Consider the following 60,948-nt stretch of genomic DNA (forward strand, 5'->3'; position numbering starts at 1 on the left):
GTCTCCATGGCAACCCATCCTCTCTCCAGGCTGGAACACAAACACGGCAGCATCATTAAGATCCCGGGACCACCGGGTTCTGGACCAGGAACAGAACCTCAGAGGACCAATAACACTACCAGAATCATTGAGAGGGAAAGTGTTGGTGAATCATAAACATGGATCCCAGTCTCCATACAAGGAACCATCTACTGAGGGTTCCTGCTTATTATTACTATTATTATTGTAAGAGCCATAATGTGAGAATATAATTTTATTTTTTATGTAAAATTCATAGTTCATAATTTATAGTAATGTATAAGATGTACAAAGCAAATGATTGTATATTGAATGTTGCTTACATAACCTCCCTTTAATTTAGCGAGCAATGATGTCACTTGTTCTAGAGTTGAGCAGAGAACTGCATTATGGGAGCATATAGTTTTTCTACCGTGTGACAGTGGAATGCAAACCTTTTTGGTTCAGTAAAGGTTTCTAAACTGGATTCCATCTCCTGTCATTCGCCTTCATCAGACTGAAATTACTAGGCCTACAGCTCGTTTTTTGTGGCTATTTTTGACGTCCAGACGATGCCATTACAATTATTATTATTATTATTATTAATAGTAGTAGTAGTAGTAGTATAATTATTATTCATATTAGTAGTATCGTTATTATCATATTATTATGGTTATTATTAACAGTATCATTATTGTATTATTTCAGATAGATTATCATTATTATTAATATTATAAATTATTATCGTTATTATATCATCATTATATCATCATTATTATTAACAGTATATGTTATTATATTATTAGCATTATTGATGTTATTTGTTCTGGCTTCATCTTTGTTGGATAAATATCGACATGGTGAAAAACAGAACCATGTTATTCCTCCGAGGCTCCATTTGTCTGAGAGGAACATTATTATTATTATTATTATTATTATTATTATTATTATTATTATTATTATTATTATTGTTATTATTATTATTATTATTAGTGTTATATTTATTATTATTATTATAATTACTAGTAGTAGTAGTAGTAGTAGTATAATTATTATTCATATTAGTATTATTATTTTTATAATGAATCGTATTATTATTTTGATTTGTATTATGAGTATTATTATTATCATGAACACTATTAGTATTATTTTGATTATGATTATTATCATCATTATCATCATCATCATGAACACTATTATTAGTATTATTATTATTTTGATTTTGATTATGCTCATCATTATTATTATTAATATTAGTGTTATATTTATTATTAGTAGTAGTAGGAGTAGTATTACAATTATTATTGTTATTATTATTATTATTATTATTATGATTGATCGTATTATTATGATTATTATTATTATTGTTATTATTATTGTTATGATCATTATTATTATTATCATCATACAGTATATTATAATTAATCGTATTATTATTATTATTTGGATTTTTATTATGGGTATGATTATTATGATTATTTTTATCATTATTATTATGATTATTATTATTATTATTATTATTATTATATCAACATAACCCACCAGAACCGGGTTCTGCAGTCTAACGGTAGACTCTAACCGGAGGTTCTTACTGTTCTGAAATCTTCCTGTGGATGATGGTGGCTCCGTCCAGTCGTTCTTTTGGACCTGGAGGTAGGAGAGCCAGGTATCTTCTCTTGGATCCAAACGCCTGGATGATGGCCTCCTCCCTCCAGGCTTCATAATCGGCGGTCGGCATGGATGTATTATATAACTGGATACAGTGCCAAAAATGGCCGCCCATTAATTTCAATGCATTCTGCTCAGCCAGCATGTGCCGAAAAAATGTCTGACTTCCTGGTTTACTTCCTGGTACACGGGCCCATAGAGCATGCGCAGTTGAGTCACCTCCCATGATGCTCTGGGGTCTTCCATCATGCCCCGGGGCAATGACGCGAGTATTAATATAATATGTATTAATATAATATATTAATTCATGTATATTATTACATGTACAGTATTACATATATTATCAATGTATTAATATAATATAATTACATAATATATATTAATATAATACACCCGTGGAGTGCACGGACACGGCTGTGACGTCAGCCGTGACGTCACGCCCAGAAAGAGACTTTTCTTTTACTTTTCTGGCCGTTATAAAACATTTTTGACGGATATAAAGTCCATGACTTAAAAATATAGAATACAAAGATTAGTAATTGCCTGTGATTACAGCTGGAGGTGTCCTGTGAACAGTTTTAGAGGCTTCTCTTTTACTATTGCGGTCTATGGGAAAAAAGCTTTCTGGGCCCCATGGGATTTTTTGTTGCAGTACCGCGGCTGGCCACTGGAAAAAATCGGCACACCTTCTGAACGCGAGACTGGGGGGCTGGCGGTCGGGGGGCGGCTCGGTTCTGGTTCTGGTTCTGGGCTTGGTTCTGGTTCCGATTCTGGGCTCGGTTCTGGTTCCGGTTCTGCCGGCTGCTGAAACGCGGCGGGTTTGAGGTTTTTGTTTAGTTTTTTTATTGAAAGACAAAATGCAAACAGCATAATACCACTGCGAGGGAGACACACGGTGCGTCCGAAATGCCATACTAAACAGCATATACTCAAAAAGTATACTTTAGTTAAATGCACTAAAAAATCTCACAGGCTGTGTCCGTAATCCCATACTTCCACCCTAATGAGTAGCAAAAACAGTATGTGAGATTTTTTAGTGCATCCGAAACATTAGTACATACACAATAGTATGCGCTATCCATACTCATTCTGGAGAAATGTATTAGTATGGATTGACGGACACTAGCTAAGCAGATACGTATATGTCATAAGTATAATATTAAGTATAATATTAAGAATATAAAAAAAAAAAATATGTATGTCCGTCTGAGAGGATACAAATACTGTATGTACAGTATATTGAGGTCCGGGACCTCAAACCCGCCTCTTCTCGAGATGTGTCTCTAATAAAGTGTGAATTGAATGTACCGGTACTTACAGAGTTGTCCTCTTTCTTCTCCTCGGACGGGTCCATCGTGGCTCGTTTTACTTTTTTTAGAGACTAAACACTTACGACTAACGAGTGTTTTCCGCGCATCCTCAAAACCCAGCCGTTACCATGGATAGCCGTTACCACGGATACCAGCTCAGCGCAGCCAGAGACGTTCAATAAATGCAATTAACGGCAAAGAAACAGCGACCAATCACATGAAAGAACTAACTTCCGGTTGTTGGGCGAGTATAAATATCTCCGCCCAACGGTTCCAGTCACAGTTGCCGTTTGAGACGCTTTAACGTCTGTCTGCGTAGCGAAACTTTTATCTACTTGCCTTTTTTCCACCTTAATACAGCAAACATGGTAAGTGTTTCTTAATTGTCAGGTTTATTTCGATTCAAAAGTTGAAACTTTCTCACCTCGTGTCACTTTCTTTGTTAAAATGCGTCATCAATATTTCTTTGACATTGAGTCTGATAACGTAATGTAAAATTTAATTTCTCTGCTGTTAAACAGGGTTCGTGTTTGATACAGAGATGCTTTTCTTTTCATATATGTGTATTTTTTAAACCAACGCCCAAAAGGCCGACGCCTAAATTTCAGTTTAGTCATGAGAACTTTCCTACGGAAATGTATTACATCCACTTGAGAAAAAACAAATTGCTCTGTTTTTCTGAATTAACGATATAACATTTTAATGGGAAAAAAAATCTGCTGTTTTTCCTCACTCGGCGAGACGCCTCCAAAATAAAAGCACTAAATATCTGTCTGCTTAAAACATAACAAATAAAAGCCTGGCTTTAAAGAACGTTAATGAGAAAACATAAAACACATTTATAGAAATACTCTACTCATTTAAAGGCCATTTACATTATTAACTCATTAACGTTCTTTAAAGCCAGGCTTTTATTTTATTATGTTTTAAGCAGACAGCTATTTAGTGCTTTTATTTTGAAGGCGTCTCGCCGAGACCTCGTAAACGTCCAGCGCTTCGGACTTTAACGTTAAAGTTTAAGGTTAAAGTTTAACGGCTGTAGAAAGTGTCTTGATGCTAAAGTGAAGCCTAACTGACACAAAAAGCACCTGCTGATAAAAGGGGCACAAGGTTTGTTTTGTTTGCTACTCCAGCAGATCAGAATGGGCTTTCCGTCTGAACATCCGCAAAGTCCTGAGGTTTCTGCGCAAAGTCGACAAACTAATAACAAAACCATCGATATAACTTAAAGACAAGAGTATCTCCTAATGTTTCAAACCAAAATAAAACTCGATTAAACTGGACAGGAACATGTTTGCTTCCATGAAATCGAGCTCTCAAGTGAATGAAGCTTCTTGCAAGTTTTGAGGAAAAACAGCAGATTTATTTTTGAATTAAAATGTTATCTCGTTAATTCAGAAAAACGGCAATTTTTTTTAATTTTATTATTTTGTATATATGTGTGTGTGTGTGTGTGTGTGTGTGTATAATTTTTTTAGTTATTTTAATTTTTTGCGTATAATCTTTTTATTTTATATTTTTATAAAATGTATATTTTTTCTTTTTATAGTAATTTAAATTTTTTGCGTATAATCTTTCAGTCTAAAGTGTTTCTCTTGTCTTCTCCTGAAATTCCCAGCGTGAGTGTATCTCGGTGCACGTGGGCCAGGCCGGGGTTCAGATTGGAAATGCATGCTGGGAGCTTTACTGCCTGGAGCACGGCATCCAGCCGGACGGACAGACCCGAAGTGACAAGACAGTCGGCGGAGGAGACGACTCCTTCAACACCTTCTTCAGTGAAACTGGAGCTGGAAAACACGTGCCGAGAGCCGTCTTTGTGGACCTGGAGCCCACCGTCATCGGTGATGATCAGTTCTGCTGCTTTTCAGTCTGAGCAGATCACATTTTAATGATTTGAAACTGCTGACCAGGGGTGAAAGTAGGATAAAGTTCTTGTAGGAACTAACCCCTCCCCACGGGCCCAACCTCAGACACAAATTCAATTTTACAATTTTAAAATGACTATTATGAATTAAGACACAGAGCATAACTTATTGGAAAACATTTACAGAACAGAACATAACAGAATTATTGTGAACAGATCTGAAGGATTGGTGGCCATTAATATGCATTGTCCCATCTAAATAATTATATATATATATATATATATATATATATATATATATATTTTTTTTTTTTTTTTTTTTTTAATTTAAAAAAAAAAAAATTTCCAGTGTGTGTTCTGAGACAGTAAAGTTTAACATTTTCAGGCCTTTGTCCCCCCTCTCTTTCAGATGAGGTGCGGTCGGGGACCTACCGTCAGCTGTTCCACCCCGAGCAGCTGATCACTGGCAAGGAGGATGCTGCCAACAACTACGCCCGCGGACACTACACCATCGGGAAAGAAATCATAGACCTGGTTCTGGACCGGATCCGGAAACTGGTGAGTTCCTCTCAAGTGGTTTTCACCTCCAAGGCATCGACTGTTTCCTCACGGTTTTCTCTGTGGACAGGCGGACCAGTGCACCGGCCTGCAGGGCTTCCTGGTGTTCCACAGCTTCGGCGGGGGCACCGGCTCTGGTTTCACCTCCCTGCTGATGGAGCGTCTGTCCGTGGACTACGGCAAGAAGTCCAAGCTGGAGTTCTCCATCTACCCGGCCCCCCAGGTGTCCACGGCGGTGGTGGAGCCGTACAACTCCATCCTGACCACCCACACCACCTTGGAGCATTCCGACTGCTCCTTCATGGTGGACAACGAGGCCATCTACGACATCTGCCGCAGGAACCTGGACATCGAGCGTCCCACCTACACCAACCTGAACCGGCTCATCAGTCAGATCGTGTCCTCCATCACCGCCTCCCTCCGCTTCGCCGGCGCCCTCAACGTGGATCTGACGGAGTTCCAGACCAACCTGGTGCCGTATCCCCGGATCCACTTCCCTCTGGCCACCTACGCCCCCGTCATCTCGGCGGAGAAGGCCTACCACGAGCAGCTGACCGTAGCTGAGATCACCAACGCCTGCTTCGAGCCGGCCAACCAGATGGTGAAGTGCGACCCTCGCCACGGCAAGTACATGGCCTGCTGCCTGCTGTACCGCGGAGACGTGGTGCCCAAAGACGTCAACGCCGCCATAGCAACCATCAAAACCAAGCGCAGCATCCAGTTCGTGGACTGGTGCCCCACCGGCTTCAAGGTGGGCATCAACTACCAGCCCCCCACCGTGGTTCCCGGGGGAGACCTGGCCAAGGTGCAGAGGGCTTTGTGCATGCTGAGCAACACCACCGCCATCGCCGAGGCCTGGGCTCGGCTCAACCACAAGTTTGACCTGATGTACGCCAAGCGGGCCTTCGTCCACTGGTACGTGGGGGAGGGGATGGAGGAGGGGGAGTTCTCCGAGGCCCGGGAGGACATGGCGGCTCTGGAGAAGGATTACGAGGAGGTGGGAGTTGACAGCGTTGATGATGGAGGAGAGGAAGAGGCAGGGGAATATTAAGACGTAAGCGGCAGCGTCGGAAAGGAGGACGAAAGAGGAGAATTAGATCCTTGAACATCCGTCAGCCAGTTCTCAAGTTTTGTGTTCATGACGGAAATGCAGTTGATGTTTGTTTGTGTTCATGACGGAAATGCAGTTGATGTTTGTTTGTTTGAGTTTGGCATCTGAAATGTGTTAAGTCTGGAAATCTAAATTAAAGTGAATTTGTCAATGTTTCACTTTTAAGCTCATTCACGCAAGTGCTGAAATGCTACCGTTTCATAATAGCAGCTTTTAGGGGGGTCTGACACTTGACTCCACCCTCTCTGTAGGCTCTTAGATCAGTGTCATATTAAACAAAACTCACTTTAGTCCCCCTTCAAAATCTGAAATCAGTTAACCTTTCACTGATTTCTGCTGCAGATCTAACTGTACTTTCACATTGGATTAATGACGGCAGAAATACACACTTTTGTGAAAAATTTACCATTTTATGAAGTGGGAATGTTTTTTTTTATTGGTGTTCACCTCGTCAGTTTAAACTCAAACTGTCCTGGAAAGGAGAACAAAGGTCAGATTTATTATACTTGGATGAACCCTCAGCAGCTACTTGTTGGTGGGACCGCGCTCCTTGTAGCCCAAAGCAGATGCTCTGCACCTGAAACTGCCACTGGGAAGCATACAAGAGTTCTCATCATTTGCATTCAGTTTTTTTACCTTAAGACCTTCAGGTGTCGAAATGAGTGACAAACCCAAAGCATGAATTAAATCATGTCCCATCAGAAAAAGTGGGCAATGTTTAGAAACCAAAAAGGAGTTATCCATCTCAACGCACCACATGACCAGTTGCAGAAACTGAATGAACAAACCGTCCACTGCTTTGGCTGCAGAGGACAATCCCCTCAACACGGAGTCTGTTGCCCCTGAATCTACTTAAAATGTTATAAAGCCAATAACACCAGTAATATTTATGGGAGCTCATGGTAAGTGGAATATGACGATGGTGAATTCACAGCTGTAGTACCTTTTTTCATCCAGGAGAGGTCGCCAGAAAGTTTTGCAAGCAGATATTCATTGTATTATAAGTGGGGACAATGTGTGAGTCCCAGCGGAGTCTGCCAGTCCCCGCTCCTGTCTGGAAGCTCGTTCAGATATTTCTGTAGCAACACTTGAAATGAGGAGGTCTGGACAGGTTTGAACAGAGCAGATGGATACAGTGATATTAGCATCAAAGGTCAGCATGAAAAGAGTCAGCCAAACTAAAATAGCTGAGAGAGATTTACATAAGGTGAGCAGGTTCCAGTCAGCTGCCTGATCTGTTTTTCCTGCCAAATTACAACATGGTGCAGCAAAAAATAAATAAATAAATAAGGCTTACAAAAAAATAATTACTGGATGACATAACAGGAGGGTTTGTCCAGTTGGGGGTTCAAACTCACCTCGGTGCCCCATCCCAGGCCTCTGGTCTCGGACGGGATCCAGGGTCGCAGGGATGTCCATCTCTTTCACAGCTGCAAGAAAAACTTGGATTAAGATATACTTCTCACCACTTTTGAAATTAAACTGGTTTAAAACTAATTTCCTGATCAGAAAACAGACAAATATGAAAACATAACCATCCAATGTGAAAATCGTTACGGCTGCTGGGACTTTCAATTAGTCATCTGTGAGATTACTTCTGATGTACAACAGGCAGTGAGTTTAAATGGAGATAACATAAAACAAGCAGATCAATGTCTAGTCTTTGCAGTAGTTTAATTCCAGAAACAGTTGTTTGCTGCAAAAATCTCACTTCCTGTCTTTAACAAAGATTTATGTTCAGTGGGGCAAAAAAGTATTTAGTCAGCCACCAATTGTGCAAGTTCTCCCACTTAAAAAGATGAGAGAGGCCTGTAATTTTCATCATAGGTTCACTTCAACTATGAGACAGAATGGGGGGAAAAATCCCAGAAATCACATTGTAGGATTTTTACTGAATGAATTGGTAAATTCCTCAGTAAAATAAGTATTTGGTCACCTACAAACAAGCAAGATTTCTGCCTTTCACAGACATGTAACTTCTTCTTTGAGAGGCTCCTCTGTCCTCCACTCGTTACCTGTAATAATGCACCTGTTTTAACTGGTTATCAGTGTAAAAGACACCCGTCCACAACCTCAAACAGTCACACTCCAAACTTCACTATGGCCAAGACCAAAGAGCTGTCAAAGGATGAGAGAAACTAAATTGTAGATCTGCACCAGGCTGGGAAGACTGAATCTGCAATAGGTCAGCATCAGCAGGGCATTGAAGATGAAACGTGGCTGGTTCTTTCAGCATGACAATGATCCCAAACACATCACCAGGCAACCAAGGAGTGGCTTCGTAAGAAACATTTCAAGGTCCTGGAGTGGCCTAGCCAGTCTCCAGATCTCAACCCCATAGAAAATCTTTGGAGGGAGTTGAAAGTCCGTGTTGTCCAGCGACAGCCCCAAAACATCACTGCTCTAGAGGAGATCTGCACGGAGGAATGGGCCAAAATACCAGCAACAGTGAAGAAAACCTTGTGAAGACTTACAGAAAACATTTAACCTCTGTCAATGCCAACAAAGGGTATATAAAAAAGTATTGAGATGAACTTTTGTTATTGACCAAATACTTATTTTCCACTATAATTTGCAATTACATTCTTTAAAAATCACACAATGTGATTTTCTGGATTTTTTTTCATTCTGTCTCTCATAGTTGAGATATACCTGTGATGAAAATTACAGGCTTCTCTTATCTTTTTTATGTATTTGATCTTATTTATGTAGCAGTGCTACATAAATAAGATCAAATACATAAAAAAGATGCGCGATGCTGGTGTCAGGAGATTTTTGACGCTTTCAGTGTGAATGCAGGGTAAAGGGGAGTTTTTCCTTGCCACTGTTTGGCTTAAGGTTTTTCTCCCACTAGGGGAGTTTTTACCTGCCATTATTTATGTAATAATTGCTCGGGGGTTTATGTTCTGGTTCTCTGGAAAGATCCTAGAGACAACTTTTGTTGTATTAGATATATATAATTTATATGATTTATATCAATAAAATTGAATTCAATTGAATTTAAATCGTTCCCTGGTCTTTTATAGATGTTTCTATTGTCTTTGTGCTTTTATGCTTTTACTTTTGGTTTTTTGTGTCTTGATTTTATTCCTTTTTGTTTATTTTGTTTGCTGGTATCTGTAGCACTTTGAGATTTTTTTTTTTTTTTTTAACATGTTTCTTTATTGGGTAATCCATGTAAATTATATTACACAGTAAACATTTCTTTTAAAGGGTTCGACAGAATACCCCGTTTTATATTTTACCATACACACTCAAAAAAATAAATAAATAACTAAATAACTAAATAGAATTAAAAAAAAATAAATAAATAAGGACACAAGACTTAACATAACAAACACCCCAAAACACACACACTGCAAAATACGTAATTATAAACAGGTCCCAAAGTAAGTACCGATTACCAATCAGACTCTGACTGAAGACAATAATAATAGGAAAAATAAAGTAATAAACTAAAATACAGGACACGCAAAACAGCAGCAACAAAAAAAAATTAAAAAATAAAAATAAATTAAAAAAACAAAATAAGATAAATAAATAAAAATTAAAATAAACTGACGTAAGAGGAACCCTAAAAAAAAAAAAGAGACATGGTTAGCAATATCATACTTCTCTGTAATTAAGTTAAATCAGATTAAATTAATCTTCCAAGGATGCCAAAGAATTAACAAAAGAAAGAATAGGTTCCCAAATATAAGAGAACTTATCAGAGCAACCCCTAATACCGTATTTAATTTTCTCTAAATATAAAAATGACATCAGGTCTTTCAACCAAGAATTGGGAGATGGAGGTTTTTGGTCCTTCCATTGAAGTAGAATACGTCTTCGAGCTACAAGAGAGGAAAAAGCAATTATATTGATCTCCTTCTTAGTAAAACTATTAAAATCTTCAGGTACACCAAAAATAGAAATTAAAGGGCTAGAATCCACCGGTTTATTAAGGGCTTTTGAGAGAGTATTATAGAAAGATGACCAAAATGAACATAGCTTTGGGCAGGAAAAGAACATATGTGTATGGTTAGCAGGTGATAAAGAGCATCTGTCACATTTATCATCTGTATCAAACAGTCTATGAAGCTTGACTTTGGACATGTGAATTCTGTGTACAACCTTAAACTGAATCAATGTTAGCTTGGCACAAGATGAGGTATAATTAATTCTGTCTAGGGCTCTCTGCCACCATTCAGATGAAAAAATAGTACCAAGCTCTTTTTCCCAAATATTTTTAACTGTTAAAGGAAATGATAATGATGATGAGATTAATTTGATTGCATTTGAAATGTTTCTGCGAGCTACAGGTAAAGATAAAATTGTATCGACAAGCGACTCGGGCAATTGATGAGGGAAGTTAAAAAAGTTATGTTGAGCAAAATTTCGAATTTGAAAGTATCTAAATAAATGAGATTGTGGAAGGTCAAACTTTTTATTAACGGTGTCGAAAGGAGCAAAAACTTTATCAATGTAAAATTGACTAAAATAAACCAGACCTTTCTCTTTCCACGCAGAGAAAACAGGGTCGAGAGCCGAAGGAAGAAATAAATGATTGTCACAGATAGGTATCAGTGGTGAAAGAGAGGGGATTTTAAGGTTACGTCTAAACTGCTTCCAGATCTTTAAAGTAGATGCAACAATTGGATTGGAAATGTGTTTAACAGAATATGAATTTAGAGGAGCACAGATTAAGGTTGATAAAGAGACTGAGTTACAAGAGTGAGCTTCCATCTGACACCAGTCTGTAGTTGGAAAGTTGTACCAAGTATGGATTTTTTGAATATTGGCCGCCCAGTAGTACATCATCAGATTAGGTAGTGCAAGGCCACCTTTTTCTTTACTTCGTTGTAGAGTAGAATATTTTATTCTTGAGGTCTTTCCTGCCCAAATAAATGATGAAATAGCCTGATCGAGTTCCTTAAAAAAAGATTTGGGGAGGAATATTGGTAAAGACTGAAAAAAAAACAGAAATCTGGGTAAGACATTCATCTTAAGCACTTTGAGATTATTTTATGAAAAGTGCTTTACAAATATACACATATATTACAATGTATTATTATTATAGATGAAGAGCATCGCAAAGGTTTATGTTCACTTTCAGTAAAAGTTTTGGGTTTCCTCCCATTATTAACTTTTACTTCAAGAAATCAGTCCATTCCTAGTAAAGAATAAATAAAAGGAGTTAAAATCGAGAGTTTTTTTTACATCAATCTTTTCATCATACTGTGATTCTCGATTGGTGGGAAAGTGATATGTACAAATTATCTGCCCTATTGTGGCTTTTTTTTGTATTATTATTTTTCTAAAAACTGGTCATGTACATGGAGAAATCATGTTCAACATTATTGAATTATCATTATTGAAATGAAGAATACATAACAAATATTTGAAAGGAATTAAATATTTTTTATTTTTTGCGTGTTTATTGGATAAAGGCGTCATCCAGAGGTCCTACGTTTGCATCTTTTCCAGGTTGCAAACTTCGCATCGCTTATACTCAGTACTGGAGTTGAGGGGGATGAGGGGGGATGAGGGGGGATGGCATCCCCCCTGAAATAAAAATGGTCAAAATCACCCCCCCTGTAAAACTGCCATCCCTCCTTTCCATCCCTTATGTCATTTCATCAATTAATGTGGTTTTACTGCTATTTCAACATTTAGAGTCATCACCAGAAAAATAACACCAGAAAAATAATTTATTTGACAATTTTCACCTGTTTCAAGTACATTTTCACTTGAAATAAGTAGGAAAATCTGCCAGTGGGACAAGATTTATCTTCTCATTACAAGCGAAAAAATCTTGTTCCACTGGCAGATTTTTCTACTTATTTTAAGTGAAAATCTACTTGAAACAGGGGAAAATTGTTGTTTTTTCCAGTGATGAGTCTTGTTTTAAGTGTAATGAGATTTTTTTATTAAAATGAGACATTTTAGCTAGAAATGAGACAAATTTTCTTGTTAATATTTTGAGTTTTTGCAGTGATCCATTTTACTTATCCTGTGAAGGACAGAGTCATATTGATAAGTTCAGAAAACTGTTTTTTATTGTTGTGTTTTGATGTATTTGATGTAAGCCCAGTGGATATTTAAAGCTTACAGAAGGCTGCATTTAACTGCTGCTATGTCATTCCTGCAGTATTTCTGCAGGTGTTGTGGTCAGTGCTATTATTTGTAATATATTATATTATTTGTAATCAGCACAAATTATCTGTCCCCATATGATAAAATCCACCATCCCCCTTGATTTTTTTTTTTTTACAACTCGAGTACTGGTTGTAGCCTCCCTCTCTTTCAAAAAATATCCCCTGTATACGTTAATTATTCTTTGCTTTGAACATTAGTTGTGCTGTATTGAAACTTTGCTGTCAGACCGATTTGCCAAGATTTCTAGTTTATTAAGGACGTGAGTAAAACCCAAGCGGTAAACGCCGTGCTACCCCCCCAAAAGCAGCAGGGGGCGCTGGTTCACCTGCCAGGCTGGATACAAACCACAGAAGGAGGCGAAGAAGAAGACGAAGAAACGGGCTCCAGAGAAAACCGAAGAAGAAGACAATAATGTTTCCATCTGTCAAGAAGACTCTAAAATAAAACTAAAGTTTGTGACTAAAGTCGGTGTCAACCGAGGGAGATTTACCGGCCGTGGCAGGCAGTTGTTTGGGTCAATGTCTGCTGGAAATGGCGGGACAAAGTCAGCCCGTTGTTAGGTACAAATGGCATGTTTATGGAGTCATTTCTGCTGCGACCTCTGACCTCTGACATACAGGACTGTCTCAGAAAATTAGAATATTGTGGGAATCTTAATCTTAAACTGTAAACCATAATCAGCAATATTAAAATAATAAAAGGCTTGCAATATTTCAGTTGATTTGTAATGAATCCAGAATGTATGACATTTTTGTTTTTTTAATTGCATTACAGAAAATAAAGAACTTTATCACAATATTCTAATTTTCTGAGACAGTCCTGTATAAGATCAGTCACGATAATAAACAGCTTAGGAAATGGAAGAAAAAAAAACTGATTCTTGATCATTGAACATGCTCTTTTTTTAAATTTTTTATTTATTTTTTTCCTCCAGCAAGGTCAATATGAAAGTCTTCATTCCTGCTTCTGGACCTGAAAACATCACTGTGCTGCCAAAACTAAAAGGTACACCCTAACATTTACCACTAAAAACTATTTGTCATATTGCATCAGAATAAAAGCCACAGACATGTCGTTAGACATGGACAGGCAAAAAAGATCTGTTAAATTAACACATCCCTCTGCAAATAGATTTTTATCTCCTTAGTTAGCGTTCCATCTATTCTGTAGAGCAGTGGTTCCCAACCTTTTTTCCTTGGAGCCCCCCCTACTTGTAGACCAGCCAGGCCCCCCGACCTGTACGTACTAGCACCAAAATAGTCTTTGATTGAAAAAATGAACATTAATTATGTTTTTTTGATACATTTCTCTTTGGTTTACTCTGTATACATATGACTTTGTTTTTCTCCAATTTCACCAATGTATAAAATACGCACAAAAGGACATAAAAGGACATCAAAATATTTCTGAAAAATGTCTCTTTTAATATGAGACCAAATTTTTTTTAACATTTTTTTTAACAACCCTTCGGAGTAAATTAAATATTGAGTATTGAGTAATGATATAATAATAAGGAATTAAATCATTTCCAGGTACCACGATGACCCTACCTGAGTTTGCCCGGGTGAATTCTGAATAGGGATCTACTGGGTTTTAGATGGGGCCCGACTGTTTAATTTTCTAATGTGGGGCTTTTCTAATATATGTTTAAAATATTCAAATATAAAATAAGGGTCTCAGAGAGGTTTGGGAAACACCTTTTTTTTGGTCTTTTTGTGTGAAGTGTTTAACTAAAAGTATATATCTTCTCAGATCAACCAGAGAGGAAAAGCCACATTGTGAAGACTGGACCTTCTGGGTATTATTATCAGGGTGTGTGGCGAGCTCTCAAGGGTACCACAGTTCGCCAGTTCTACACCACAATGATGAGTCAGTGTCTGAAAGGCAAGGTGGTCCACTTTTTTGGAGACTCCACCATCAGGCAGTGGTTTGAATACCTGAACTCAATATTACCAGGTAGCTGCACAGCAGATATTTCTGAAAACATTTTGGATTTTGTTCACATTGCAGCCTTATCTGTTGTCTTTGTCACAAATTTAGATCTCAAGGAGTTTAATCTGCACAGTCCGAAGCAAACAGGACCTTTCATGGCCTTGGACTATGCAAACAACATTTTAGTGACATATCGCTGCCACGGACCCCCTATCCGTTTTGGCAACGTCCCACTCAGTCAACTGCGTTACATTGCCAATGAAATAGAACATGTGGCTGGAGGCACCAACACTGTTGTAGTTATTGGCATCTGGTCGCACTTCAGCACTTTCCCTGTCGAGGTCTACATCCAGCGGTTGCAGGGTATCCGGAAGGCCGTGGTACGGCTGCTGAACAGGGCTCCAGGTACCAAGGTCATCATCCGGACTGCAAACCCCAAAGCTCTGACGCTCTACGAGACATTGACCAACAGCGACTGGTACTCAATACAGCGGGACAAGGTTCTGAGGGCTATGTTTGAAGGAGTGAAAGTCCATATGGTGGATGCATGGGAGATGGGCCTGGCCCACCATCTGCCACACAAGCTCCACCCACAACCGCCTCTTGTCAAGAACATGATCAACGTTCTCCTATCTTACACATGTCCTTCAAAAGCAGTGGCGGGCGGTGCATTTCACACTTAGGCCTTCAGTGATGTCCAACTTAATCAATAAATACCTTTCATTATGCCAGCAGTCATAACACGGGGACTGGAGAGTAGTTAGAAAACACACTTAAGCACTACTCAGTCGTGTACAAAATGGGCTATTATCCGGCACATTTTAAAAATCAACAAACCCGCATCAGCAATTAAAACTTATCTGGTAATCTACTGTCAAAACTTAAAGATAAAAGGGTTTTTAAAATTAACTTAAAAAAAAAAGCTTCAAACAATGATGAGAAAACTGGCTTATAGGCTTCTGGCCTGTTGTTGCTGGTACATCTCAGTTATATATATAAAAAAAAAAGATCTTTCTAAAAAGTTTTAATAAATGAGTCCACAAAAAATATGCAAGCTTTAACAAGATTGTACAATAAATTGCAAAATCATAGTTTAATATCAGAAACACTAACAAGACGGCCATACTTTGGCGACAGCGACACAATAAACAAGTCTCTTTATGAAAAACCTTTTCAAGTAATGACGTATCACGTCTTTCTGTGACCTGTTGCTTTGAGTACAACCAGAGTGGCGACACTTCCATAGGACTCCGTTGTAAAACATGGCGGACAGCACTTCCTGGTGATGGAGCCTCTATAGTTCCACAAGTGGCGTTGATTTCAGTGGCCGCACGTCGAGAAACTCCTGAGGTAAGGCGATGAAATATCGACCAATTTTAAGTCATTATGCGTGTTTATTATATCGGAGGCGCTTTTTAAGTTAGATATGAATTTTTTCAATTTTTAAATTCATAGATTTAATAGACCAAAACATTGCACAGTGATTTAAACACTGCAGGAGTAGATCACCTGTTACCAATGAATTAATTATATTGTTTACCTCTGATTTAAAAAAAATATGACATGTTTATATGGGATGTTGAGTTTAATTATTTTAAAGGTAATCCTGAAAGAGCCTTGTGAAGTTTCTGTTGTCAATAGACTCCACAAGTGGGGTAGCTATAAATTACATGAGCTGCAAAATAATGTTGTGGCTGTTCCTTTTCTTAGTTGTGTATGTGAGTCATGTTTTCTTCTTGCAGGGTTTGCTGTTCCTAAAGCGATGCCGTCTCCACCTCCAGGAATGGGAACAAAGTGACCACCCTTTGCTGAGTCACTTTTTGATTTAAAAGCATATGTCATCATCTGCTTGTCTTGCTTTTCTTTTATCAGAGTACAGTGTAGATGAATACTTATATAGTGGTGTGTATACTTACTGTAACTGACACTTTTATTTTGTTGTCATTGATGAATATATAGACATTAAGATAGTGAATTTAGTGAATGCTAGATTACTTTTTCTCACTCTTCTTTCTGTGTCCCACAGGTTTGGTTGATGTGAACAGAGGATATTGCTAGAGGATATTGTAATAAAGCCAACTTTTACACCAGATACGCCTCTTTTTTTCAAATTGTTCCCCTTTGGAGAAGTGAGAGAGGTTCAAACACTACACTAATTACATATTAAAGGTTTAAGGGTACGTCCTGCCCCTAATAGGTAGTTCTAATAATAATATTCTAATAAAATATATGCTCATATTCTCTGTAAGTGTGTAAAAGGAGCTTGTGTTCCACTGTAAGAAATGTAAGACATTTCGTAGCCCCACCTTGCTGAAATTTAAAAAGGGACACATAGAACGCCACTTTCCGACAATAACTTTGTTACATTTGTTACTTTGTTACATACAATACAAAACACTGTTGTGTTTTGTATTGTAATACCTGCTCTGAACTTCTTAAACCTTACCTACGAACCACGTATTATAATGTTGACAAACTAAAACTAATACTGAAACGAATGGAAAAATACAAAACTATAATAAGTCTGGATACCCACTAATCAAAACTAAAGAAATAACAACATACATATCATCCATACAACATAAATAACTGGTACATGTGCTTCCTGCTGTGCTCTTTGTTATCCAGCTGGTGGTGGATCCACGGCCTTTAGCACCTCACTCCACTCCTCTTCCCTCTCTCTCCACCTCCCCTCCTTACAGGCATGTCTGCACAATTAAATATCCTGATAAATAAAATATAAATCTGATGCACATGAAACATGCGCCCACGCACGCACGCACGCACACACACACACGCAGCCAAGTAGAGGATTGCAACTTAATTTAAATCGCTTTAAATAAAATCCCATGATCTCTAAAACGGTGGGCAAAAAGACCTAGACGAATGGAAATCTCAAAAACTTAAACTGCTGCCTTTATTTTTAGTTTTGCTAGTTTTGCTTTGTATAGTTCAATATTTGTGAAGCAAACTGCTCGATGACCTTGATATAGTTATTGATAATCAAAAAATATCTTGATTATCTTCAACTGTATAATAAGATCCACTTTATTTTTGTGCAACGATATAGATGAATGAAAAGCTATATGGACAATGTTCTGCAGAACTCAATTCATAAAATGTTCAGATTATTTGCCATCCCAGAGCCTTGGCACCTGTTTCATTTTGTCATTTGTTAGTTTGTTACGCCTTTTATTTCCCTCCTGTCACATTGTCACTGTTGTTGTGTTGAAATAAAAGTGACTACAATTCCCAGAATGCTTTTCGTTCAATATACAACATGAGTCTGGGTCAATCTACTGCACAATTTTCAGGCAACACAATTTAAGCAAAGTGGGCCCTCAAATGAAGCATACAGTATTCCTCATCAGTCCGTGGGCAGGTTATGAATTTGACATGTATATATAAATCCCAAATAGACATTTTTTACGAGTGGAAGATTATATTTTCAAAAATTTCAGTTGAAATGGAGACACCTTGTGGAGTAACAGAACCATTGCAGTTAATAAGAAATCAATCAGTTTTGCAATCATACCACATGCATAAAATGGGGATGATTGTACAATGATGATTGTACAATTTCCCATGCTTTATAGAAATGTCTTTGATGTGTTAATTTGGTCTTGGGGAACCCACTTGTTTCGCTGCCAATTTTTCTTTAATATTACATCGACTGAAAGGAAGTTCAGTGGCTGCATAAAGTAACCATATTCAATCTGAAAGTAATGTTGAGATTGATGTCACGACTTTGACGTTATGTATGACATAAGCACCTTTGTAATAACCACCTCATTAGTTACCAACTGAGCCAAATGCCAACTCATTTTCAAGAAATTCTGTTTACACTTTACATCAGCTGATAGACATAGATTATACATTAGACATAGATTATACAATTATACAAAGGTACAAACCAGCCCCAAAATACTGAGTGCTGGCCAAGAACACGAGGAGAAACACAAAATTCAGTTTTACTTTGAAGCCCACCAGCAAAATCAAAGTTAAACATCAACCAACCTAATCCTTCCCACTTTATGAGAACTAGAACACTCTTGATGTTTTCTTTTCTCTTCCCTTTTCTTCTTAACAAATGTTTATATAGAACAGAATATTAAAAAGTGTTGTCTTTTTGTGGCCATGGCTGTGGCAGGAGAGGGAGGGTAATTGCATGAGCTGAAGAAAAGATTAGGAAGGTAAGTGATGTGAGAAGTTGATTGCGTCAGGGGCTCAGCAAAAGGCCTTCTGCATATGACCCATATTACCTAATTATAAAGCAATTTCCAACCTTCCATTTGTATCTTAAATTCTGGAAAAGGTAGTTGAAACCCAGTTACGTGATCATTTGTATAGAAGTGCCCTGATGACCTTCACTCTGCTGCCCTGACGACCTTCACTCTGCTGCCCTGACGACCTTCACTCTGCTGCCCTGACGACCTTCACTCTGCTGCCCTGACGACCTTCACTCTGCTGCCCTGACGACCTTCACTCTGCTGCCCTGACAACCTTCACTCTGCTGCCCTGATGACCTTCACTCTGCTGTCCTGACGACCTTCACTGTGTCTTCAGATGGGATGAGAAGGCCACCATTATTTTTCAGTGTCATCAGATGGAAGCTCTTGTCCTTTCTTGCAGATGCAGCATCCGTCACCAGGCTGGCACGACAGACCTCACAGGACAGCTTCTTTAAAATCTGTCGCGCAAAAAATCCTGAAATTAGAAGCAGATTGGTTAATAATATAAAAACGTATAATAATTAATGAGCTTGGTGAATTAGGTGGACTTTTTTTTTTTTGACTATCGTCTGATTAATCCGCCATTGATTTCCCGTAGATTTGGACTTTTAGCATTAAATGTTAAAGGAAAAATCCAAAATAAAAATATCCCCACGATAAATCATAATTATGAGATAGAAAGTCGAAATTATGAGATAGAAAGTTGAAATTATGAGATAGAAAGTTGAAATTATGAGATAGAAAGTTGAAATTATGAGATAGAAAGTTGAAATTATGACTTTTTATGTGATAATTATGACTTACCGTGGGGATATTTTTATTTTTAAGGCTAAGATTTCATCTTATTTTTTCTTTTACTGGCGGAAATGAGCTTCCATAGACATCACTGGATGTCATTTGATTTTTATCTCCAGTTTGATACTTATATCTTAAAGTCTGCATTAGGGTTATAGTTCTATTTGAATGGTTCTGACCGTGTCGCCTGCGTGCTGTGGTTGTGTGTCAGAGAGCTGATCTGTGGCATTTTTATTTATTTTTTAGCAATTATGTTTTAACGGGGATGTTTAGGCCACAAGGGCCCATCTAGAATGCTTGGCCCCCCCTAGGCTGGGACCCCTGCTCCGCCCCTGACCATACCTGATGATGCAGTTGAAGAGGAGCTCCAGGTGGTCCTGGCTGAACCTGTAGGTCACGACATATCACTGTCCTTCAAGCAGGAACCATCATCATCAATGTGTCAATATTGATGATGATGAAGCCCAGGATAGAGAGGAACCTTCAAAAGCAAATATTATATAACTATGATGATCCACCGCGGTTGAATTGGTTTGATATTGGATATTGGATATTATGAATTCAACAGCCATAAAACTTGTGATACATACCACTGATTTTGGTCAAACCACTTGTGATGTGTTCATGGTCATCTAGACTATATATCACAAAATAGTAATTATTAAAAAATCATATATATGGGCATATATAGCCTATGGGCTGATTTAAAAATCATATATATGGGCTGATTTAATGTGGTTTAATGTCATATTGCTTGTGATGTGTTCATGGTCATCTAGACTATATATCCAAAGAGAGTAATTATTATAAAATCATATTATGGGCTGATTTAATGAGGTTTAATGAAAACAATCGGTGTTAATTAATGATATATTTCATTCCCATTTTAATTAATTAATGATGTATTTATTTATTTAATTTTGGCACAAAAAATCCTCCATAGACTTTACCGTTTGTAAATCCGTCAAGATTTCAGCAAGTTATGAGTATTTTTGTCTGTACAGACCACTCACCCTCCAACTTCAACGAGGCTGGAGACTCCGTCTTGAGTCATCTAGCCTTTATATATATCTATGCTCGTGACCATAGACATAAAAACGTATATAATGTCTATTCTCGTGACAATCAAGCAATGGAACTCGCTTTTTTTTTTTTTTTTAGCAATGGAACCATGGATGGAACTCGCGGCGCTGAGCGTCAGAGCCATAGCACACCTACGTCATCACGCTGGAACACGCTGGAACTGCGCATGCGTCAAAGGACTGATGACGTCATGAGCTGTGTATATATAAAGGCGAACGGAAGGCAAATTTATTTATTTAGGAGCAGAACGTAACTGAAGTAACTGAACGCTGCCTCACCTTGCTTGGTTCTGATTTTTGGGACACAACGGAGCGTTACAAGCATTCTTTCACATTACAAACCTGTGATAATTTAATCAGCGTCTAGCAACCAAACAACTGTGTGAAGATGTCTTCTATTAAATACTGGGAAGATGAAATCCCTATTTATAGCTATAAATATAGCGAATTCACACCATTTGAAGATAGTTTATCCCCTCAGAAATGGAAAGAAATAGAGGACATATTCACAAAATATGACAAGAAAATGGACATTTCAACATTTGCTTACACACTGAAACCTTTATTTGAGGATCTGGATAAAGAGGACCTCCGTTCCATCTTCAAGATGATAAAAGGAAGCTGTAATGGGACAGTGAAATATCGGGATGTTGTACACTTTTACGGCTGGAAAATTGTGCATAATTTGGATCACAGGAAGCAGTTTTTCCCCAAACCTTTTGAATTGATACCACTTGATGACAACATTTTAATATCCAAAATGATTTGCGTCCCCCAGGATTGCCTTGATCTTTATGACTACAGATATGAAATAGAAGAAATGAGGCCTTACAAACCATTTCGGTACCTCACTATCTGTAAAGATGGTCTACTTAAGTACTGGACTGATGACTTTCAGCCATTGTGCACAATGAACTTGCCTGAAAATCCACTTTCCATTTGTCAGAAAGAGAAAACGCAAGTTCTTGACATGGTGTACCTCAAAGGCCTGCGACAGATGGCTGTCAGCACATCTGACAAAGAAGTCATATTCTATAATTGTGACAGCTCAAAGTATTTAGATGTGGAATTCATATTAACTGGGCTACAAGCTGATATTACAACCATGAACTTTTGGTCAGACAAGGAAAAGAAAATATTTTCTTTTGGTGATTCACAAGGATTTCTTTCCATATTTGTTTCCTATACCAGCGTTAGTGATGTCATTGACCCCAGATTGCTTGGTCGGTGCCCTAAGCGAGGTTGTGGCATTTTATATCTTCCAGACCTCAAATACAGTATGTCTCAACAACATTTTTATGTCAGAAAGTTAGTGTTAAATGATGTTTGCTCTTATATGCGCTACTTTCCAACCATAAAGTCACTGGCTGTCTGTGGTGAATCATCCAAATTTATGAATCTTTCTCAAATCACTCGTGAATCTAACGAGATCAAGATCTCTTCAAAATTATTTGACAGTGCAGGAGAATTGCCTACGTTTACCTGTTGTGACTACTCTGCTGATTCAGACAGTTTAATGACAGGTGGCAAAAGATGCATCCTGTATGTATTTGCTTCTGAAAATGACTGGCACCAAAAAGAACTAATAAAAGGACATAAAACGAGTATCACCCACATAATGTTCAATATCATCGACAAAGTATTCATCAGCATATCTGCTGACAAAAATGTACGCGTCTGGGCTGATGCTACCTTTAACCCTATACAGAATTGTTATCCTCACTGCATGCAGCAGACCCCTATCTCCGCTGTATGCTACAACATATGCAACAACAAGCTGTTCCTTGCTAACACAGAAATAGCTAAATGTCTTGGGCAAGGAACAGATGGTTTCAAAGAATCAATGAGATCCTTCAACATGCCTGTGTGTAGTGCACTCTACAATGACGTTTTTAAGCAGCTTGTCGCCGTTTCTGTGAGTGGTATGGTGACCGTTTGGGATATCTTTACTGGAGTTCATATGGACTTCAATGTCAATCCAACAGAGATTGTAGGTCACACTGCCATTACATTTGATGAAACACAATGCAAATTAATCACCATTTCACAAGATAGGAAAGTTAGAATTTGGAATTTCCTCAATGGGATTGAGCTTGATGTCCTCCCTGTTCAAATACCAGATGATGTGAAAGACATCATCTGCAGAGAAGATCGATTGTTTGTTTCAGTCAAGAATTCTAACAACATCCTTGACCTGGACTTAAAGGGGAAAGACAACAGAGTTTTGAATCATCACTTATTAAGTGATATTTGTTCCATGAAACTCAATGGAGAAACACTTATTGCTGCATCCAGTAATGGATATTGTGTTATCTGGAATGCAGACACCTCTGAAGTTTTGCATTGTGCCACTACCAAAGAGAAGCCTCAAATACACATTAAAAGACTGGAGAAGCAAGAGGAGGGTGCGCAGCTTCTTGAAAAAAATTCTATGGGAACAACTATAAACCAAAAGAATGAACAGAATGGAGGCCCCATTGTTGTACCCCTGGAGACCAGGAAGTCTGATAGGAAAATAGCCCGAATTCTGATTTCAGATCATGGCTTCATCTTTTCCTGGGCATTTAAAAAAGAAAACGCAGAGCTAATAGGGAAGTTTAGAGCAGTGGAAACTGATGACGCAATTATTACCTCCATGTCAACTGACAAAATGAACCAGACATTGCTGACTGGTGACAGCACGGGAAGAGTTTGTTTGTGGGATATAGAAAAGTATGGCAGGGCTGGTAAAACTGAAAATACATGCGATGTGTCACTGTGTCCTCCACCATTGCTGAAGTCTTGGCAGGCTGGTCTTTCTGAGATAGTCAGTGTTGTGTGTGACCCTGAATGTGTGAAAATATTTACAGCAGGTTTGGACTGCAATGTTAAACAATGGAAAGAAAATGGTGTCTGTGTAGGTATATTTGGGGTAGACAGAATGAGGAAACGGAGACCTGAGAACCCAACCCAGCTCAAACCACACCCTCCACCGCAACCTCGCCCAACAAATACAACTGCACGTTCCTTGTTAAAAAATGACAAGACAGTTGAACAGAGAACTGAGAACTTGACAAGGAATATACCATTACCACCAATCTCAAATAAGGTGAGTGCCTCCAGGACCCAGATCAAACCACACCCTCCCCTGCAACCTCGCCCAACAAATTCAACTGCACGTACCTTGTTAAAAAATGACAAGACAGTTGAACGGAGAACTGAGAACTTGACAAGGAATATAACATTACCACCAATCTCAAATAAGGTGAGTGCCTCCAGGACCCAGATCAAACCACACCCTCCACCGCAACCTCGCCCAACAAATTCAACTGCACGTACCTTGTTAAAAAATGACAAGACAGTTGAACGGAGAACTGAGAACTTGACAAGGAATATAACATTACCACCAATCTCAAATAAGGTGAGTGCCTCCAGGACCCAGATCAAACCACACCCTCCCCTGCAACCTCGCCCAACAAATACAACTGCCCGTACCTTGTTAAAAAATGACAAGACAGTTGAACGGAGAACTGAGAACTTGACAAGGAATATAACATTACCACCAATCTCAAATAAGGTGAGTGCCTCCAGGACCCAGATCAAACCACACCCTCCACCGCAACCTCGCCCAACAAATTCAACTGCACGTACCTTGTTAAAAAATGACAAGACAGTTGAACGGAGAACTGAGAACTTGACAAGGAATATACCATTACCACCAATCTCAAATAAGGTCAGTGCCTCCAGGACCCAGCTAAAACTAAATTAAATCATCACGTTGCTGTTGCTGTTGCCTCTCTCTTATTCTACCCATCAAAAATTACCAAAATATAGAGCCATTTAACCAGGATTAAAACTCTGTTAATGCTACACAGATGTTTTCTTATGATGCTGTTGGAAATTGCAGCCGAGTAAGAGGAACTTTGACCATTTATGGATATATTTTCAAGGCCTGGAAAAGCAGGACTGTCTCAAGGCCCTGGAGAAAGTGAGCTGAGAAGCTGGGCAGTCTCAAATTGTGGGCAAGATGTCAGTCACAACAAAAAAGCTTGCAGAAGAATTAGAGGATTAAAAAATCTCTCAACTTTATGCCAGAGGAAATCAGCAAAGTTGTTAAACAGGCCACATTTATGGGCCTCATGGGGGAAGTGCGTGAGCTGAGAGGCATGGTCAAACAAAGGGACCAGATGATTGAGCTGCTGGAGCAAAGAGTGGATGATTTGGAGCAGTATACTCGTGCTGGAGATATTATAATCACAAGATTGGAAAACAAATATCAGAGCTATGCTCGGGTTACAGTTTCAGAAATTGCAGGTGAGGAGGCACCACCTAAAAAATACACTAGAGAATCAAGTAGTGACATTTTTGAACAACAAAAACATAATGATAGAGAAAAATCATATTTCAGCTTGTCACACACTTTCAAATAAGGATAAAGTCAAACCCGCAATAGTGATCCAGTTTTCAAACCGAAAGCATAAAGGGGAAGTGTTGAAACAAGCAAGAAAGCTGAAGGGGCACTGGAGTCTACATCAATGAGCATTTAACAAAGAAAAATGCAGAAATTGCCAGACAGAGCTGCATACTGAGAAAGGAGAAGAAAATCCAGTCAACATGGACAAGAAACGGCAACGTGTTTGTGAAGTGTGATTTCTGTTTGTAAGACAGTCTGATTTCACTGAACAGAACAATAAACGCTCGTTTATTGTTCGTGCCATTCTGTGGGGGGTGCTGAGTGAGAATGGAGTCCGGGGCCCTCTACTAAGGGCTGTCCGGTCTCTGTATGATCGAAGCAGGAGTCTGGTTCGCATTGCCGGCAGTAAGTCAGACTTGTTCCCAGTGCATGTTGGACTCCGGCAGGGCTGCCCTTTGTCACCGGTCCTGTTCATAATTTTTATGGACAGGATTTCTAGGCGCAGCCAGGGGCCGGAGGGGATCCGGTTTGGGAACCTCAGGATTTCATCTCTGCTTTTTGCAGATGATGTTGTCCTGTTGGCTTCATCAGACCGGGACCTCCAGCATGTGCTGGGGCGGTTTGCGGCCGAGTGCGACGCGGCAGGGATGAGAATCAGCACCTCCAAGACCGGAAAAGGGTGGCATGCCTTCTCCGGGTGGGTGGAGAAGTCCTGCCTCAGGTGGAGGAGTTCAAGTATCTCGGGATCTTGTTCACGAGTGAGGGAACAATGGAGCGTGAGATTGACAGACGGATCGGTGCAGCGTCCGCAGTAATGCGGGCCGTCGCGGACCGTCGTGGTGAAGAGGGAGCTGAGTCGAAAGGCGAAGCTCTCGATTTACCGGTCAATCTACGCTCCTACCCTCACCTATGGTCATGAACTTTGGGTAGTGACCGAAAGGACAAGATCGCGGATACAAGCGGCCGAGATGAGTGTCCTCCGCAGGGTGGCTGGACGCTCCCTTAGAGATAGGGTGAGGAGTTCGGTCACCCGGGAGGAGCTCGGAGTCGAGCCGCTACTCCTCCACATTGAGAGGAGTCAGCTGAGGTGGCTTGGGCATCTGTACCGGATGCCTCCTGGACGCCTCCCTAGGGAGGTGTTCCAGGCATGTCCCACCGGGAGGAGACCCCGGGGAAGACCCAGGACACGCTGGAGAGACTATGTCTCTCGGCTGGCCTCGGAACGCCTCGGACTCCCCCCGGAAGAGCTGGAGGAGGTGTCTGGGGTGAAGGAAGTCTGGGCATCTCTGTTGAGACTGCTGCCCCCGCGACCTGGGAACGGATAAGCGGAAGAAGATGAGATGAGTGAGAGCTGCATCGCAACTGGTCCGGCAGAGGCCAACTGAGCTTGGAATGGCACACAATGTGATGACTGATGTTTCCAGTTCTCAATTTGGAGCCAGTACAAATGCCCTAACACCGGTTAGTGATGATGGCAACACCATGCTCTCCATAATTGCAAGGCAGAATTGAATTTCTGCTCTCCTGGCACAACCGCATAACATCTCTCATTTGCCACAAAGCGAAATCCAAGTGTTTGATGGGGATCCACTTCACTATCATGTAGTGTTGTCCTGATTGATCGGCCACCCAATCGATCGGGCCCGATCACGTCATTTTCAAAAGATCGGGATCGGCCAAAACAGTATCGGGACATACTGTTATGGCTCGGCTGGCTGGTCTCCGACTCCGCGACCCCGTAGCGCTGGGAGCGCGGAGTCGGCCGGCTCCGCTCTCTGACCCTCAGCTGCAGCTCAGAGCGGCTCCAGCAGCTCCAGGCCAGTTCGTCTTATTTGTTTGCTTGTTGCTCTGTGCCTATGTTTTAACATATATTAATTATTAAATCATTTTATAATTGTATTTAACAATACAGACAGTTGATGTGTGTTTATTATAAGATTTTGGGCGGCGCCGGCGGCTGAAGAGAAGTTTGTGCTGGAGGGAAAGAAGCGTGGCTAACAGAGAGCTAACAACAGCTAGGATAGGCTCAGATAAACGGTCTGAAAGTTTTAAAAACAAAGAAAAGCTGTCAGAGAAATGTGACTGTAGTGTTATGTAAATGATTATCCGTCACTCGTAAATCTTTTGGTCCACTTTATTGACTCGGTATCAACACAACGGATGACGGACTGCTATTTTGCGGGACCGGTGTTACGGTCTAAACCGTTTTTCTCTGAACAACCACACTTGGTTCTTACGCTCCGTGTGACATCATTACAACACAGTGACAGAAAACTATAACAGCCGCAATGAATAGCTGCTGCTATTCATTTCATGCTGTTGAGAATTCTGGTTAAGCCAAAATGCATTTTAATTTTCTTATTGATTGTGAGTTTGACTGGATGTCATTCAACTTTTGAACCTAGTACTGGTAGGTAAACTACCTCCTTTTGTGAAAGTGAAATTGATTTATTTTTGTTATTGCACTATTCTGCACTTTTTGTTTTAGTTTACAATTTCATGTTCCTACATTTTGTGGCACCAGTGCTGATAAGCTTTGTTTTGAGCCAATGATGCAGTCAGTGACAAAAAAAAAAAATGTCCATGTTGGAGAGAATGGACAATACATTTGTTTTTACTTAATTTACTTTACTTTTTTTTACTTTACTTTTTTACTTAATTCATTGCCAAAATGTATCTTGATCGGGAAAACGTATCGGAAATGTATCGGGAGCCAAAAAAAGTGATCGGATCGGGAAAAATCGGGATCGGCAGATACTCAAACTCAAGTGATCGGGATCGGATCGGGAGCTAAAAAATCCTGATCGGGACAACCCTACCCAGTAAAGCAATCCCTGAAGGACTTTTGAGTAGCAATAGTTATCACAAAGAGGGTAAAGTTGAGAAGAAACTTAAATAAATCAAATTACATCTTAAACCTGGTAGTGCAGCCGTCTCACAGCAAGAAGGTCCTGGGTTCGATTCCCGCCGGGGAAGCTGTGGGCGCTGAAGTGCGTGTTAGTTCCCCCATGACTTCAGCGCCCACACCATGGGTGGGGTTGGTGAAAGGATCTTTCTGTGTGGAGTTTGCATGTTCTCCCCGTGTTCCCTTGGGTAGCTAATGTGAGCTACCCTCACAAAAACATGCACACAGTCCTGGGTTATACATGCCCCCTCTGGCCAACCGGGCCGCCAGATGGGGTAGGGAGGATCCTGCCGGAATAACGTGATCCTTCCATGCGCTACGTCCGGCCGGAGAATCCTCACCCTGTCTGGTGAAAAGATGCGGTCCGTCACTCCTCAGGATAAGAAGGAGACCTGAGCTCGGTATAGGGCCCTCCCTGGGTTGGTAGAGGGGAGCAATGCCCAGGACTGTTACTTAGGTATGAGCACTGGGTGATGAAATGGGTCAAAAATCGGGGATAAAAAAAAAAAAAAAAAAAAAAAAACCTGAGTGCCCTTGATATGAGACAGAAGGCACTAGAAATAAAGACAGACAACTTCTCTCAGTAAGGTTTTCTTATTGGAGATTCAAAGCAAACTTACACAAGGTTTACCGTGGTTTAGACTTGGCCCTCCCTTAGTTGGAGCCTTGATTGGGACCAATCCCCCCCACTGGTTCCCAGGTGCAATCAAATTATCAAAGAAACAAGCTGTGACTCGTGAGTTTATACAAACATGATTACATCACACTGAAACATACTTTTATGCAGTAACGTACATTTTCTGGTAGCAGGTGAATTAAAAAGCCAAATCTCTTTTCTCTCGTCTAAACATCAGTTAAACTCAGCTGTTAACGAGTATTTGCAGTTATGAGGAATACACTTTGTTGTCCAGCTGTTGTTGAACGCTCACTCCGGCTGGTCCTCCGGCAGTGTTTCCAGGAACATCTGGATTTCTCTACACCTCTTGTTCCTGCCTCGCTCGCTGATCTTCTTCAGCGCTCGGATGCTGTTCTGCTTGGCGTGGGACTCCAGACGGATCTCTGCTGTCTTCATGTGGTAGGTGATTGACCTGTCCCAGTCTCGCCGCTCGAAGTTTAAGTATTTAGCGTAGCTGTTGTAGACCAGCTGCTTGTCTGCAGGTTCCAGGTCCCGCCTCAGCAGCTCCTGGTAAATACGATCTGCCTTCTGTAGGCCCCCGCTTGCTTTTGCATGTAAGTTTGCGAGGTCGAGCTTCTTCATGAGGGCAGAATCGGGGTAAAGAGGAATCATCTGTTCATGCAGGCTGATGGCTCGTTCCATCATGCTTCTAGATGGGTTTGGACGACCGTCCCTGAAGAAAACGATTCTCCATTTGTAGCAGAGTGCGGCGCACCTCTTCAGGTATCGATTATCAGGATAGTCCTTTAGGACCTTCTCTGCCAAATTGATGGCTTGGTCGATGTCGTCCAGCTGTCTGTACACCCTGAGCAGGACCTTGATCCCGCTGTAACTGCTGACAGGTTTCAGTATAATCTTTTCCTCCAGCTCATGAGCTTCATCGTTGACTTGCTCTCCTTTCTTTGCTTTTATGAGCAGCTCCACGGCAGCGAGGTACGAGTCATCTGGATCCTGCTCTCTGGCCTCTCCCATCTCCTCCCAGATGTCCTGATCCAGGTCTGTGTCACTGTGCTTCTGAGCGCTCACCCTCCCAATCACGCGGCTGGTCCGCCAGTGCACCATGTCCGGCTGCATCTCGATTGCCTTCTGGAAGTAATCTGCAGCCAGCTGCTTCTTGTCTTTGTCAAACTTCATCAGGGTCCAGGCCTTCTCTGCGCAGATCTCCGGGTGGAGCTCATCCTGGGATGGAGACGGGTGTTCCCTCAGCAGGGCGTCAACCTTTGACAGGTAATCCTGACTCTGTTTGTCTTCTCCCAGAAGGTGGTGCAGCCAGGCCAGATTCCCGAAATTCACCACCAACCAGGGACCTTCATCCGTGTTCTTCAGCCGTCGGAAGGCTTCGGTGGCCTGGCTGAGGAAACGCTGGGCCTTTTCTTCATCACCAAGCTTATAGCAGATGAAACCCTGCAGGTTGTAAACATGACCCAGCCAGAGGTTTCCCTCGTCGGTGCCGATGTCTTCCAGCTCGTCCCTGCTACGGATCAGTCTGGAAGAGCTGGAATCCAGGTCCCAGGTGAAGTGGCACTCCAGGCCCTTCAGTCTGGACTCCAACGTGGACGGGCTCTGATCAGCACTGAGGGGAAGACATTTAAAAATGTCACACAATCTGATGTAAAACCTCAAAAGAAAAATGAAGTAAGGAGCTTCAAAAAGAAGCAAGGTAGGGACTAAGGAAGGATGGAGGAAACAATGAAGCAAGGAGGGATGAATGAAAGGGTGGGAGCTGACCAGAGCACCACCAGTGCTGTTTACAGATGTACAATGGCAACTGAATGTTTGTAGGGGAGGGTTTCCTGTCGTCATGACAACAGATGGCAGCATCCAGGATCTACACTGTTCATGCACCACAGGGGAGGATTATATTCATTTACTTTAATTATTTTCATCTGTAAAGACAGGAGTTCAGATCTAACTTCTGATCCCTGTGGAACTGATACTCAGCAGCCATTGGCTCATCTGGGTTTAAGGGGCGGGTCCTATCGATGGATGAGTTGGTCGGCTCTTATTCTTCACTGTCCGCTCAGATATAATCCTGCTTTAATAAAATACTGCGTTTTACATGTGTTGTAGTTGAATAAAACGTTTTTTTTCATGGTGTTTTAATAGGCCGCAGCGGTTTTTACACGTGCTCATTAAACGCTGCAAATAAGGATCTTTCAGTGACGCAAATAAGCTGTTAATCTGTTAATAACAATAACTGTGCAATAATATAAGATGTGCAAATCATATGTGCAATATCCACCAGTCTACCTCACAACACTCTACCTGCTTTTTTTGCACAGTTTTTTTCTTCTATACTGATCATATTCTGTAATTATACATATTTTACATATTTTATATATACATTATTTTTGTATTTTTTTTATATATTTTTTACTTTTTAGTCTTTTACCCTTCCCCTGCATGCGTGTGCTAAGTGTACTGCTGCCAACAAAATAAGTTTCCCCACTGAGGGAGAAAATAAAGGAATATCTTATCTTATCTCTTATCTTACCTGACAGGTAGAACAGGTTTACACGACAATGTTATTTTTGCTGTTCACAAATGCTTTTTTCATCATCATTTGGTATTTTAAACTCTGTTTTGTTACATAATATTGGGTTTTGTTACCCTTTTAGCTCGCCATACCTCTGGATCCATCTGGACAGGTAAAAGTGGTAAACGGGTGGATGCTCACCTGTCCCACCTGTAAACAGGCAGCAAAACTGATCCAGTACCGTGTAATGATCAAATCAAGATATATAGAATTTAAAACTAGTATTTAACTAGAAACAAAATGTTTTGAAAAAAGACGGCGAATTTAAACTGCGGTCACGCCATCTACGCTTCGGAGAGGCGCAGTCACGCTATCTGCGCTTGGAAATCGATTGCGCGTCTACAGCGCGTTGTACGGTAAAGCGTGTGGACGGCTTCAAAACGGTTATTATTATTATTTTCATGTCTTGAAATAGATACATATGTCATTCCTTTTTGTAGTTTTACTAAAGTCTAACAAAATGATTAAAAAAAACAAAAAACAAAAACAAACGCCCATTCAGAATCCCCTTCATTTCTATATAGGCAGATTAAAAAAATTAATAAAAAAAATTAAATCAAATAATAGTCAGCACACTGTAAAATATTCTTGTTCAGCATGTCTTCAAGTACCTCTGACATCATTTTCAAGTTCTTTTACCGTAGAATTTTATAATAATTACATGCTAAAATCATACCCAATACACAGGAATATAGGCAGATTTCAAAAATGAATAAAAAAATCAAATCAAATAATAGTCAGCACACTGTAAGATATTCTTGTTCAGCATGTCTTCAAGTACCTCTGACATCATTTTCAAGTTCTTTTACCGTAGAATTTTATAATAATTACATGCTAAAATCATACCCAATACACAGGAATATAGGCAGATTTCAAAAATGAATAAAAAAAATCAAATCAAATAATAGTCAGCACACTGTAAGATATTCTTGTTCAGCATGTCTTCAAGTACCTCTGACATCATTTTCAAGTTCTTTTACCGTAGAATTTTATAATAATTACATGCTAAAATCATATCCAATACACAGGAATATAGGCAGATTTCAAAAATGAATAAAAAAATAAAATCAAATAATAGTCAGCACACTGTAAGATATTCTTGTTCAGCATGTCTTCAAGTACCTCTGACATCATTTTCAAGTTCTTTTACTGCAGCAGTTTCTAATAATTACATGCTAAAATCATACCCATTCCTGCTGAACTCTGGATTACCTGGGGACAAGTTATAAAAGATTGTACTTGAATTTTCTAATGATATTGTAATATATAGAACTGAATGTGCATCTGATATCAATTTACCATCCAAATAATCCAAATATTTAAAAAAAATCAGCAGTAATTCAACATGACACTCATGAGCTAAAGAGTAGTTTCTCCTGTGTATTGGGTATGATGTAATTATTAGAAAATTCTACGGTAAAAGAACTTGAAAATTATGTCAGAGGTACTTGAAGATATGCTGAACAAGAATATCTTACAGTGTGCTGACTATTATTTGATTTGATTTTTTTATTAATTTTTGAAATCTGCCTATATAGAAATGAAGGGGATTCTGAATGGGCGATTGTTTTTTTTTTTTTTTTTTATCATTTTGTTAGACTTTAGTAAAACTACAAAAAGGAATTACATATGTATCTATTTCAAGACATGAAAATAATAATAATAACCGTTTTGAAGCCGTCCACACGCTTTACCGTACAACGCGCTGTAGACGCGCAATCGATTTCCAAGCGCAGATAGCGTGACTGCGCCTCTCCAAAGCGTAGATGGCGTGACCGCAGTGAATTAAAGGGGAATTTAAAAATATGGGATTATTTTTAAGATAATGGCTGAGACAAGAAGGAGACCAGGAGGGAGGGAATAGGTACAGAAGAATGGAGGAGACAAGAAATGAGCAAGAAGGAAATAGGAGCATATATGAGCAATGAAAATATAAAGCACACACGAATAAATATATAATAAAAGATAAGAGGAACAAGAAGATGAGAAAAGGGTTCAGACTCAGAGCGGAGAAAATCCGGATACTCGCCTCATGATGTGAATGTTTTCAGCAAATCAGAAGTCTCCTGTAAGGTTTGATTGGTCGTTTCTTTCCTCTGGATCACAGATGGAGACTCTCCTCTCCGTGGGCTCGTACACGCTTTTAAAGGCGAGCACCGAGCCGAGCAGCATCGCGTCAGACCAACTTAAGTTTCACTTCCCAGAAATGAAAACTTAAATCCAGATCAACAACTCAGAATTATTAAGTTACATGTTAACCAGGCACGCCCAAGCCAGGGGGCAGGGACCATAATCATCATCATTAATGATGAGCCCGCACCATCATTGATTAACTGAATACTTACAGATTTGACAAATCTGTACATCTGATTAGTATATTTCCGTCATGATTATTTTGTATATAGATCTGTATGTTAGTTTGCTCTTTTATTTGGTTTGTTCGTTTGCATCATTGTCTGCCTCAATCTTGCTGCTTGTTGGAGGTTTCAGCAGTTTTTCCAAGGACTAAAAGTATATTGGTCTCCGAGATGCGTCTGTTTTGATCTCCGCTAGATTACAGTAAAACGCACACAGTTAATTATTGATTACGCAAAGGCTTGGTCGTGTCCGGTTAACGTGAAACCTAACTCTGAGTTGTTGAGCAGGATTTAAGTTTTCATTTGGGAAATGGAAATGGAAATGGAAGTGAAAATTGGTATGACTTGACGTTGCTCGGCTCGGTGCCGCGCCTTCAAAAGCGCGTACGAGCCCACGGAGACGAGAGTCTCCATCTGTGACCCAGAGGAAAGAAACGACCAATCAAACCTTACAGGAGACTTCTGATTTACTGAAAACATTCAGATCATGAAGCGAGCAGGGGCGGATCTGTTACCACCCTATTTTAATGATACCATGCTCAAAAGCTCTCTTTTGCATTAAAATAAGGCATGAAATTATATTTTTTTAACTATAAAATATCATTGTTGCCCTCTAAAATAATGAGTTAAGTCAAAGGCAGACTACCGGTAGCTGGACATCTGCACGAACTGCACAAAAAAAAAGCCGACTTAAGCGGGAGTTCGCGAGTTCGAGCCCAGAGATGCCCATAACGAGAACGTTTGAGATAGTAACACAAATGAGATAGTAGGAATAAAGGTTCATTCTACACATTTCTTTCCCTAAACTATGTCCAATTTGGGACAGTTAGCCTTGTATAAATTCTAAAGGATCTTACTATTTGAGTTTATAACAATGGAATAAGAGGAAGAAAGTCATAAAATCACTTATAAACATACATTTTTATTGAAATGATAATAACAACAATAGAAACAGCACAAATCACAATAAATGCTGACTGATATTTATAAACTTCTATTAACTTATATAAATATATATTTACATGGTAAAAAAAACAGCAATAACAACAATAACAATCGTAGCTGTAACGTTAAGATAATAATAATAATAATAATAATAATAATAATAATAATAATAATAATAATAATAATAATAATAATAATGATGATGATAATAATACATTTTATATGTAAAGCACTTTTCATAAAATAATCTCAAAGTGTTACAGATACAAAATAAACAAAAAGGAATAAAATCAAGACACATAAAAAACCAGAAGTAAAAGCATAAAAGCACAGAGACAATAAAAACATCTATAAAAGACCAGGGAAAGACTTCCTGAACAGAAAAGTCTTCAGCCCCTTTTTAAAAGTCTCCACAGACTGGGGTAGGCGTAGGTGTTCAGGGAGGGAGTTCCAGATGTGGAGGTTCAGGGAGGGAGTTCCAGATGTGGAGGTTCAGGGAGGGAGTTCCAGATGTGGAGGTTCAGGGAGGGAGTTCCAGATGTGGAGGTTCAGGGAGGGAGTTCCAGATGTGGAGGTTCAGGGAGGGAGTTCCAGATGTGGAGGTTCAGGGAGGGAGTTCCAGATGTGGAGGTTCAGGGAGGGAGTTCCAGATGTGGGGGCAGCGGAGCAGAAGGCTCGATCTCCCATGGAAGATGTAGAAAGGCACGTAATTACTCATTTATATTTACAATACTAATATTTTACAATAAGATGTAAAAATGCATGTAATGACTAATATTTAGAAATTAAAATAAAGAAAAACACCAATAACAATAACAATATTCCCAAAAAGATGAATGTTTAAAAGAAAAGCTGCTAAACCCAAACACAAAAACAAAACAGCAAAAAAGTTACCACCTACTAAACTAAACACAACTAATTAACTTTTAAGAAGCAGGAGGGTCCTTGTTTTCTGTAGTTTTTTTTTTTTTTTTTTGCTTTTCTGTAGCCCTTTTTCTCCAATACAGCCCTCCATTCATCATACGATTGTGTCTCTGTTTCTCCACAGTGCCAGTTGCCAAAATACTGCCTGTGTGATGGCGTTTTTCGGCTTTTGCACTTGCTGCAAATAACCACATCTGTCTTTTTTATGTATTTCCTTTTTCCTTGGGCTGTGTGCTCTTCTACCTGTTTCCTACGTCCGCTTTCAACATTGATAGCATAAAATATTAAAAACAAACCATGTAAGACACAATGGCATCTAATGAGCATAATAGGGACAATACAAAAACAATACAAAAAAGAAAAATGCGAAATAACAAAAAGAACCCATACTCTGTCTAGTAACACTAACCCACAATGACAACTTGTAACCCCTTTATTTTAGCCAATTCCAAACGAAAATCCCACCATGTAGCAGCCTACCTGTGCTCTTTAACCAGCATGAGATAATAGATAATATATATATATATATATATATATATATATATATATATATATATATATATATATATATATATATATATATATATATATATATATATATATATATGTATAGGTGAGCGCTGATCTTTTCCCTTTCATTTTTAGGGCCAAAAAGGATCACCTCTGTCTTTTCTGCATTTAGCTGGAGAAAATTCTGGCCCAGTGCTGATGCAGAAAAGCTCTGCTGAGGTTATAAAATCAATTAAATTGACTCTAGATACAAGCATGGCAGTAAAGGTAAATTTGTTTTAAGATTAAAGACACAACTTACTTGACTTTTCCTTATAAATTACAAACATGTTTGCTGATCACAAAGCTGAAAAGCACAAATAGACTGAATAAAGACAAAGAACCCTCCTTTGTGGCATTTACTGATTTATTTATCTTGATCTATTTGTCTATTTGTCTCACTTTGCTACGTTCCTTAAGCTTGAGCTACAGTTTTGCCACAGTCACAATGATAAAACACAAATACTATTTTTCGTCGTAGACAGAGAACTGAGGCACTCGTGAGGGTAAGATTAATTAAAATGCCTTTATTGGTACATGGCTAATCTATTAAAAGAGTGTCTACGCGTTTCAGCCAAACTGGCCTTCGTCAGGACAGAAGTGAAATGTTTGTCAGACAGCTCAATTCACAGTTAAATAGATAATTGCAGACAGCTACTCAGTGTGAGCAGGTAGGAGGTCACATGACCTGAACAGCAAGACCTGCCAATGACAAGCAGAGGGTGAGAGACTCTGTACACTGTACAGAAAGAAACAAATAATACAAAATCACAGTCAATAAATCAGCATTGCACATTTAAACATTACCTAGTCAATTAGACAAATCAAAAAATGCATACAATATAAGTATTGAGCCTAACAAGAGACTAAGGAACCGTCATCAGAGTCAATCTTAAAGGACAACAAAAAACACCAATAGTCACAGAATACAAAATACACTCACAGAAAAGGAGAAAAGTCGAATTCTCCATTCAACTATTTTTCGTCATTAGATGGCAGAATATTCTTATTTTAACAATAAGAAGAAAAAAATTTTTCCGCGTCGACTGCATCGTCACATTAGCTTCCGGAAACGGAGTAAAACATTTTTATGACTAAGTTCGAGAGAAAAGGATGTATAAACATTCTCAGATATATACCACATATTTTAATATGTAAAATTACGAAATCTGATAATTTATGTATCAAGGAATATTTTTAACCACAAAATACATTTGTAGGCATGTATATATGTCTATGTTTGTAGGTATTTTATTTTGAAGCCTGTAACCGGAAGTGTGTTTAGTTGTAAAACTAAACTTAACTGTTAAACTGTTAACAGATGAAAGGCTGTGTGGGTTTAAATACGGCCACAACTTAAAACAAAAGATATTATAAATCAACAATGTGGCTCTTTGTTTCATGCTGCAGCAACCAGGGAACTACGAAGCTGTTTGTTAGACGCAGTATAAATGTAACTAAGTATAAGTAACTAACGTGTAACTAACGTAATGCAATTAACGGCAAAGAAACAGCGACCAATCAGGTGAAAGAACGAACTTCCGGTTGTTGGGCGAGTATAAATATCTCCGCCCAACGGTTCCAGTCACAGTTGCCATAGAGACGCTTTAACGTCTGTCTGCGTAGCGAAACTTTTATCTACTTGCCTTTTTTCCACCTTAAATCAGCAAACATGGTAAGTGTTTCTTAATTGTCAGGTTTATTTCGATTCAAAAGTTGAAACTTTCTCACCTCGTGTCAATTTCTTTGTTAAAATGCGTCATCAATTTTTCTTTGACATTGAGTCTGATAACGTAATGTAAAATTAAATTTCTCTGCTGTTAAACAGGGTTCGTGTTTGATACAGAGATGCTTTTCTTTTCATGTATATGTGTATTTTTTTAAACCAACGCCCAAAAGGCCGAAGCCTAAATTTCAGTTTAATCACGAGAACTTTCCTACGGAAATGTATTACATCCACATCCCAATTGCTCTGTTTTTCTGAGTTAACGATATAACATTTTAATGGAAAAAAAATCTGCTGTTTTTCCTCACTCGGCGAGACGCCTTCAAAATAAAAGCACTAAATATCTGTCTGCTTAAAACATAACAAATAAAAGCCTGGCTTTAAAGAACGTTAATGAGAAAACATAAAACACATTTATAGAAATACTCTACTCATTTCAAAGGCCATTTACATTATTAACTCATTAACGTTCTTTAAAGCCAGGCTTTTATTTTATTATGTTTTAAGCAGACAGCTATTTAGTGCTTTTATTTTGAAGGCGTCTCGCCGAGACCTTGTAAAGTGAAGCCTAACTGACACAAAAAGCACCTGCTGGTAAAAGGGGAACAAGGTTTGTTTTGTTTGCTACTCCAGCAGATCAGAATGGGCTTGCCGTCTGAACATCCACAAAGTCCTGAGGTTTCTGCGCAAAGTCGACAAACTAATAACAAAACCATCGATATAACTTAAAGACAAGAGTATCTCCTAATGTTTCAAACCAAAATAAAACTGGATTAAACTGGACAGGAACATGTTTGCTTCCATGAAATCGAGCTCTCAAGTGAATGAAGCTTCTTGCAAGTTTTGAGGAAAAACAGATTTATTTTTTAATTAAAATGTTATATCGTTAATTCAGAAAAACGGCCATTTTTTAATTTTATTATTTTTTTATATATATGTGTGTGTGTGTGTGTGTGTGTGTGTGTGTGTATAATTTTTTTAGTTACTTTAATTTTTTGCGTATAATCTTTTAATTTTATATTTATATATAATGTATATATATTTTTTCTTTTTATAGTAATTACAATTTTTTGCGTATAATCTTTCAGTCTAAAGTGTTTCTCTTGTCTTCTCCTGAAATTCCCAGCGTGAGTGTATCTCGGTGCACGTGGGCCAGGCCGGTGTTCAGATTGGAAATGCATGCTGGGAGCTTTACTGCCTGGAGCACGGCATCCAGCCGGACGGACAGACCCGAAGTGACAAGACAGTCGGCGGAGGAGACGACTCCTTCAACACCTTCTTCAGTGAAACTGGAGCTGGAAAACACGTGCCGAGAGCCGTCTTTGTGGACCTGGAGCCCACCGTCATCGGTGATGATCAGTTCTGCTGCTTTTCAGTCTGAGCAGATCACATTTTAATGATTTGAAACTGCTGACCAGGGGTGAAAGTAGGATAAAGTTCTTGTAGGAACTAACCCCTCCCCACGGGCCCAACCTCAGACACAAATTCAATTTTACAATTTTAAAATGACGATGAATTAAGACACAGAGCATAACTTATTGGAAAACATTTACAGAACAGAACAGAATTATTGTGAACAAATCTGAAGGATTGGTGGCCATCAATATGCATTGTCCCATCTGTAGAGCCTGTACCAATAGGCTATACTGCAGGGCAACAGGGTTGGTTTTTTGTTATGACGCGTGCTTCAAACTGATTCAAAGGCTCAGACTTAGGATCCGGGTCGGATATGCCAATCCATTTATTCCATATGCAGCAGCAGTCAAAGCAAACATAATTCCACTGTTTAAACTTAACATAAACTTGTGAGTGACAGAACGCCTTTGCACGTCTTGCACGGTCGAAAACTGTTTGTCTTCCCCCTGTCGCACCTGAGTGCAATCATCTCCCAGGAAGGTAATAATAGTTACCATGACAACCACCCACCAAGACTGATTGACAGGCTAAACATGACGTCACCATAAGGGGGATGACAATTCATATTCAGTTTAAATAAATAAAACAAAATAAATCAAAATATTTTGGCTCCAACACCATCTAAATAATTATCATCTTTTTTTTTTGGCCTTTGTCCCCCCCTCTCTTTCAGATGAGGTGCGGTCGGGGACCTACCGTCAGCTGTTCCACCCCGAGCAGCTGATCACTGGCAAGGAGGATGCTGCCAACAACTACGCCCGCGGACACTACACCATCGGGAAAGAAATCATAGACCTGGTTCTGGACCGGATCCGGAAACTGGTGAGTTCATCTCAAGTGGTTTTCACCTCCAAGGCATCGACTGTTTCCTCACGGTTTTCTCTGTGGACAGGCGGACCAGTGCACCGGCCTGCAGGGCTTCCTGGTGTTCCACAGCTTCGGCGGGGGCACCGGCTCTGGTTTCACCTCCCTGCTGATGGAGCGTCTGTCCGTGGACTACGGCAAGAAGTCCAAGCTGGAGTTCTCCATCTACCCGGCCCCCCAGGTGTCCACGGCGGTGGTGGAGCCGTACAACTCCATCCTGACCACCCACACCACCCTGGAGCACTCCGACTGCTCCTTCATGGTGGACAACGAGGCCATCTACGACATCTGCCGCAGGAACCTGGACATCGAGCGTCCCACCTACACCAACCTGAACCGGCTCATCAGTCAGATCGTGTCCTCCATCACCGCCTCCCTCCGCTTCGCCGGCGCCCTCAACGTGGATCTGACGGAGTTCCAGACCAACCTGGTGCCGTATCCCCGGATCCACTTCCCTCTGGCCACCTACGCCCCCGTCATCTCGGCGGAGAAGGCCTACCACGAGCAGCTGACCGTAGCTGAGATCACCAACGCCTGCTTCGAGCCGGCCAACCAGATGGTGAAGTGCGACCCTCGCCACGGCAAGTACATGGCCTGCTGCCTGCTGTACCGCGGAGACGTGGTGCCCAAAGACGTCAACGCCGCCATAGCAACCATCAAAACCAAGCGCAGCATCCAGTTCGTGGACTGGTGCCCCACCGGCTTCAAGGTGGGCATCAACTACCAGCCCCCCACCGTGGTTCCCGGGGGAGACCTGGCCAAGGTGCAGAGGGCTTTGTGCATGCTGAGCAACACCACCGCCATCGCCGAGGCCTGGGCTCGGCTCAACCACAAGTTTGACCTGATGTACGCCAAGCGGGCCTTCGTCCACTGGTACGTGGGGGAGGGGATGGAGGAGGGGGAGTTCTCCGAGGCCCGGGAGGACATGGCGGCTCTGGAGAAGGATTACGAGGAGGTGGGAGTTGACAGCGTTGATGATGGAGGAGAGGAAGAGGCAGGGGAATATTAAGACGTAAGCGGCAGCGTCGGAAAGGAGGACGAAAGAGGAGAATTAGATCCCTTGAACATCCGTCAGCCAGTTCTCAAGTTTTGTGTTCATGACGGAAATGCAGTTGATGTTTGTTTGTGTTCATGATGGAAATGCAGTTGAAGTTTGTTTGTGTTCATGACGGAAATGCAGTTGATGTTTGTTTGTGTTCATGACGGAAATGCAGTTGATGTCAGTTTGTTTGAGTTTGGCATCTGAAATGTGTTAAGTCTGGAAATCTGAATTAAAGTGAATTTGTCAATGTTTCACTTTTAAGCTCATTCACGCAAGTGCTGAAATGCTACCGTTTCATAATAGCAGCTTTTAGGGGGGGGTCTGACACTTGACTCCACCCTCTCTGTAGGCTCTTAGATCAGTGTCATATTAAACTAAACTCACTTTAGTCCCCCTTCAAAATCTGAAATCAGTTAACCTTTCACTGATTTCTGCTGCAGATCTAACTGTAACTTTCACATTGGATTAATGAATGCAGAAATACACACTTTTGTGAAAAATTTACCATTTTATGAAGTGGGAATTTATTTATTTTATTGGTGTTCACCTCGTCAGTGCAAACTCAAACTGTCCTGGAAAGGAGAACAACGGTCAGATTAATTACACTTGGATGAACCCTCAGCAGCAGGTGATGAAGCTTTTTTCCCCTGATGGAAGACACCAAGGATGGATTCTCAACATCTGACCCCACCAGGAGTTTGTTCCTCGTTTCATCTTTGCTCAAGTAATTAACACGGATCATCCTTTTTCTATTAAAAAGGCACAATAGTTCTGGTCCAAATCCAGGGTCAAACATAGACTAAAACTGGACAAACCCCCGGTGACGTCACTCAGGCTTTAAGAATCCTTTTGAAGCCTGTTTTTCTCTTTTTGTCACTGAAGGTGCAATGTTGATAGAAACTGAGATCACCAAAATCTCAGATCATCTAAAAAATATCCAGGACGTGCAGACCTCTGAACCAGATCTAACAAGCCCACTTTAGCTCATTTACTGCGGATTGCTGTATACAGCTTTTCCTGTGAAGCAGTCAGTGCAACAGACAAAGCACAAATATGCATGGACCAGTACTGAGTTAACTTCTCACTACAAGATTCTACATGGTACCAAAGTTGTTCATATTCATTATCACCCCAACACTGAGATGTGGAGTGCAATGGAGTGTAACGTTTGACACAAAGTACTTGTCGGTGGGACCGCGCTCCTTGTAGGCCAAAGCAGATGCTCTGCACCTGAAACTGCCACTGGGAAGCATACAAGAGTTCTCATCATTTGCATTCAGTTTTTTTACCTTAAGACCTTCAGGTGTTGAAATGAGTGACAAACCCAAAGCATGAATTAAATCTTGTCCCATCAGAAAAAGTGGGCAATGTTTAGACACCAAAAAGGAGTGATCCATCTCAACGCACCACATGACCAGTTGCAGAAACTGAATGAACAAACCGTCCACTGCTTTGGCTGCAGAGGACAATCCCCTCAACACGGAGTCTGTTGCCCCTGAATCTACTTAAAATGTTATAAAGCCAATAACACCAGTAATATTTGTGGGAGCTTATGGTAAGTGGAATATGACGATGGTGAATTCACCGTTGTAGTACCTTTTTTCATCCAGGAGAGGTCGCCAGAAAGCTTTGTAAGCAGATATTCATTGTATTATCAGTGGGGACAATGTGTGAGTCCCAGCGGAGTCTGCCAGTCCCCGCTCCTGTCTGGAAGCTCGTTCAGATATTTCTGTAGCAACACTTGAAATGAGGAGGTCTGGACAGGTTTGAACAGAGCAGACGGATACAGTGATATTAGCATCAAAGGTTAGCATGAAAAGAGTCAGCCAAACTAAAATAGCTGAGAGAGATTTACATAAGGTGAGCAACACACTGTTGTGTGTTGTATTGTAATACTTGCTCTGAACTTCTTAACCCACAAACCACACGTATTATAATAACAAACTAAAATTAATACTGAAACTAATGGAAAAATACAAAACTATAATAACTATGGATACCCAATAATCAAAACTAAAGTAATGACCGAAAAACATTACAGATCTGAATCAACATAAATAACTGGTACATGTGCTTCCTGCTGTGCTCTTTGTTATCCAGCTGGTGATGGATCCACTGTTTTTAGCACCTCACTCCACTCCTCTTCCCTTTCTCTCAACCTCCTCTCCTTACGAGGCATGTCTGCACAATTAAATATCCTGATAAATAAAATTAAAATCTGATGCATCTGATTAGAAGATATTGGTGAATGAATGATGGGTCCACACTTGAAAATGGAAATCTTTTTCTTTTAAAGGCCATCGGGAGAAGGACTGAGCCAGGGGCGGAGGTTGTGACACCCAGTAATCCAGCAGCACCCCAGCACCCTCACTTCCCTACCTAACATCCCCTGAAGAAAACCACCCACCCCAGCGCCATCTCGGTCCTTTCTCCGGTCTCTGAAGTGTTGAACTGCTTCATACGTCACTCAAGTTCAAAAGTCAGTTGTCACGTGACCGATTCACTGACTCAGTCAGTAAATACCAGAGAGCCACATGAGTGAAAATAACAAAAACAAAAAAGGCCTTTGACAGAAGGGCACTTTGGGCATCTGAGCAAAGGGCTTGAGCACCCTCCGCACCCCCCTCTGCACGTGCATGCAGCCCGGTTTGGTCCAAGACGGAGTTCATCATCAAACAGTCATGGAAATAAAAAGACATTCTCTGAATATTTTGGATAAAAAATAAATTGATTTTATTTTGAAAGGTTCAACATTCAGCTTCTTACAAAGAAATGTCATAAAAATAAGTTAGAAGTTCTTTTTTTTCACTTTTTATTTCTTTCACAATTTTCATTTTTGCAAATGACACAGAAGAAAGTCCTTCAAGATGTTGGATTTTTATTATAACTCAAACATAATAAAAAAAACAAAAAACAAAAGCATAATATAGATATCTGATTAGTAACAGGAGGAATCGCTGGTGTTACATGTTTTTAATCATTTTGATTATGTTTTTTGTTTCCTGTGTCCCATAATAGGAAGATGGATGGATGTTTGTCGTTTGTCGCCTCAGTTGTGGGGATGAAGTTATTTCACCCTCGGGTTGACTCCTACGCAGCGTTTTCCCTGCAGAAACACAAATATTTAGATTCTGAATGAAATGCTTGAAACTGAACTTGCTGAACCAAAGATAGCTTTTTCTAAACTTAGATTGATAATCCCCCAGCTGGCTCTGCGAAGGTTAATTTCACACACACACGCCTACGTTTCTTTCAACATCCGTCTCACGGTTCCCTTTTACGGCGGTTGCAGGCTGGGGTTTCCGCACAGAAGTGGAGTCTCTTATCTGGAGTTCACGCGCACGTGGGATTGATTGTTGGTGTCTTTCGACATCTGAATGAGCGCATGACCTTTGTTGTTTCACACACACTTGAAGCTGAATGCGGCTTGAAACGCTGTTTGACTGCGAAAAAGGGGAACCAAAAATAATATTTCCTTTTTCTTCTTTAGTGTCGAGTTCAGTGGTTTTTGAAGAGACGATAAACTCTCACTTCTGGCTGTAAATGTTGAAAGTTTTTCAGAAATCAAAACCTCTCTGAGTCAAATCAGAAACACCTCTGGTGTCTGAGGTCCGAGTGTGGAGCTGGAGCCCGGCGCCGACCGCTTCACTTCAGAACCAGCACAAACGGTCAGAACCACAACAACCCGTGAGACGGGATCCGCTGGTCTTTAGGCTGCTTAACGTCAACCTCAGAAGACCAGCAGGGGGCGCCCTGGAGCAGCATAGACTACAGACCACGCAGGTCATACAATGAAGAAAACTACAATCTGCAGTCTATATCCCATAATTCAATGCACCACCACAGCAGGAGGCGGTCGAAGCGGTGACATGACCGGCATTAGTTGTTTCTGAGGTGGCATACTAACATCAACCACCTCTACTAGTATGCAATATATACTGTACGCCGTACTGAAGTATACAGTACGTGGTTTCCAAAAACCGTAAAAGTAGCCCAGTTGTATGATGGGATACAGCGTATAAGGAAGACTGGTCAGTTCAAGCATTTTTCACATTCTGCAGGTTTTACAGCAGTTGGTACGTTGTGTAGCAACGAGACGCGATGGCGTCGGCCCAAACGAGTGAAACCCTTTCAAGCGTGGAGCGGTAAACTTACCTTGCTGTTTTTCTTGCACTGCTTCCTCAGCTTGTCCACGTGTCTCGTCACCCCACTGACCCACGGGTCGTCCGGACGGGCGCAGATTTTCTTGTTGTTTCTGGTCACCAAGCTGCAACAACAGGAAGTGGTCCGGTCAACCAACACCACGGGGTCGTTTGTGCTCTTTGAACATCTTGCAGCATATAAAACTTACATTGTGGCGTCGATATTGCAGCCTTTGGACTGCGGGTAGTAGTCCACGACCCGGGACTTGTGCAGCGATTTGTTGGAGACCGACAGGCAGCAGTCCAGGGCCCTCTGGGCCAACGTCACTGGAAGACAGAGGAGCCCTTCAAGCTCACGTTCATCATCCCAGAAAACATCTACTTTCTCACCAATGTCTTAATGTTCACTAATGATCATAATAATGATGACAATATCCAGAAGAAATGTGCTTTTATTGTTGTGTTGCTGCATTGCAACCGACAAAAAGAGGCACAAGTGCTGTGTGAATGTGTGACATGGAAAGGCATGAGGCACGGATGTTATAATCAATCAGCGCTGCAAGACTCGGCCAAGTACGGTTATAGCGGCCTCCACCGTCGGAGCCGAGGGGATAAAACAAAAAAAGGCATGAAATACAAAATAAAACCACATAAGAGCTGGATTTAATGTGCTAACTACAAAATAAAGCACGTAAGACCTGGAAATCATGTGCTAATTACAAAATAAAATCAAGTAAGACCTAGAAATAATGTGCTTACTACAAAATAAAGTCATTCGGACACAGAATGACGCTGGGAATCACCAGTGTAGTGTTTTACAGCGATATCAGTCCCAAAGGGGCCGTAGCCCCATGGAAACTAAAGAGGGAGGAATCAGGGGCTACAAGCTAAACTCCATAAAGATGAAAGGATAGAATAAGCTCATTTGATTTTCATTAACTCATTGTTAGGATGCTCCAGTACCTGACAGGACAAGAACTGTCATGCATCACCTTGTTTATGACTCATCAGTACTGTCGGCATAAGTTGAATAGAGTTTAAAGAGGGAAAATTAAAACCCTCTTTTACAACCAGGATTATGGTAATTACAGTCCAGCTGTTGCTACTCAGCTGTTGTCTCGGAGGACTTTACTGTCTATAAAAAAGCCTCTGATCCCTGAAATACAGTTAAAAAAAATGCTCGTAAAACATGCAGCAGTCTGCCTTTATTGTGCGCCGGGACGTCCCAGTCCCTCAGACTCCTCAGCTGTGACGTCAGCTGGTTAAAACTTCAGAGGAGGAGATAAAGCCAGCTGTCACTCAAGAGTCACACCTTACTTTAAGTAATTTAAGGTCCAGAACATGCGGTCTTCAGCTATGTGGGGCTGATAAAGGACAAGAGATTATCTGAATCCTGATAAAAGCTGAACGACGTCCTTCTTCAGCGCGTCTGATCTGGACTCAGGATGCAGAGCCCGGGAATTGACCGGGAATTCCAGCAGTTAACCTTTAGCTTCTTTTTATTCTCACAACAAAGTTTGCACCGTGCAGCGGGGAATACCGGTGCCACACCTTCATTAAACAAAGATACAGCACCTTACACAGATCTGGGTATTGATGCTGACCTGGTTTCTGAGACATGACAGCGTTTCAGTGGTTGTCATTCACCTGCTACAAACTCCAGCTTATGAAGTCACAAGTATCCTTGTCCATCCACCCTCTCCTGTATCCTGTCTTTCCCACCCGATTAGAGAGGGATTTAAACCACCTGAGGTGGACTCGCCTCCAGCTCAGATCTGCACACAAACCTCAACATCTCAACGGCTTCCTTCCTTTCAGAGAAACTCCTGAAATCTCAGCTAAGTTACTTGTTTTTTTGGTTTGCCTTCGGATGTGAAAGATTTGGCAGAGACTCAATTCCTTTTTTCAGCTTGACAGCGATAGAAGTTTAGACCGGTGTCAGGGTGTGTGTGTGTGTGTGTGTGAGTTTGTAGCAAAAAAACCTCACCTGTGCTGCAGCATGTGATGAAGAGGAGGCAGAAGAAGAGCTTCTCCGCAGCCATGACGAGGTGGAGATGGCGATGTGGTTTCTGTGTCGGGCTGATAAGGAGCCTGTTTCTTCCCCTCGACACCTGCTGCTGCTGGAACTGGAGTGACTGTCTCTCAGAGTCACTGCTTATATGCAGTGGAGAGACACTTTCACTTTCTTTATGACCCCTCCTCTCCTTCTGCCTAGCCAAACAAAAAACAAAAAAACAACGGAAAGATGGCCAGCTGTAGGTGGTTTTGCTGGAGTAGATTAGATTAGCAGATTCATCAGATGTTTGCACAACTGCTCAGAAGTTGTGTTTTGAACCTGCTGCGTGAAATCATGGACGATGACCTTCCAGAAATCCAGATGTGGTCGCCTCCGAGTACGATGACCTCGACATGGCTTGATGCAGCTGTGCATGTTTGCAGAAATAGTTATAAACCTGCAAAAATGAAACCGGTTTTGTGCTTCTGTCATCAGGATTCTGGACTGAGAGGAGAATGTGATGGATGGATGGATGGATGGATGGATGGATGGATGGATGGATGGATGGATGATGGATGTATGGATGGATGGAAGGATGGATGATGGATGGCTTGTCGGGTCCCCCTACAGCGTGGCGTTTGTGAGATTTACTCTTCCTCCGTCTCTTGTTTTCTCCTCCATCATTACTTTCTTTCAATCTTTCAGACCACGTTCAGACTTCGCTCAGGAACCCGAACACAAGCGCTCAACGCTAACTCCAGAACCGAACATTCCAGGACAAGTTCAGATCCGATCACTCCGGCCAGACTGGGTGTGGAAATAGTGAACAGGGACCAGGACGTCGCCATCAGGTCCCTGAAGAGTCAGTCGAGTGTCAAACAAACTTGATCTGTTTCATCTTGTTTTTTCTGTGAATTATGAAAATAAAACATGTTTGGTCTTTTATAGTGAAAATGACGTGTGTTTATGTGTAAATAGACTGATGGGATCTCGGGACGCTTGTTGCCGTGAGGTCTCCAGGGGGCCGTTGTCTCTGCCATGATGTCCACCAAAGCTCTGCGAGCTGGCTCGCTTTTGCTGTGTGACGATGTAAAGTTGCAGGAGGCAACTAGAACAAGAGTCTGAAGTTATTATACCTGTTTTTTAGTAGCGAGGGGAGAAGTAACCAGATACCTGGTCACCAAAAGTAATCAGATACTCCTTCAAATGAAATTGAAACATAACGGTAAAAATGAGGAAGTCCACTTGCAGATGGACTCAGTTCTCAGGAAAGTCTGGTTCTTCTTTTGCTTCTCGGCTGCAGAGTGGAAGCTGATGATATTCTGCAGAAAAACACAAAACAATAACTTCTCAGTTTGACAGGGGGTTGGAGGACTGCGGTAAAGTGAGCTGCTGTTTGCGAGATAGTGGTAAAGTGAGCCGCTGTTTGTTTTTCGTTGGGCGCGCACTAGAGTAAATACGGTAGGCACGGTTCTCGAGCAAAGTGAAGGTCCTAAAAGATACATAAAGCATACGTGCTTTTACTGGAGAAATGTGGAGAAAAATCACCTCCAATATGAGTCAACTTCTTAGTTATATTTCACTGCCGTAAAGGGGAGAAAAATCACCTTTCAGTGCCATTTTACTGTAATAATGTGGAGAAAAATCTGTTTAAAATGACCCCTATAATAAAAGCCATTTACAGAATGCTGACATTTGATCTTACCTCATATCAATTCCTTCATATGTGTGTTCCTCATTTTTTTGCATATTGTTCCTGTCATCTCACTCTACCTCTGGTACAATTTTGGTAACATTTTACTGTAGAAATTTGGAGAAAAATCATTTTGAAATGACCCCTATGATAAACTCAATTTACAGAATGCTGACCTTTGACCTTAAAACTTAAACTTAAACTTTATTTATTTGTATAGCGCCATATCATACAATATAAAATGCAACACATGGTGCTTTACATGCAGAATAAAATAACAATAAAAAACACAATTTAAAACATTCCATACGACCCCACCCCCCACGCGTACACACACACTCACTCACACTCATATACATGTGCACACACTCACACGCCCACACCCACACACACACACACAATAAGTGGACTGGTGACATGGCTTAGCACTAACAATCCAGGTGAGGAAAACACTACCTATGGGTGGCCGTCCACACTGAGAAGCTCCACCGACCACGACCACCAGGAGCATCGCCACAGAGACCCCCCCAACCCGGACAGACCGGGGCAGACCCCACACAGAAGGTGGAGCCCTCCCCCAGCTACCCAGGCCTGAGGGATCCCCATGACGACACCCCCATGGGCGGAGCAGGCACACCTCCCAGTGTGAACGACCCCCCTGAGGAAACACTGGAGCTAAAAACTAAAAGATTAAAAGAAAGTAAGAAATGCCTAAAAGTGTAAAATTTTAGAGAAATCTATATAAAACTTAAGATGAATAATAAATAACATAAAGTAAAAAGTCACTAAAATGGATTAAAGTTTTAGAGATGATAAAAGAGCTAAAGAAGTAGACACAATACATAGCTAAAAACAATAGGTAAATGAGATCAGATAAAAGCCAAACTAAAAAGGTGTGTCTTGAGCCTCCTTTTAAAAATATCAACATTCTCTGCGGCCCTGAGGTTCTCTGGCAGGCTGTTCCATAAAGAGGGGCCATAATGGCTGAATGCAGCCTCACCGTGGGTTTTGGTCGCGGTTCGGGGAATGGTTAAAAGGCCGGTGCCAGAGGACCTCAGGGTCCGTGAGGGTTGATACAGTAAAAGCAGATCAGATAAATAAGATGGCCCAAGACCGTTAAGACACTTAAAAACCAGTAAAAGAACCTTAAAATCAATCCTGAAACGGACGGGGAGCCAATGCAGCGATTTTAAAACAGGTACCTCACATCAATTCAATTCCTTCATAGGTGTGTTCCTAATTTTTTTTGCATATTGTTCCTGACGTCTCACTCTACCTCTTGTACAATTTTGGTAATAGTACTGATATGATATAGTGTTGATATTTTTCCCCTGCATGTAGGCTACACTTCTTCCATAATATTTTCCATAATATCTGTCCAGTCTGACACACACACACACACACACACACACACACACACACACACACACACACACACACACACACACACACACACACACACACACACACACACACACACACGTCAAATCACACATAGCCTATGGCAAATAAATAGCCTAATTCATGAATGATTTTTTTAAGGGTATAGACTATATAGTATTGTAATTACAAAACTATAAGTGATTATATTTGTTTTAACATCAATTATTAAAAAGCATTGTAACGACTTTAACTTGTTGAAAATTATCAATTAGGTCTACATATCCGATTGTTCTCATGTAGGCCTATCAAATACAGTTAGCGCTAATGTCTTATGGATGGTGGTTTACACTACTTACCCCTGTCGTGGATGACTCATCCTCTTGCGTCTTGGATATTATAAAGATGCGATGGCACTGTTCTCTAATCGTCCAATTTCTCGCCAATTACCCAATGTCAAATGCTAACAGGTAGAGACTCTTGGTGAGGTTCCTCAGGAAGTTCTGGACCTGCAGCATCTGCAGCTGCAGGAGGCCCTTCAAAGGGTCATGAAGACGGTCGACAGTGACACAAAGCGTTCTTCTTGATTTAACTTTGAGCAGGAACGCTGGTTGCTGTTGGTTTGGCAGTAAACACTTTATTAATAATTCTGCGTTGATGCATTTGATGTTCGGTTCTGGTGGAAATGGCTGCAAATGGAACCAGAACGGGTACCAGACCCGTTTCACAAGAGAGGATTTTTTTCCTCGTTTGCGTCTTTTGTTTCAGCCCCTCTGAAGGACAAAGTGAGTTTCCAGCTCTGCATTTTCCTTTGTGATGAGGCTCTATTGTAAAATCAGGATTAAATGTATTCCCTCCGGGTTTATTCCACTTTGGAAACTTGTTGAACCAGAAATGCATCAACTCAAAAGCAAACCTAAGCCGTGTGAAACAACAAAAAAAAGAAAAAGAAAAGGAGACTTCCATGAAACTGACACCAATGCATCTGACAGTAAAGAGAAACTTTCTCTTCCTCACTTAGCTTCTCTGAGGAAGTCAGCATCGCTTAGACGCCGTGGCCCCTTTATGTTCACATCAAACAAACTGAAGAAGTTCGGTTTGTTCCCCTCAGACGGACTGCTGCCGCGTGAAAGTTGGCGTGCACTTATCCGGGTCCGTGGACTTTCCCTTCTGAAGCAATTACAGTAACATGGAGTTGATGGATGTGATTACCCCGAGGAGGAGTGTTTGGCAGAAATCCAGCCCTTTTTTGCTCTGGATTATGGGGAAACTGTTTCCTCCTGAAGGTGCTGTACACTGATCCGACAGGAAAGGACATGCTTTACCTTAGACACCTTTGAAGGCGGCTTTTATCGGAGTAGCTTTGTTTACAGTCACCGACACGCAAATATGCAGTCCTGTCAAAGTCAAAGTCCACAAAATTCCAGCTTTTCATATCTCACATGAACTCAAGTCTGGGTATTTGTTATTTTTAGTTTATGTCGGATTAAATTGTAGATATTTTTGATTTTTGATTGATTGATTGATTGAATTGTTTATTTCGAACACATAAGGAAAAAAATATAAAATTTTAAAACAAATTCAAAACATACAGAAAAAAAGCAACAACAACAAAAACGTAATACAAACAGGGAAAAAAAAACAGTGTCCGAAAAGGAGCAGGTAGAAGTAAAACTTAAACTTTTAAACTTTTTTAACTTAATTTAACTTTTTGAAAATATGTATTAGCCTGTTAGCCGGGCTGTGAGGTCATCACTTCAGGGGGAAACGTGAGGACAGTCGTGCACGGCATCCACAGAAAGAAAAAGGCTTCATGGTCTCCTGCTGAACCCCTGGGTCCACGCTGTGGAGACTGTTGCCGCTCTTCTGCAGTACCGAGGTGGAAGTGCTGAGTCAGCTGTGTCAAAACCTCAGTTTTCCCTGGAAGTTGTCTAATATTTAACTGAAGCCACGTGGTATACTGCCTGCGCTGTGACTGGCGGCAGGTGTGGTGAAGGCGGGACGAACTCGTTGCATAACTCATGACTTTACATGTTTCATGCAGAAGTGGAAATGTACTTCTCTGGAAAAACGGAGGTCTGCAAAATACTCCGGTAGCTGCTGCCGGTCGTGGTTCATCAATCCCACCAGCGGACGACTTGAGCGGGCAGACCAGCTTCTTTGGCCTTTTGGGAGTGAAAACCTGAATCCATGACCGGGAGATGGTCCTGCACCTCAGTTCAAACATGGAACCAGACAGCCTCGGTGCAGAACACTTGTTTCAAACACTAAAAACACCATCCATCCACTATTTATACCTTTATATACTATTCAGGGTCACGTGGGTCTGCTGGAGCTTATCCCAGCTCACCTGGGCTGGGCGGGTCGCCAGTCCATCACAAGACCACATGCGGGCAGACAACAACACTCACTCCTACGGGAAGCTTAGATTCACAAATTAAACTGACATGCAAGTTTTTGGCCTGGTAGAGGAAGATTAAATACCCAAATAAAACCCGTGCAAGAGACGCAGAGACCAGAGAGACAGAGACACAGAGGCCCGGTCAAACCAGGACCCGGTCAAACCAGGATTTCATATCAACCTTGCAGTAATTGGTGTTTATACTTTCACTTTCAGTCTCTGCACTCAGACTTACGGTTAAACCTGGACCCTTGACCTTCTGCGCTGAGGTCCTGGAAACGGTCGGCAACCTCTGTTTAAACGAAACTGAAATCCATTTTGCTTTTAAAGAACATCTGCAAAAGATCTGTCCTCCTGTGAGAAAAAAATTGTCATAAATGTTGAATGTGTTTTACATGACAGGACACACATTCTCGTGCATAGTGGGAAAATCCCACAGGACGCTGTCAGACTTCAGGAGCATCCTGCTCCTACTTTCTGCAGCTCAGAGTCTCGGGGGGGTCAGTTGGACTTGAAGGACTTCCTGTTTGGAAACGCTGGTTTATATTCCCAAAAGTGTTGGGAATCGTTCCAGCAGCTTCTCATTACTTACGATAAATACGCGATCAGGGGCCGCAGATGAAGAAAACCACGAGAACATTGACACAATTTAAAAAATCCTGTGTCACCACAACCGGTTCAGCACTTTTTATAGGATCTTAATCCAGACATTCATCTTTTCCACGGTTTTTGATATAATTTTAGATCCGCTTTCATTTCTACTTCTGAAGCTGCAACGCTGCTGACTAAAATTAATCTACACTTTAAATACTGTGTGTTCAGGGCTTCGCTGCATGTTTTTATATGCAAGTGAAAAGTGAAAGGTACTTTGAAAGATAACGACTAAATCAAAAGTCCCACGACTGTCTGGACGGACCCGATAACCTTTAGCTTCATCAGCTGTTTGTGTTTGTTTCCTGCACGGGTCAGCCTTCCCGGAACAATAAAGATAATCTAGTCCACACACTTTGGAGGAAAGATCAGCTCTCGCTGATAGGAAAGTTGAGGTGAAAATACAGAAATGCAATCTCGGGAAGTTTCAGTTCCAGTGTTGATTTACACAAACTGAAGTCAGGTAAGAAAAATGATCTGATCTTGATTTCAAGCGACGAGTTGAAACGTGAGCAGATGTTGAGGTCTGCCTGGAAAAAGGTCTTCCAGGATACTCTGCGGGTGAGTTTTTATCTGGAAACTAACAGATCGCTGGTATGATTACAAGACGAGCTAGAACCTAAACAATTCAAGTACCTAAGGTTTCTAGGTAAATCTCGTCAGGTGCTGATGTTGTCGGCGCCGTGCTGACCTGACGCCGCTCACAACAAGTGCTGCCGGTAATTCGTGAGGGGAAGTCCAAGTGTCATGGGAACAAATGTGCCAACAAACATCAGCACGTCTTTAACCATTTACACGAGTCACATCTACAGACAATTTTAGAACTGCAGGTCACAAAATGTTGAGTCAACATGGAAAACACACAAGAAACAAAGGCAGAAAAGAAAAGGAAATGTGACGGCTTTTATACAATTAACTCATTTCTCCAAGGATCCATTCATGAATATCCATGGAGGGACGAATCCAGCCATCCTTCTATCCATCCAGTAATGCCTCCATCCATCCATCCCTCATCCATCCATCCATCCATCCATCCATCCATCCATCCATCCATCCATCCATCCATCCATCCATCCATCCATCCATCCATCCATCCATCCATCCATCCATCCATCCATCCATCCATCCATCTCTCCATCCATGTATCCCTCCATGCTGGAAGGACTGGATGGATGGATGGATGGATGGATGGATGGATGGATGGATGGATGGATGGATGGATGGATGGATGGATGGATGGATTTATATATATGGATGGATGGATGGATGGATGATGGATGGATGGATGGATGGATGGATGGATGGATGGATGGATGGATGGATGGATGGATGGATGGATGGATGGATGGGTGGATGGATGGATGGATGGATGGATGGATGGATGGATGGATGGATGGATGGATGGATGGATGGATGGATGGATGGATGGATGGATGGATGGATGGATGGGTGGATGGATGGATGCATGGATGCTATATCCAATTCGAAGCCCGCTATTGATGTGTTTACTGATAGTCCTGCACCAGTAACTGTTTTATATCAACTTTTAAATCCAAAAAGTAATTGTTTACATTGACCTTGTTATATTTTTTTCCAAAAGCTTTCATGTGAATTGAGAATTTAAAATGTATCCCAAATTTTGCCAAAAGAGAAGCCACACCTTTATTTTTTAATTAAAAAGTTACATTTCTTTAAATCATATATATAATATAAAAAGGGCAACGAGAGATTCAAGTGCACTAAAATGAGCACGAGTTAAAAAAAAGAAAAGGAAAGTTCATGTGAGTCTCATTTAGTTCCAGTAACACATGACCCACATTAGAAAATTAACCAGTTGGGTCCTGCCCATAATCCTGGTACATCCCACTTTTGGTCAGTTAACACATATTTTTAACGCTATTTAATCAGAAACTGAGGAAATAAATAAAATCAATCCTGCTCCATTCATAAATATTTAGCTTCATGTGATTAAAAATGATATTTATATGATTTATGTTGAAAATTCAACCCCATGAACAGCTGAGATGGGTCTGAAATATGAAATCTGTTTTAACCGGTGGGACGGACTGCAACGTTCTCTTGCTTCAGGACTGTGAGGGCCCTGAAAACCGGATGCTGCCCCATCGGGACCTCACCACTATCATCTTTCTACAGTCAAAGTATTTCACATTTGATCATTTTTATCCAGTTTTATTTTATTCTGCGGAATTTATTTTTCCTGGCTTGAACTTTGCAGGATTTAAAATTTGACTTGTGCTTGTAAAACTCTTTAAGTTAGATAATTTTGATGGGTATTTCATGAATAAAATGAAGCCTTTGTTTATTATTTGAAGTGTGTCTGATGGGTTAACTGAGGAAATCTTTAAAAGCTCTATAAACGTTTTAATACATGTTTTAATTTTGCACGAGGAGGATAAAGTGGCATGTTGTGTTTCAGTTAATGAAGGACAGCAGCAATGATTTACAAAATCACATTAAAGTTTATTTTCTCATCACAAATCAGCCATATACAGTAAATGTTTTTTCACAAGCAGCTTACAGTACTGTAACGAGCAACCGTTTCATTCTCACTGCCAGTTTCTACCTTCACCATTGAGGCAAGTTAATGCCACTTCCTGTATGTGTGCGCATCACACACAGGTATGGTAGAAACCACAGATCCGTCTGCTACTGGCCGCCTCAGAGTTTCACTAACGTCCCCATAAATTACAGGAAACATGCACAACCGAATCTGCTGGCAGTTTGAAGACGGTTGCAAGAGAAGACATACAGAATATCATCATAAATAATACAAACGTGGCGGGTTCTCGTCAACACCAGGAGGTTGACCCTCTAAAACATTTTTACATCAGCTTCACCAGAAATCTGGGTCTTGGGCTCTGGATTCAGACTCGTCTTTTCTCGGCAGCTGCAAGGAACGATGAGCCGACCGTCTCCAGAGGTTGGTCACTGTCGCTTGTCCAAACGCTGGATGGTGGTTTTCACCCATTTGTTTGCACTCGGGTGCTCGGCGCAGAGATTCTGGCCGTTCTTCATGGTGAACCTGAGGAAGCAGATCAAACAGGGATTAAACTTCAGGCAAAAGAAATGTAAAAAAAGACAAAGTGAATTGTTGTGCAGTAAATCTATAGATTTAGAAAAATAATTTTGATTGACACTTACACAGTGGCACTAATGTCGCAGCCTTTCCCGGCGTCCTGAATGATGTATCGCACGATGTTTTTGAAGGGCAGCCGTTTCCCGGAGACCTGCAGGCAGCAGTCCACCGCGATTTCAGCTGCAGGATGACAGAGACACGAAGACATCAGGGACAGAATCTCAAGGATAGATGCATTCAGTTCTCATGCACCTGCAGTTACAACAAAACACCTCCCCAATGTCTGTTTCTAAACACGAGTCTCACCTGACACAAGTCCGAGGCAGATGACACCCAGGAAGAACAGAGCTGAAAGTCGAGAGGCCATGGTGGGTCTTGATGGGTCTTGGTGGGTCTTGATGGGTCCTGGTTGGTCTTGGTGGGTCTTGGTGTGTCCTGGTGGGTCTTGGTGGGTCTTGGCGGGTCCTGGTGGGTGCTGGTGGGTCTTTGTGGGTCTTGGTGGGTCCTGATGGGTCTGCTCTCTGCTTCTCTGAGACTCTTCGAGAGTGTGCAGGTGTCGCTGTGACTAGACGAGCCCGCCACAGGTGCTATTTATACAGGTTTGCAACAAAAAGTGAAACTAAAAAATCTGTCTTCATTGACTGGAAGTGGGAGGCTGTTGGCACCAGCCGTGCACCTGCCAAACGATTACTGCTCAGCTCCTCCTCTGAAGACAAAAAGATGTTTGTTTAGTTGCTTTTCTCAAGCCAAGGGATTCGAGAGGTTTTGTGCTGATAACCAATATATCTTTAACTCATAATTCTGCAATCAATCAAGTTCTTTAGCATCGTGCAGACATATAAATAAAGAGACAGGTGAACTGGAAAGATCAGTGATTAGATTTGTATGCATCTTTAAGGGTTTACAGTAGATATGATCTTTTTCCTGGAAATGCTCCCTGGATGAATGCGGGCAGGTCTTCGGGTTGTGTGTGAGGACTTTACGCGAGTGGCTGTCTGCATCCCAACAGTTAGTTACAACGTGGGAGTGTGGGAGCTATTGAGCAATGGGAGCTTAAGCTTCCCGGCAGAAAAACAAGCTCCGGCAGGAATGATGCAACCGTTAAGGGCTGCGAGGGACTGCATGTGAGACTTGAGTTTTTTTTTCCCATCAACCCGTTTGAAAGTGAAAAAAAACGGAAGGTACGTTTCCTTGTGGCTTCCAGGCATCCCAAACGCTTCAACGTGTGCCAGTGTCCGCATACTCACCGGTGGGGTCACCGCCCACCCCCAACGCTGCAGAGGCCACAAACAAGAGGGCACAAGGTGCAACCGAAGGCGGCACCCCCCCCCACAAACCCCGGGATGCACCGCCACCGCACCACTCCACCCAAAGGTCCCCCCAAGCACCAAATCTACCACCAGAGGCATGTCCAGGCACACACACTGACAACCCAGGGAGAACAAGCCCCAACCACCCCCCGACCAAACAGACAGCCCCTCTCCATCCCAGTCATTTATATCTGACTTCAGTTATTTTGAATTGTGTCTGAGTGCATAAATAAAAAATAAAAAGATGTGGCGTGTAGAGTGGATGGTAAAGTTGCTTTTGTCAACTAAAATTATGACTAAATATCGTCGTCAACGAACCTTTGTCAACTAAGGAAAACAATAGTACGAAAATGCTGGTCATTCGACGATAATGATAATTAAATATATACTGCAATATCGTAGACAAATAAGAACGAGACTAAAATGTAGATTACAAAATAAAAACTCTGCTAAAATGTGTCTTCATTTTCGTTGACCAAAACGAGATGAAATGTTCTGACAAAGATCCTTAATATCCATGTTTTAAGTAGTTTCCTCTGGTTTAGTTTACGCAGAGCTCTAGGTTCATGGCAATTAAAAACAAAGTTACATAAAGAAAGAGGCCGATGGCCGGCCACGCGGGGATCTTCTCTGGGGCTGAGAGAACAAGAAGAGACCATCTTTGGATACACTTTCCTACATAGACGTGGAAAAGAAAACCGAATGTGTCGTCGAAAAAGACGGGGAGAAATGAGGAAAAATAAATATGTTGCAAACTCTAATTAGAGCGTCTTCTGAATCTTGAATGAATATATTCTTGAGTCTATAAGGTAACAATAATATAATAATAAGAACCTTGTTTGAATTGTAAAATGGGTTTGGATAAATACAATCTTTGACTAAAACTGGCGAAGCTGGTAGTGCAGCCGTCTCACAGCAAGAAGGTCCTGGGTTCAATTCCCGCCGGGGAAGCTTCGTGCGTGTTAAGTTCCCCCATGACTTCAGTGCCCACACCCTGGGTGGGGTTGGCGAAAGGGCCTTTCTGTGTGGAGTTTGCATGTTCTCCCCATGTTCCCTTGGGTAGCTAATGTGAGCTACCCTCACAAAAACATGCAGCATATTTGAGGTTTTAAACTGAAATTGTCTCAATTCTGAGCCATGAGAACATAAACAATTTAAAGAAATGCCCCTGCCGGCACCGAGGGGGTCCTGTTGTAAACCGAGATTATTTTACCCAACAAGTGAAAACAGCAGAACGTGGTCAATGTTTGATTTGATCTCAAAATGAAATGTTAATCAGAACATAAATTGCGGTTTGGATGGGCAGGAACTGTTTGTGAGCAAGTCTGTTCCTGGATGACACGAGCAGCGACGGGCCTACCGTCATCTGTGACCTGGGACTGGCTGAAGGAAGGGGGGGTGGACGTGTGATGGCTCTGATGCAGCCGGGAGCTCACAGAGCTGCTGTGTTAGCCCACCACATGAAACACTACGGCAGCATTAGTTATCCTAAATGGAGCGCATCGAGGTGCAGCTTGGTGTGTAACAGCAAAAGTACTTTGGTTCTGTTCCAAGTGAAAAAAATCTGCTTCTGTTTCTCCAAAAAACGGATAATTCTGGCAGAAGACCATCTGCATGGTGGTTTCACCAAACCTAATTTTCCTCAACTTTCTCGTACGAACAAATGTGATTTTGTTGCATGACCACAAAATGAATGTGGACAAGCTTCATCTTGTTTGTATCAGGAGGTCATCAGTTGTACCTTTTCTGTAAACCACACCTGTATTTTTCTTTCTTCGACTCCGATCTGTCACGGAAAACGTGCAGCAGGTGATCTGTGAACCCACATTTCTGGGATGAGACCTGCGGGACAGTAAACGACAGCAAAGACCCAGTTCATTTCTCCACGACTGTTGTGACTGCTGGCATTCAGTGGGCGGACCCCGCCTGCCCCTGGTTAATAAAATAAAGACGTGTCCCGTCATTATGTTCATGCATGTGTCTCAACCAGCAAAGAGTTGTATTAAAAGTACATAATTAGGTCCGTATGTTCTTGTGGGCCGGATTAAAGAGACGGCAGGTCGGATCTGGCCCCTGATCCTTTAGTAACAGGAAACAAAACTAAATAGAAAATACATGAACTACCAGTGTTTGAGAAACCCACAGTGAGCCATGCATTCTTGAGAACTGGACCAGTTCTCAAATGATTGGCATTTCACAAGAATGCATCTTAAGAAACGGCTAACATATGGTGACAGGGCAGGTAAATGTGACACCTACAGATGTGTGGTCACGAATTTTGAAATATATGTTTCATGTGTTTTTTTTCGTATGAAAAGGCTAGCCAGGAGACTTGACTTCTGTCTCTTCTTTTCCTGTGAAAACAGGTTAGTAAAGTGTATTAAACAACCACAACTGTTAAAAACCCATTGATTGAATAAATTATGTTTTCAATGTAGAAATTGTGATGTAAACTGTGAGAAGCGTAAACGAGAGCTAGCTCCGCTCTCCCCCGTAGAAAATAACACTAAAGCAAGGAGACATGCAGGACAGGGGACCTCAAGGACCAGGGATGCAGCCCCCTTTGTCTAGGTCTTTTGCAAAGTTTGGGAGCATCTCTGCTCTGCAGTCCTTCCACCCGTTACGCCACTGAATCTTCTCACTCCATATTTCATCTTCAAACAAACGTTCTGTACAACTGAAACTTTTCCTCTGTGGTTTCCGGATGACGCTTCCATGAAAAGCAAAGTTCTGGGCATCGGCACCAAGGGATTTGGGAACATCAGCGATGACCCACAACAAACTAACCAACGCCAGCGCAGCGAGTTGGTGGACGGATGCTGCGTCTGCTCCTCGTTATCACAGAGGAAACCTTCCAGTTGCCATGGAGACGTTACCAATGACGTTCAAACGTGGATAACGTGTTTTGTTTAGTTTCATCTCACTATTCACTGTATTATCGTTTTAAGAATGCATTGAAGACCTTGGTGTGAGCTCTGTGCTCGTATAAGAGATTGTTGCTGCAGCACGGAGGCTTGTTGTTTCTTATTAATCCCACGTGCATTCACTAATACAAGCTGCAGAAACCTTTGAATAGTTGTTCATGTAAAAATGAGTGGGGCCTGAAGGCGTCTAACAAGAAATGAAAAGACGTGTCAAAGTGTCAAAAAACAAGGGGTAGATTGTTCTTTATGGAGGCTTGATCCCTGCATTCATTCACCACTCCCACCTGGAGGCCAACGACACTCCCTCTGGCACAAACAACCCCGGCGAGGAGAG

The 60,948-nt window shown here is 41.1% G+C and overlaps 6 protein-coding genes across 7 annotated transcripts; 3 read left to right on the forward strand and 3 right to left on the reverse strand.

The window, feature by feature from the left end:
- The first annotated feature begins 5,264 nt into the window (after nt 1-5,264).
- Nucleotides 5,265-6,549, forward strand: LOC133451542 (tubulin alpha-1B chain-like). The gene is made up of 2 exons (XM_061730676.1): nt 5,265-5,397; nt 5,468-6,549. The coding sequence occupies exon 2, from the start codon at nt 5,552-5,554 to the stop codon at nt 6,446-6,448; it is 897 nt and encodes a 298-aa protein (XP_061586660.1). The 5' UTR covers nt 5,265-5,397; nt 5,468-5,551; the 3' UTR covers nt 6,449-6,549.
- A 6,470-nt stretch (nt 6,550-13,019) lies between these two features.
- On the forward strand, nt 13,020-17,827 carry LOC133450980 (NXPE family member 3-like). Of its 2 annotated transcripts, XR_009783139.1 has the most exons (5): nt 13,020-13,206; nt 13,581-13,651; nt 14,399-14,602; nt 14,687-15,928; nt 16,321-17,827. XR_009783139.1 is itself a non-coding variant. In XM_061729890.1 (4 exons), exons 1-4 carry the CDS (start codon nt 13,178-13,180, stop codon nt 15,259-15,261), a joined length of 879 nt encoding a protein of 292 aa, XP_061585874.1. In that variant the 5' UTR covers nt 13,020-13,177; the 3' UTR covers nt 15,262-17,827. The 2 variants fall into 2 exon arrangements, 1 of the variants encoding a protein (XP_061585874.1); XM_061729890.1 differs by having other exon boundaries at nt 14,687-17,827.
- A 10,742-nt stretch (nt 17,828-28,569) lies between these two features.
- On the reverse strand, nt 28,570-33,400 carry LOC133450981 (interferon-induced protein with tetratricopeptide repeats 2-like). The gene is made up of 2 exons (XM_061729891.1): nt 33,227-33,400; nt 28,570-30,234 (listed from the first exon to the last, which is right to left on the reverse strand). The coding sequence occupies exons 1-2, from the start codon at nt 33,229-33,231 to the stop codon at nt 28,911-28,913; spliced, it is 1,329 nt and encodes a 442-aa protein (XP_061585875.1). The 5' UTR covers nt 33,232-33,400; the 3' UTR covers nt 28,570-28,910.
- A 4,241-nt stretch (nt 33,401-37,641) lies between these two features.
- Nucleotides 37,642-41,002, forward strand: LOC133451543 (tubulin alpha-1B chain-like). The gene is made up of 4 exons (XM_061730677.1): nt 37,642-37,647; nt 38,825-39,047; nt 39,788-39,936; nt 40,007-41,002. Exons 1-4 carry the CDS (start codon nt 37,645-37,647, stop codon nt 40,985-40,987), a joined length of 1,356 nt encoding a protein of 451 aa, XP_061586661.1. The 5' UTR covers nt 37,642-37,644; the 3' UTR covers nt 40,988-41,002.
- A 2,780-nt stretch (nt 41,003-43,782) lies between these two features.
- LOC133450982 (C-C motif chemokine 4-like) lies at nt 43,783-47,520 on the reverse strand. Its single transcript, XM_061729893.1, has 4 exons — nt 47,150-47,520; nt 45,372-45,489; nt 45,176-45,287; nt 43,783-44,126 (listed from the first exon to the last, which is right to left on the reverse strand). Exons 1-4 carry the CDS (start codon nt 47,202-47,204, stop codon nt 44,088-44,090), a joined length of 324 nt encoding a protein of 107 aa, XP_061585877.1. The 5' UTR covers nt 47,205-47,520; the 3' UTR covers nt 43,783-44,087.
- An 8,236-nt stretch (nt 47,521-55,756) lies between these two features.
- On the reverse strand, nt 55,757-56,954 carry LOC133450983 (C-C motif chemokine 19-like). The gene is made up of 3 exons (XM_061729894.1): nt 56,687-56,954; nt 56,446-56,560; nt 55,757-56,326 (listed from the first exon to the last, which is right to left on the reverse strand). Exons 1-3 carry the CDS (start codon nt 56,745-56,747, stop codon nt 56,230-56,232), a joined length of 273 nt encoding a protein of 90 aa, XP_061585878.1. The 5' UTR covers nt 56,748-56,954; the 3' UTR covers nt 55,757-56,229.
- Between the last annotated feature and the right edge of the window lie 3,994 nt (nt 56,955-60,948).

The sequence above is a fragment of the Cololabis saira genome, chromosome 9 (genome assembly GCF_033807715.1).
Source record: "Cololabis saira isolate AMF1-May2022 chromosome 9, fColSai1.1, whole genome shotgun sequence".
NCBI lineage: Eukaryota > Metazoa > Chordata > Actinopteri > Beloniformes > Belonidae > Cololabis > Cololabis saira.

Bases quoted from the DNA above. Each gene is read 5' to 3' on its own strand.
- LOC133451542 (XM_061730676.1), top strand. From the start codon at position 5,552: ATGGAGCGTCTGTCCGTGGACTACGGCAAGAAGTCCAAGCTGGAGTTC.
- LOC133450980 (XM_061729890.1), top strand. From the start codon at position 13,178: ATGGCGGGACAAAGTCAGCCCGTTGTTAG. The intron at 13,207-13,580 runs GTACAAATGGCA...TTTTTCCTCCAG, and splicing joins CAAAGTCAGCCCGTTGTTAG to CAAGGTCAATATGAAAGTCT. The intron at 13,652-14,398 runs GTACACCCTAAC...ATATCTTCTCAG, and splicing joins TGTGCTGCCAAAACTAAAAG to ATCAACCAGAGAGGAAAAGC.
- LOC133451543 (XM_061730677.1), top strand. The intron at 39,048-39,787 runs GTGATGATCAGT...CCTCTCTTTCAG, and splicing joins CCTGGAGCCCACCGTCATCG to ATGAGGTGCGGTCGGGGACC. The intron at 39,937-40,006 runs GTGAGTTCATCT...CTCTGTGGACAG, and splicing joins TGGACCGGATCCGGAAACTG to GCGGACCAGTGCACCGGCCT.
- LOC133450982 (XM_061729893.1), bottom strand. From the start codon at position 47,204: ATGGCTGCGGAGAAGCTCTTCTTCTGCCTCCTCTTCATCACATGCTGC. The intron at 45,490-47,149 runs GTGAGGTTTTTT...TCTGTCTTCCAG, and splicing joins CATCACATGCTGCAGCACAG to TGACGTTGGCCCAGAGGGCC. The intron at 44,127-45,175 runs GTAAGTTTACCG...GTGTTTCTGCAG, and splicing joins AGTGCAAGAAAAACAGCAAG to GGAAAACGCTGCGTAGGAGT.
- LOC133450983 (XM_061729894.1), bottom strand. From the start codon at position 56,747: ATGGCCTCTCGACTTTCAGCTCTGTTCTTCCTGGGTGTCATCTGCCTC. The intron at 56,561-56,686 runs GTGAGACTCGTG...GTCATCCTGCAG, and splicing joins CTGCCTCGGACTTGTGTCAG to CTGAAATCGCGGTGGACTGC. The intron at 56,327-56,445 runs GTAAGTGTCAAT...CTGCTTCCTCAG, and splicing joins TGCGACATTAGTGCCACTGT to GTTCACCATGAAGAACGGCC.